Source organism: Schistocerca serialis, chromosome 10 (assembly GCF_023864345.2).
Source record: "Schistocerca serialis cubense isolate TAMUIC-IGC-003099 chromosome 10, iqSchSeri2.2, whole genome shotgun sequence".
In the NCBI taxonomy this organism is placed as follows: Eukaryota; Metazoa; Arthropoda; class Insecta; order Orthoptera; family Acrididae; genus Schistocerca; species Schistocerca serialis.
The window spans coordinates 217,725,558-217,797,646 of NC_064647.1; positions in this window are offsets into that span (position 1 = coordinate 217,725,558).

Below are 72,089 nucleotides of genomic sequence, written 5' to 3' on the forward strand. Positions count from 1 at the left end.
TGTGACAATAATGGCGTGTGAAAAACGTAATACTAGGCTCCAAAGTAAACTGAGAAATGACAGTGAAAATGAAAGCAGTGTGTTAGCGCCACCGAGTAATGAATTAACTGATGTTCAAAGTAGTAATTTGGTAATTGTGCATAGGGAAATGGAGCGGGCGGCAAACAATGGCGTGGACAGTGAAACAATTAGTGAAGAGGGAAGCATTATCGTTCGATCGGTCGGCAACAGCTCGCCTGAGGAATCCGAAATGACAGGACACGATTTTGCAAATACTGTAGATTCAGGTTTTGCGTCCTCACCGTTTTCCCAGATGAGTCAATACACGTTTTCCGCTTGTCAAAATGTGAATGTTGCCGATGCAAATTCACTGCCGAAAAGCACTGAGGAATATGTTTCAGACACCAGTGCATTGTTATTACAGTTAATGCAACAAATGGGACAAAAGCTACAAAAGTTAGACACAACACTTGAACAAAATCAGAAACAAATGGGACAAAAGCTTCAAAAGTTAGACACAATGGAACAAAATCTTCAAAAGTTAGACACCACATTTGAACAAACACGTGAAGATTTAACTACTGAGTTACATAAAATCGAATCGAAATGTCAAAAAGTCTGTAACGACGTAAAAACACAAATTTGTGAGCATTTTCAACCTATTTTTTCGCGGCATGAAAATGCATTACAGAATCACGAAGCAGCCTTAAAAGAACTGCAAATTATTGTTCATGAAAATCATGAGACCTTGCAAGCTAAAATTGACTCAGTTGCATCTACCGATTCGGTTACGCAACTTGCAAAAACTCAGGAAAACTTAAAGGACACAGTAGAAAGACACATGGAGGAAATTAGTTCATTATCAGAGAAAGTAGTTGAACTTTCGAATCAGCTAAATAATTTATCTACGAAGGTAGATGATAATCTGAATGACACAAAACCGGTAGTCTTTAATAACACAGAAGAGAGCGAACAAATTAGGAAACTGAAACAAAATCTGAATCAAATTGATACGCAACACCAAAGAGAAATCCGGGAAGTACAAGATCAGCTAACACAGGTAATACAAGAATTACGTATTTCAGAGGACACTCGTGCCCCAATAAGGGAAGAGGGACATAGAAATACGGAACAGCCACAAAATAATAACATAGGGCATTTCGGAAGTTATGAAAGAAATTGGCAATGTGCACCGAATTTTGAGTTGGAACCGCCGAAGCGACGTAACAATGACCGACATGCGACTCGCCGACATGATGATTTTGACTATAAGCTGTTCATTACTAAACGTAAATTCAAAACGTTTAAGAATTCTGCCAACGACTTTCTTCCACAAGCGTGGCTCCATCAATTCTCTCATTGTTTTCCTCCCAACTGGTCATTGGAGCACAGGTTAGAATTTATGTGTGGCTACTTGGAGAATGAACCAGCTGTAAGAATGCGATCGGTCATTCACGATTGTCACAGTGAAGGAGAATTTTACCATGCCTTCCTCTCAGAATATTGGTCTCAAGCCACACAAGACCGAGTAAAACATGGCATCATAATGATGAAACATTTCGAACAATCTGAATTTTCCAGTCTTGTGAAATATTTTGAAGACATGTTGCATAAGAATCAGTATCTTTCAAACCCATACAGCCCCTCAGAAGTCATCCGCATTTGCTTACTCAAATTGCCTGAACATTTACGACATATTATTTTAGCAGGACGTTGCAAAGAAGACATTGAAGCTTTTCAGGGACTGTTACAAGAACTGGAAAGTGACACTGACAATCGCGGAACGCAGGAGCACAACAATTAGAGATCACATCAGTCGCAATTCCACGATGAAAGAAATAATAACTGGTCGTGACAAGGCTATTCTCACAACACAAATCGTGACTGAAACAGACACCACCCGTATTACAACCGTTGGCAGAGTAGTAATAATTACAGGGAAAGATCACCTCTCCGCGGTAGTCACTATCACAGAGACAATCAGAGAAACAGACAATTTGGGAACCAAAATAATTATTATCAAGGGAGACAGAATAACTTTAGATGCAACGATCCAGCGCGCAGTTACGACTCAGGGAGAAATTCTCCACCACGTGACCGACAAGAAAGAAACTATGGCATCTACCGACATTACGACAGATGATATGATCGTAACGACAGACCTGAATTGCATCAGAACTGGCGGGATTCAAACAGAGCAGGGCCCTCTGGAGGAGGTGAATTTGTAGAAGTTCGGTCTCCTAATCCCAATAATGGCGCGCGCCAACAAAGAAACAGACAATGACTCGCACCGCAGGCAGCCACCTGCGCCGGCTGGCTCAGAGGAAAATAACATAGACGCTAACCTTGAGAAAAATTTTAGCATTCCTCACCGACGTATACCGCATGATAATTCCGTTCAAGTTGAACCTCTGTGTACTAGGAAGAGTAAAGGTTTACACCACATTTCACATGTAAAACCGTTTATTGAAAAATAATCAGCTTTTTAACTTTGTCTTTGCCATAAAACTTTTCACTACACATTACTAGTATGCTGTGTCAGACTTAGAATCTGTTAACATGCAACAATGTTTGAAGTTAAATATCCAGTCTAGAACCTAGGGAACATTTTTAAACATAAATTACGAATGAATTGTTATAGTGAACAGACGACACAGTGTTGTATTTGTACATTCTTGCTTGTTAGTTGCACGATTACGTAACGACTATCAGGCTTACATACTTAGGACACATACTGGTACTGCTAATGAGATTTTAATGCAACATTTTGGTTTACTTGAAAATACATTCTGGGTTTAAAGTACTTTCTGTGAGATACCAGACGACACAGTGGTTAGTTTATGTGACAACTACACGGTTTTATCACGACGCTATTAATGAGTGACAATTTAAAATGTTGCTTTTGCGGTGTATCTGTTTTATATCTGCACAGTTTTTCTGAATTCTTCTGGAAAGTAAAACAGGTTTTAGTAGTAACTTTTGTGGTATAGCTACAATGAGACTGCCTTTTCCGTAGCACAACAATACGTTACAGCACTCTACTTTCCTCATCATGGCAATAAGCGTAATAACTAAGATATCTATACGCAAAGCATTTCACTTTTGTTTATCATGAGGTAAGTACATTGGCTTCTGCAGAACTTAGCTTTCGGAGGACGATAACTACGACACTTCCACAGAGATTATGTTGCAACAAGACGCACATTTAGCGCCAAAGGACACGTATTTGAGTGATTGATTTTGTACTTAAAATATTTATTTTTAAAGACATTTGGAGTACAATGATACAAAGGTTTTCCGTGATACGTTTCATTCCATTGCTGTAATCTGTAACACCTGAGGGTATAATTACATTAATCCTCAGGGGGGTACACGCTTACTTTGTGTACCATGTGTGTGGCAACCTCAAGGAACCCTAGCTAATATGGTATTTGCTTATACAACTTTACACATCGGTACCATATTTCTCTAAAACATAAATTACACAGCTATCTGATGATTTAACTGAGAGATAAACATGTTTTTTACTACGTCAGTGACACATGTTTACGTAATTACACCGTTGGATAACTTCACACTTACGAAATTGTATTTTGTCTGTACTGTGTGAACTCTTCATATTTTTTCGGAACGATTGTGATACTATGAGAGCTTTGAATGATGTATTTGGTATGAGATCATGATTTTTAAGGTACGTTTGAGGCAGATGACACTATTGAAATGAGCAGAGAATATTTTTTAGGTTTTGAAATTATTGGAGCAAGCTACGACGATTTTGAGATTTGACTGAGGTATTATGATGTTATTTTTACGACGACGATGTGTATTATGCTGTTGAGGTATGTTTATGATCAATAAGATGATGATACCGTATATGAGGAATTTGATTATGCTACGTGTTTCTCAGGATGAAATATTGAAGAAGTGTCGACGAATATGTATATGTATAATAAGGTAAGGTAAGCTAGAGGACAAATGTAAGGATGTAGAGGCCTATCTCACTAGGGGTAAGATAGATAGAGCCTACAGGAAAATTAGAGAGACATTTGGAGATAAGAGAACGACTTGTATGAATATCAAGAGCTCAGATGGAAACCCAGTTCTAAGCAAAGAAGGGAAAGCAGAAAGGTGGAAGGAGTATATAGAGGGTCTATACAAGGGCGATGTACTTGAGGACAATATTATGGAAATGGAAGAGGATGTAGATGAAGATGAAATGGGAGATACGATACTGCGTGAAGAGTTTGACAGAGCACTGAAAGACCTGAGTCGAAACAAGGCCCCCGGAGTAGACAATATTCCATTGGAACTTCTGACGGCCGTGGGAGAGCCAGTCCTGACAAAACTCTACCATCTGGTGAGCAAGATGTATGAAATAGGCGAAATACCCTCAGACTTCAAGAAGAATATAATAATTCCAATCCCAAAGAAAGCAGGTGTTGACAGATGTGAAAATTACCGAACTATCAGCTTAATAAGTCACAGCTGCAAAATACTAACACGAATTCTTTACAGACGAATGGAAAAACTAGTAGAAGCCAACCTCGGGGAAGATCAGTTTGGATTCCGTAGAAACACTGGAACACGTGAGGCAATACTGACCTTACGACTTATCTTAGAAGAAAGATTAAGGAAAGGCAAACCTACGTTTCTAGCATTTGTAGACTTAGAGAAAGCTTTTGACAATGTTGACTGGAATACTCTCTTTCAAATTCTAAAGGTGGCAGGGGTAAAATACAGGGAGCGAAAGGCTATTTACAATTTGTACAGAAACCAGATGGCAGTTATAAGAGTCGAGGGACATGAAAGGGAAGCAGTGGTTGGGAAGGGAGTAAGACAGGGTTGTAGCCTGTCCCCGATGTTGTTCAATCTGTATATTGAGCAAGCAGTAAAGGAAACAAAAGAAAAATTCGGAGTAGGTATTAAAATTCATGGAGAAGAAATAAAAACTTTGAGGTTCGCCGATGACATTGTAATTCTGTCAGAGACGGCAGGGGACTTGGAAGAGCAGTTGAACGGGATGGACGGTGTCTTGAAAGGAGGATATAAGATGAACATCAACAAAAGCAAAACAAGGATAATGGAATGTAGTCTAATTAAGTCGGGTGATGCTGAGGGAATTAGATTAGGAAATGAGGCACTTAAAGTAGTAAAGGAGTTTTGCTATTTGGGGAGCAAAATAACTGATGATGGTCGAAGTAGAGAGGATATAAAATGTAGGCTGGCAATGGCAAGGAAAGCGTTTCTGAAGAAGAGAAATTTGTTAACATCCAGTATTGATTTAAGTGTCAGGAAGTCATTTCTGAAAGTATTCGTATGGAGTGTAGCCATGTATGGAAGTGAAACATGGACGATAAATAGTTTGGACAAGAAGAGAATAGAAGCTTTCGAAATGTGGTGCTACAGAAGAATGCTGAAGATTAGATGGGTAGATCACATAACTAATGAGGAAGTATTGAATAGGATTGGGGAGAAGAGAAGTTTGTGGCACAACTTGACCAGAAGAAGGGATCGGCTGGTAGGACATGTTCTGAGGCATCAAGGGATCACCAATTTAGTATTGGAGGGCAGCGTGGAGGGTAAAAATCGTAGAGGGAGACCAAGAGATGAATACACAAAGCAGATTCAGAAGGATGTAGGTTGCAGTAGGTACTGGGAGATGAAAAAGCTTGCACAGGATAGAGTAGCATGGAGAGCTGCATCAAACCAGTCTCAGGACTGAAGATCACAACAACAACAATAAGGTAAGGAATAATGAGTAGGGGTCAGGGACTCTGATTTATGAAAAGGATGTTGGAAACCAAGAATCGTATTTTAAGAGTTATGAAATGTGCGTAAATGCGTGACGGTATCACAATGCTGACGAATATTTTATTTGGGCACTTATATTTATAGGATTTTCTTTCTACAGATTTGCAACGCTAATTCTTGACCTGTGAAATATTTCTTTGTGAGACTGTCACTGTAGCGGAAACTGCTGTCGTAAATATTTCCGTAAGAAAGTTAAGTGACCACCTGCACGTAATGCGTCGTGGGCACGCAGCTGTGTCAGACGCCGGGAGAACAAGTCATTAGTGAGTGCCTCGTCAGAAGTACAGGTAGAAAAAAAGAAAGGGGAGGCCATTGTCCTCGCTATTGACATTCCTTTGTAGAAAGCATCGCAAATATTACACGCTCATTACCTAAAAACATATGATTACTCGTACTTTGTGCTAATTACTGAAATGCTTATGAATTGATGGGAAATATTTGTACATCTGCACACCTGATTATGACAAGTGTCTTTCTACGAGAGTTGAGAGCTACTGACTTACGAAATGCCACATGACTATTGAATGATATTTTTATGGTTTGGTTTGCGTAATTGCTTATTTCATTTGACATCTGTTTTCCAGCTGTGTTGCAGCATTGGTTTCATAAAATAAAATTAAATGCATTTGCTAATGTGAACACTTTATGTCAACAGATCTATTAAATAATAATTTTGTGATCCACATTCTTCAAAAAAGGAGCACTTGGAAAGGAAAGAACAATAAGAAGGGACTAGTAACAGTAACTGCATACATAATATTCTTTTCAAGTACATGGTAATATTTTTTTTACAATCAGTTGTTGTGGTGCACCACTTTAATTACATAGACATTAAGATGTGAATATACATTTCCCTTATCTGCATTGTTGTTTTTACTGTAATATTTTTTTCTGCTTGAGCTATGTCATGTTTAGATATAAGCTGCTGTTTGCCAGGCATAGTGCTACTGAACTTTAATTTGTGTTACTCTGCTAAGCCAAATTTGTTTTTTTTTTTGTTTGCTGTGCATTGCCTCATATTAGTTGTAATGTTGAATTGCTTGGTAATTTAGATTTACTGTAGCTTGCTTTGCGATTTTCCATTTTTTTTCATTGCTGTTTATATTAATTGTTTTATGTGCTGCTGCATTGCCTCGTCCCTTAGTTTAGCATCTGAGCTCAGTAGATTTAAGTTAGCTTAAGAGGGGGTAGACTATATAAGAAACTGACTATGGAGAATAGGTAAAGAATGCGTTGTGAAGTTATATGAAATAGCTTTGGGCTATGAACAGAATACAGAAAGCAGGCTTAGATAGGACTTTTTGGGAATAATGATGAACAAAGGGAGATCTCCATGCAAAATACTGCAGTAAAACAAACCCTGTCCTTTCCCTTTTGTGTTATCCCACTATATGTTTATGTACCCTTGTGTATTTGTCTTTTTCCTGTCTTTATGTGTTTAGCTAATAATATTTATGTTGTAGAATTTTTCAAATAACATATTATTTTCTTTGTAAAGATGTTTATACATTATTTATTCTGTTCTGTCTTTATGTTCATGTTTGAAGTTGGTGTTTCGAAAGTTATTCTGATCTTTTATGTATGTACTCATGTCATAATTCCTGGAACACTGACATATATGTTATTTCGATTCTTTTGTAAAGCCGGTACTACAAATGTTATCTGTATTGTTATGTTTTTAATGATGTATTTTGTACCTGTGTAATTATATTTTCGTGTTATAATATTGTAATTGACACCAGTTAATCGAATTAAGTAACTTGTAAGTTACATTTCACTGCACACGTTTCTGTTGGTCATAGTATATGGACAATATGTGAGAAGTAGGGACTGTTAGTGTTTGCATGTGTGTTAATAATTCAGCAAGGGACTGGATAACAGCATTGTTGGTTCTAAGGACAGTTCCGAAAACTTTGTGAGTGCACAAGTGGTGGTTATGGACTTGCTATATTCTCCGCAAGACTCTTCGATGGTGATTGTGCACCTGCACAGTCGCAACAGATGGCTGCTGGCCGTCTCTACATGGACTACAGTGGGTCTACATCTTTGGTGGCCCACCAATACCATTATTTCTACAAGGACTGCAGTGGGTCTGCACCTCTGGTGGCCCACCAATACCATACTCTCTACCAGGACTCCAGTGGGTCTGCTCTGTGATGACCTACCTACCAATACTCTTCAAAATTTCGACTGACTCTGCTGTGGGTTTGCTCTGTTGTGGCCCTATACCTTTATGCATGTCAAGAGTCAGCACTGTCTTTCCGTTGGAAGGACAACACTACTTCTTCAAGACTGCATGGAAATCCACTACTTCTGTGTGCATTTTCTTTTACTGCTCAGACTTTGAGAAAAACTCTGCATTTTTACTGTGATGAACAATATGGACTGTCTTTATGGACTGTGAGAAAATTTTAGCTTTTGACCAACATTGTATCAATAAGTGTGTGCATTTGATTACTTTGTTATTGTACTTTTGAAAAATTTTATCAAATCATTATTGGCCACTGCCCAAAAAAAATTTGTAAAATTTTTGTGGGGAGCATGGGGGCTATGTAAGTAGGCTGTTCAGGTTTTTTTATTGGTAACGCCACCTCTGTATGAAAATCACTGGCTGTGCTGTGTGCAGTCTGTGGTTGCTTTGCATTGTTGTAATACTCGCCATTGTAGTGTTAGGCAGCTGGATGTGAACAGCGCATAGCGTTGCGCAGTTGGAGGTGAGCCGCCAGCAGTGGTGGATGTGGGGAGAGAGATGGCGGAGTTTTTGAAATTTGTCATGAACTGCTATATTTATATATGATGATATCAAGGTAAATACATTGTTAGTTCTCTATTAATATCTTTCATTTGCTAACTATCCCTATCAGTAGTTAGTGCCTTCCACAGTTTGAATCTTTTATTTAGCTGGCAGTAGTGGCGCTCGCTGTATTGCAGTAGCTTGAGCAGCGAAGATTTTTGTGAGGTAAGTGATTTGTGAAAGGTATAGTTTACTGTTAGTCAGGGCCCATTCTTTAGTAGGGAATTTTGAAAGTCAGATTGCGTTGCGCTAAAAACATTGTGTGTCAGTTTAAGCACAGTCATTTGTAAATGTTCAAAGGGGAAGTCTCATTCTTTAACTTATTTTGCAGAAAACTAGCTAATTTATGATGAGCACTATGGGAACTGTCGACGATCAGACGAATCGGATCGTCCTTTTTGTGAACCTTAAATTGGCTATGTAACTTACGTGGCTTCGGATTCATGATAATTAATGTCTTCTTTTTGTATTCGCCTATTCGCCTTATTTGTGTTACTAAGAGCTTCCCTGATACATTTTTGCAAACTATTAGAGGGGTCTGCCTCGAGCTGTAGTATGTTATTTGCATTAAAAAATTGCATAGTCTTGTCATTATACACGTTAACTTACGCTGCAATAACCGAGTTTCCTTTGTCAGCCTTGGTGATAATGGCCTCGTGTTGCTCCAACTTCATATTAATGCTCCTTACAACCCCGTATTCTTCATTATTTCTGCTAACCTTCTTACGATCTTTTTCTTTTAATGTTGAACATTCATGTGCATTCATTTGCACTTGTAGGCTTGTCATTAATTTATTGTCGAACATATTGACTAGTTGATCATCCCACGGCAGGCAGGTTTCCGACCAAGCAAATCGTGCTGCTGTCAAGTCCTGAACCTGACCCAACATATCGAGGATGGGTCTGAAAGAGATCACGGGAGTGGCACTCATAGACCTTTCAGCTGCATATGATACTGTAAACCATCGGAGGCTCCTTAGGAAAGTATATAATGTGACAAGAGATTACCATTTAACAGCACTGACAGGTACTTTCCTGCATAATAGGAGATTTGTCGTCCGTCTCAAAGGCAAGAAAAGCAGATGGAGAAATCAGAGGAATGGCCTACCCCAGGGAAGCGTCCTCGTCCCATCTCTCTACAATATATATACAAATGACCAACCAGTGCCAAACATCACGCGCCAATTTATGGATGCCGATGACACTGCAGTTGCAGCCCAAGGTAACAATTTCATGGATGCAGAGGAGAAATTAACTAGTACCTTGGAAGGTCTCTCCCAGTATTATGAGGCAACACCTAAGGCCGAACCGTTCCAAGACGCAGGTCTGGGGATTCCATTTAAAGAACAGGGAGGCAAATCGTGAATTAAATGTAATATGGAGAGGTGAACGTCTAGAGCATTGTAAAACGCCCAAATATCTTGGTGTCACGTTGGATCGCATACTGACCTATAAACATCATTGTAATGCCACAAGGGAAAAGTCTCAACTAGAAACATCATCATCAGGAAACTAACCAGCGGATCCTGGGGTGGAAACCCAAAAGTCGTGAGAACTTCAGCCCTTGCGCTCAGTGTGTCAGCCGCGGAATACGCCGCTCCAGTATGGTCTGCATCAACAAACGCGAGAAAAGTTGATGTTGTGGTGAATGAAATGGGACGGATTGTAACCAGATGCTTGAGGCCAACCCCAGTGCACAAGATGTACTTAATCATGGGAATCGCAACGCCCAACATACGACGTGACATCGCTGCCGAAGCCGAAATAACCAAGCAAGAAAAGGACGTGCGTCACCCTTTATATGACACCAGCCTGCTGACCGACGGCTTTGTTCGAGGAAGAGTTTCCTGTCACGTACCCGAGCCCTGGAAGGGTCGGCTGCAGAGAATCGTTTAAAAGGTGGGAAATCGACCTGAGAAACCCCCATAAAGATGTAAAAGAAGAACTGACGCCTGGTGGAGACATACCATACACAGTCTGGAGAACCCTAAGCCGTATGACCGAGCGAGGTGGCGCAGTGGTTAGACACTGGACTCGCATTCGGGAGGACGACGGTTCAATCCCGAGTCCGGCCATCCTGATTTAGGTTTTCCGTGATTTCCCTACATCGCTCCAGGCAAATGCCGGGATGGTTCCTTTCAAAGGGCACGGCCGACTTCCTTCCCCGTCCTTCCCTAATCCGATGAGACCGATGACCTCTCTGTCTGGTCTCCTTCTCCAAACCAACCAACCAACCAACCTAAGCCGTATGAGGGTAGAAGTGCCAAGGTGCAAGACAAACCTGCAGCAAAGGGGTTTCCTAAAAGAGAATGAGAACACTCTCTGTCTGTGTAATTCTGTCCAGGATCCTCAACACCTACTTATCTGTCCATATTTAGACCAGCCCTGCACAATGAATGACTTATGGGAGGCAAATGACAAGGCCATATTGGCTGCTGATTTTTGGAAGTCTGAAGTCTAGTTCCGGACACGGAAAGTGTGTAAGTAACGGTGCGACGTATCTCACTGGGGTGAGCTCCACCTATGGTGCGCGAGGTGCAGCACATTTGACAACAGTGCGCACAGTACAACACTAGTAGTGGCGGAGGACATACGGTGCCATATGTAATTTTACTTATGCTAGAAACAGGCCTCTGTCTGTTGAAGCTATTTTATTAGTCTTGACGCAGCCGCTGAGCCAAGACATTTTTCATTTATTAATGTGTATGTAAGTAATATGTTATCTATTACCTAATTTTGAAGTTTATGTGTAGATTGTATAACTGGTCTAGATGTCATATTGATCATTTTTTAGGACTTCTGAAGAGGGCAATAATATTATAGAAGAAACCATCGTAAGGTTTAAAAGAAACATAATTTAGTGCCACTGTGGGATGTTTTTCATTCGAGAAAATTTCGTAACGGTTACTATTGTCGCTGTCATGATGAAAATAATCTCTTGGAAGAATTTAAAATAAATAAACATTGTCGTCGTACCTCTAACGTTTTGCTAAATGATCATTTTGCACTGAAAAACAGATTTTTTTTGTTTTGGTTGTGCAGCTTCTGTGTGAATCGATTTACGGTGATCTACTTCATATCCTACACCTGCTGTATTTGATTACAAAACTGAAGGCAGATTGCTCACAGGTTTTAAAGTAGTTTTATTTTTACGTTTCTAACCAATATGTGCTAACGGCTTTTATGTAAAATAGATTTTTACTTTCTGCCGTCTTCTTGCTATTGCTCCGAACTATACTTACTTTTTAATGTGCAACTGTCACACGCTGGCTTGTTCAAACGCCTACTGAGGTTTATTAGCTCTCACGTACTAGGTTTTACTTTGCATCTAAATAACCCACAGGCACAGTTCTGTGCTGTAGGTCAACTCTTCAACCCGCGCTGGGGGCCCGTCGGACGCCTTCCACTCGGCGGCATCCACTTCCTGCTACCGAAGCCAGACTAGCTCACTTACTCGTGTTCCCCACTAACGTGCGTTTAACGGCCGGCCTCGTCTCCGGGATACTCAACAATTGCACATATCACCGTGGTTACAGAGGCCCATGGCGACACCATAAAATGATGGATAAAATGTGAACAGTTTATCTTCCTTTGTTAAGCTCTCTTTACAGAGCGATGTTGTTATTTGTGTAGAGCCGGCCGCGGTGGCCGCGCGGTTCTAGGCGCTGCAGTCCGGAACCGCGGGACTGCTACGGTCGCAAGTTCGAATCCTGCCTCGGGCATGGATGTGTGTGCTGTTAGTTAGGTTTAAGTAGTTCTAAGTTCTAGGGGACTGATGGCCTCAGAAGTTAAGTCCCATGGTGCTCAGAGCCATTTATTTTTGTATATGTCTATTTGTTTAACACTTGCTCCATGCTTTATTGTCTGTGTAAATGCTTTCGTTAATCGTTTTACGTGGTTCTATGAGTTTTAGTGCATACTTGCCCTTCAACTGTTACAAACCTCACTGAAGTTTATATCTACTCCAGCGCTCCCACTTTGTATAATAGGCTGCTCAATGCCCTTCATGTTACCATTATTGACTTTTGTCGCACACACTGTGTTTGATTTGCAGTTTGACAGTTCACTGTTCGTTACTCATCGCACGTATCATATATCTTTAGCTGTGCCGCTCTATTTTACTGATTTTATAGCAAAGGTATGTTGTGGCCCTCAAGCTTAACTATTTTACATTTAACAAAGCTCTTTTACTTCTGCTGTTCAATTTTTGTACATATGTTTTTAACATTATTTGAGCCTCACATCTGAAGATGAATCAAATAAAAGTTTTCGTGTGCAGTTGACGTCTGTTTTTTAATCTTTGTAGATTTTCGAGAAGATCGAGAACACTTGGTTTAGAGACGTTTACTTTCGTTGCTCAAAAAATGGCTCTGATCACTATGGGACTTAACATCTGATGTCATCAGTCCCCTAGAACTTGGAACTACTTAAACCTAACTAACCTAAGGACATCACACACATCCATGCCCGAAGCAGGATTCGAACCTTCGACCGTAGCGGTTGCGCGGCTCCAGACTGTAGCGCCTGGAACCTCTCGGCCACTCGTGCTGGCTCGAGGTGTCATATTTAGTTGCTACGATGATGTCGCTTGTACGCTAGGAATGAAACCTGTTTGGTACCTTTTGAACGTAGACTGCATAAATATATCTAAATATAAATATGGGGAAAACGAGTGAAATTACCAGATCAAATATTTACGAGAAACCGTTCAAGAAACTGGCTTAGAAATCTGGGAAAGATAGGAGACGAACTTCACTGTCACAAAATGGTTGGTTGGCTTGTATTGTGTGTGGTGTGTGAGTGGGGGGGGGGGGAGGGGGGGAGGCAGAAAGACCAAAGACCAACCGCGAGGTCATCGGTCCGATCGGATTTGGGAAGGAAACCAGGCTTTCAAAGGAACCGTCCCGTCATTTGTATGAAGCGATTTAGGGAAGTCACGGGAAACCTACATCTGTATGGTCGTTCGCAGGTCGAACCGTCGTCCTTCCGAATGCGAGTCCAGTGTGCTAGCGACTGCGTCACTTCGCTCAGCTTTCAGTCTTACAAAAGACCTATATAACAATAAATGCGTCTCTAGGTGCGTGCAGCTGAGACGCAATAACATAGTCATCAAACCAGAGTAAACTTATGAAGCTGAAACACTCATTTTGAGGAGAAAGAGGGACACTGAAGACAGCCAAAAGATTGAACGAAAAGTAATCAGAAAAATATCAGATCCTAAGTAGAAGAGCCTGATGAATAACAGTACCGTCAGGTCTTTTATGTGAAAACCGCTATAGTTTTCGAAATAACACAAACCGTATTAGTTTTTCTATATCTTTATTCTTCATGTCTATGTAGTTATTTCTCATCATAGACACCCTGACAATGAACAAAAAATTTTCCCAGGAAGAGACTATCTTTTTGATACAGGCACTGTATACTGTCTGTTGACGCAGCCATACCTTCACTTCCGCTTGTACCGCTTCATCACTATCGATGGCGTATTACAGTATCAAAGTAAACGTCGACAAGTGCGAACCAGTTCTGTTTACAAGCAGACCGAAACTACTGCGCAAACGTCAACGCAGTACATAGCACTACATACACGCTCAATACGTTTCCGAGAGGAAGTCAGATATCTCGGTGTCTGGCTGGACCGGAAACTTACGTGGGGGAGGGGGGACCACATCGAATACGTTGCCAACAGAGAGTACGCGAGGCTCAAACAACTGTACCCAATGCTCAACAGGGAAATCACACTGAATAGGAGGGTGTCGAAGTCCATATACGAAACACTGATTAGACCTCTGGATGCAGCTCCCGTCTGGGGATATGCAGCTCCTACTCGCCTGCGCCGCCTACACGTCATACAGAACAAAGTGTTACGAATCATTAGCAACGCTCCACGCTACACACGCACCGTGTGTCCCTTGAAACCCTCATGGAAGTATTCAAAAAACACGCCACACGACTATACAGGAACTCGAGACACTCGAACAATCATCCTTACTCTGACAAACTACACTCCTGGAAATTGAAATAAGAACACCGTGAATTCATTGTCCCAGGAAGGGGAAACTTTATTGACACATTCCTGGGGTCAGATACATCACATGATCACACTGACAGAACCACAGGTACATAGACACAGGCAACAGAGCATGCACAATGTCGGCACTAGTACAGTGTATATCCACCTTTCGCAGCAATGCAGGCTGCTATTCTCCCATGGAGACGATCGTAGAGATGCTGGATGTAGTCCTGTGGAACGGCTTTCCATGCCATTTCCACCTGGCGCCTCAGTTGGACCAGCGTTCGTGCTGGACGTGCAGACCGCGTGAGACGACGCTACATCTAGTCCCAAACATGCTCAATGGGGGACAGATCCGGAGATCTTGCTGGCCAGGGTAGTTGACTTACACTTTCTAGAGCACGTTGGGTGGCACGGGATACATGCGGACGTGCATTGTCCTGTTGGAACAGCAAGTTCCCTTGCCGGTCTAGGAATGGTAGAACGATGGGTTCGATGACGGTTTGGATGTACCGTGCACTATTCAGTGTCCCCTCGACGATCACCAGTGGTGTACGGCCAGTGTAGGAGATCGCTCCCCACACCATGATGCCGGGTGTTGGTCCTGTGTGCCTCGGTCTTATGCAGTCCTGATTGTGGCGCTCACCTGCACGGCGCCAAACACGCATACGACCATCATTGGCACCAAGGCAGAAGCGAATCTCATCGCTGAAGACGACACGTTTCCATTCGTCCCTCCATTCACGCCTGTCGCGACTCAACCGGAGGCAGGCTGCACGATGTTGGGGAGTGAGCGGAAGACGGCCTAACGGTGTGCGGGACCGTAGCCCAGCTGCATGGAGACGGTTGCGAATGGTCCTCGCTGATACCCCAGGAGCGACAGTGTCCCTAATTTGCTGGGAAGTGGCGGTGCAGTCCCCTACGGCACTGTGTAGGATCCTATGGTCTTGGCGTGCATCCGTGCGTCGCTGCGGTCCGGTCCCAGGTCGACGGGCACGTGCACCTTCCGCCGACCACTGGCGACAACATCGATGTACTGTGGAGACCTCACGCCCCACGTGTTGAGCAATTCGGCGGTACGTCCACCTGGCCTCCCGCATGCCCACTATACGACCTAGCTCAGTCCGTCAACTGCACATACGGTTCACGTCCACGCTGTCACGGCATGCTACCAGTGTTAAAGACTGCGATGGAGCTCCGTATGCCACGGCAAACTGGCTGACACTGACGGCGGCGGTGCACAAATGCTGCCCAGCTAGCACCATTCGACGGCCAACACCGCGGTTCCTGGTGTGTCCGCTGTGCCGTGCGTGTGATCATTGCTTGTACAGCCCTCTCGCAGTGTCCGGAGCAAGTATGGTGGGTCTGACACACCGGTGTCAATGTGTTCTTTTTTCCATTTCCAGGAGTGTATAATCACAACCATAGGTGGAAGCATAAGCAGTCAAAGACATAATGGCATAACCACCTATGGCAAGCTAACATATACCAACAAGCGACAAACGTCGGCAAGCCGCTGCATATCAGAAATGTTGACTGGATATAGCAGCTGCTGTTAAAGCCGACCAACAGGCTACAGCAGGGAAACCGACGAGCTCGCACACTGACGCACAGACAAATATCACCCCACACTGTGCATCTGATATGTGACCTATCGGAAACAAATCAGTGATGAACCTGAATCAATGACGCTGACCGAGAGATAAACACCGGCACCCAGCTGCAGCCGACGAGCAACGATCAACGTCAGATGCATCGACATGCATGATATCCACTACTAATAAAGCCTATCTTTGCATGACCTGTCACAGTCAAGAAGACATCCGCTAGTGCTCTTACTACCCGACCTAACTATCACACATGATGTTTTTCCTCCCTTGACTCTTGCATTGGAACTTTTTTTCCTCTGCCCTTCAAACCGCTACTCCTCGTTCGACGACACAGTCTATCTCCAGATGAGCAGGTACAAATGGTTAACCTTAACCAGACGTACGCAAACATCGCAGTACCCACATCCTGCGACACCGCACTTTAGTGATAATTGGTTCAAATGGCTCTGAGAACTATGGGACTTAACTACTGAGGTCATCAGTCCCCTAGAACTTAGAACTACTTAAACCTAACTAACCTAAGGACATCACACACATCCATGCCCGAGGCAGGATTCGAACCTGCGACCGTAGCGGTCACGCGGTTCCAAACTGACGCGCTTAGAACCGCACGGCCACACCGGCCGGCACTTTAGTGATGACTAACACGTATACAGAGATGGTAGTAGACCTTTTCAGCTGGCCGTCATGCCGGTGTGAGGGTGGAGGGGTTCCACCTCTTGTAAAAATAAAAATAAAAAAAGAATTGAAGCCCTAGAAAGTGTTCTTTAAGCTGCCGAAACAGGTGAAAATTTCATGGGTCGAAACCGGGGCTATATGGAAAATAACTGATGACACAATTAAACGTGTAGGACTGTTGCAGACCTTACAGCACTCGTGTGTGGTCTCGAATTGTTATGCAGAAGGACACCGTGGCCCATGTTTCAAGAAACTCTGCGAATGGGAAACTCGATTACAATACTCTGTTTGTCACGCACCAAGAAAGTCACTTTCCACGCCACCGTGTTACACGTACAATTCGGAGCCCTCTTGCGTCAGAGGGCTGCATATTTGTAGACACGAAGAATTAAGATAAATAAATGCCGTGTGGCTAGGGCCTCCCGTCGGGTAGACCGTTCGCCTGGTGCAGGTCTTTCGATTTGACGCCACTTCAGCGACTTGCGCGTCGATGGGGATGAGAGGATGACGATTAGGACAACACAACACCCAATCCATGAGCGGAGAAGATCTCCGACCCAGCCGGGAATCGAACCCGGGCCCTGAGAATTGATATTCTGTCCTGCTGGCAACTCAGCTACCGGGGCTGGACTGAATTAAGATGTAAAGTGTTAGTAACTTTTGTTTTTTTTAAATGTTTTACAAGTTTTTAGATAAAAATTTCGGACCCAGCGTGCCTTCTTGTACTAAAGATGGGGAGCAAATGAAGACTCTGAAAAGTATACAAACGTTGGCCCTTGGTTTATCGTTTGACATTTGCCGTAGCTGTCTTTCCCGATATTAATCAGGACTTCTTCACTATTGTCAGTCGCGCCGATTAAATTTTGTATTTCTAAACGACATGCGCCGTTTCGCCTAGAACTGTTTCTACAAGTATATATTGCCTGTAATGTGACGCGTTCATTATAAGACAGAAACAGCGTACTCGTACAGAATTTATAGGGACTGCCACTAACGAACTGCGGTATAGATGTCTTGCTTCTATAACGAAGGAAACGCAACACAAGCTTCACCACCAAGTAATTTAATTATCGTAGCTACGTTGCAGAGTGGTGTAGGCCAAGTAGAGCAATTCGTCACAGCACAGCTGGGTGCCAGATAGACGGCACAGCACAGATTAACCGCTGTCCGGTTCAACAGCAGGTGGGCGACAGAACTCGAGTGTGGAGTCGTGTATCATTCCCCACTCAGACCACGTTTCATGCTGGTGTACACAAGAGATATTATTAATGTGTTCACAGAGGCGTGAATATTCTGACCTCGCTGACCACAAACAGACTCGAATGTTTAACCCTTCAACGTCTTTTCCGTATTGTGTTGCCCAAACTGTAATTTCTGTTGAGCTCGTCACATCGTATAAACATTCAGTGTAATGCTACGAAGCATTATGAAGTTGTACCACCGTGTACCGCAGTGTCGGGAAGGCGAAGGAATTTCTGAAGCTAGTTGGTGAGGTACACCAGTACACCAGTGATAAAATAATAATTTAAAAAATAGGATCACACACAAGAAGCAAGAGAAAATATGATTTCAGTGGCTGCAGGCCATTATGTACTACACATGACAACAGTCACCCAGTGACTTCACAGACGCGCAGACAGCTTCGTAAAAGCTTGCTGATAATCTGGCATTCATTACAAATAATACTGACAAAGCTAAAGTTCAAGAGTCCAGCCTACAATCCATTGCTCCTAAGACGTGCCTAAAAATACCATTTAACAAAACTGAATTCATCACAAACATCAAACACGTACTCCTCGTATTGAAATACAACAAGAGAAAATCAAGCAGTCGTAGAAATTTAAATATCTTGGAGAATAATTACACTTGACGGTTCAGAAAATGCAGCTGTTGAAAGTAGGTGTTGTGAACTGGAAGGTGCTTTTCATCTGTGCAAAGACTTATACATCTACATCTACATCCATACTCCGCAAGCCACCTGACGGTGTGAGGCGGAGTGTACTTTGAGTATATCGGTTCTCCCTTCTTTTCCAGTCCCGTATTGTTCGTGGACAGAAGGATTGACGGTATGCCTCTGTGTGGGCTCTAATCTCTCTGATTTTATTCTCATGGTCTCTTCGCGAGATATACGTAGGCGGGAGCAATATATTGCTTGACTCCTCGGTGAAGGTATGTTCTCGAAACTTCAACAAAAGCCCGTACCGAGCTACTGAGCGTCTCTCCTGCAGAGACTTCCACTGGAGGTTATCTATAATCTCCGTAATGCTTTCGCGATTACAAAATGATCCTGTAACGAAGCGCGCTGCTCTCTCTTGACTCTTCTATCAGCCCTCTCTGGTCCGGATGAGCAGTATTCAAGCAGTGGGCGAACAAGCATACTGTGACCTACTTCCTTTGTTTACGGATTGCATTTCCTTAGGATTCTTCCAATGAATCTTAGTCTGGCATCTGCTTTACCGACGATCAACTTTATATGATCATTCCATTTTAAAACACTCCTAATGCCTACTCCCAGATAATTTATGGAATTACCTGCTTCCAGATGCTGACCTGCTATGTTATAGCTAAATGATAAGGGATCTTTCTTTCTGTGTACTCGCAGCACATTACACATGTCTACATTGAGATTCAATTGCCATTCCCGGCACCATGCGTCAATTCGCTGCAGACCCTCCTGCATTTCAGTAAAATTTTTCATTGTTACAACCTCTCGATATACCACAGCATCATCCGCAAAAAGCCTCAGTGAACTTCCGATGTCATCCACAAGGTCATTTATGTATATTGTGAATAGCAACGGTCCTACGACACTCCCCTGCGGCGCACCTGAAATCACTCTTACTTCGGAAGACTTCTCTCCATTGACAATGACATGCTGCGTTCTGTTATCTAGGAACCCTTCAATCCAATCACACAATTGGTCTGATAGTCCATATGCATTTACTTTGTTCATTGAACGACTGTGGGGAACTGTATCTAACGCCTTGCGAAGTCAAGAAACAAGGCATCTATCTGGGAACCCGTGTCTATGGCCCTCTGAGTCTCGTGGACGAACAGCGCTAGCTGGGTTTCACACGATCGTCTTTTTCGAAACCCATGCTGATTCCTACAGAGTAGATTTCTTGTCTCAAGAAAAGTCATTATACTCGAACATAATACGTGTTCCAAAATTCGACAACTGATCGACGTTAGAGATATAGGTCTATAGTTCTGCACATCTGTTCGACGTCCCTTCTTGAAAACGGGGATGAGCTGTGCCATTTTCCAATCCGTTGGAATGCTACGCTCTTCTAGAGACCTACGGTATACCGCTGCAAGAAAGGGGGGGGGGGGGGAGGGGCAAGTTCCTTCGCGTACTCTGTGTAAAATCGAAAGCAAAAGCCTGGTTCTAAACATAAACGTTTTTCATTATAACACTGTAATTAGACCGTCAGCTTTGTATGGATCAGAATGTTCAAACATGACGAAGTAAGGTCCACTACGTAAACTTGAAGTAAAAGTCCGGAAAATTTTGAGGGAATTCCTTGGCCCTATCAAAGAAAACGGAGAACCCCGCCGCCAAAATGGGCAAGCCAATTTAAAAATGATTTACAGGAAGCTGAAAATTCATTTGATGACATTCAGGATCGAGAAGTTTTCAGAGAAAAAGTCAAAATTACTAAAAACGTCATTTCGTTTACTACGCCAGTTCCACGTCCTTCCAGCAATTGGTCGAAACAGAGAAAAGAAGCAGTCAGCCAAAATGAATATCTACGGGCAAATGAGAAACACACAATCAGGGAAGAGATAAATATCTTCGTGGTCCATAGCAGGGCGAAACGCTAGCAAAAAAAAGCTTCTTAAAGTGAAACAGATGTCCTCGAAAACTGAATGTAGGAAATCTTGGAAAGAAGACCACGCAGCTGTCGGAAAACTTTGTTAGTTAAATATATACAAAAACTCTCTGCAATCATTGTGGTACTGTCATCGTAGAGATAAATCAGATGAGATCAAGACGTGCACAGATGCATATAGTCCAGCATCAATTATACATAATGCTTCTGGCCCGTTGCTTGAAGAATTATAGAAACTAGAATTTTTTATGTAGATACTCATGCCAAGACCTTACCTCTTTTGAACTGTCGTAATACACTTATAACTTATTCATTATTAAGTTCACGTCGACTGCATTTTGAGAGCGGAATTGTGTCCAGTGCAAAAGAGCATTTCCTTCAGTTCTCATGTTTTAGGACTCATATATTTACGTCTAATTTACAGAAGCGTGGATATACTCCCATTCTGTGTCTTGTAAATTCTTCTACCGCACTTTCATACCACGTCTGTCGAAACAGGTTACAGACTGGATTGATAAAAAATATAGGAATGTTAAAATGGTAGTTTTAAAGCTTTAAAGCTTTCGGTGTTCTGCATGGTCCCGACCTTCCCCCCCACCCTCTTCTGAGTAAAATGGCTAGAGCGTTAATACAACCAAGTGAAACTGTAAGAAAAGACATTCTTACGGAGTCTGTTGACTGTCAAATTGGCTTCAATGTCGGTTTTGTCGTCAAAGCTTTGAACCTTCATGGGTATATCTAGACTTTATCGTTTTGCTGTTGGTTCGTATTGATAACACCAGGTCTGATCCCCAGTGAGGAATTTTTCAAGAAAATAATTGTCAGCGTTTTGCATTTCAATCAAATCGCGATAGACGTCCACGCATTGTCGCTATTGCTTGGCTGTCAAGGCGTGCGGGACTAACTTTGAACACACATTTCTCTACTTCAAAACATTCTGCAGAATGTCTTGAACACTTCAATGTGGCTCTATTGCAATTTCTGACTCAACAGCACTCACATACCTATGGCCACACATACATAACTTAACACCACCTGTTCGCAACTGACTCGTCGAATTCACATCGTCGTTTACAGTTGTTATTTACGCCAGGAATAAAATTAATCTTGCAACGATGTTTGTTACGTATTTCAATGCGAATCTAGGAGTTAAACACATAAGATAAAATTACATCTGCCTGTCCGTAAATTAGTTATACACCTGCGATTCAGGAAAGTGGTGTCTAAGGAATGATTTTTTGCATGGAACAAGTACTGAGTTAAAAATAATAACACCTTAAAAACGAATAATAAGTATTACGCCAGTTGAAGATGGATGAAAGCATTAAAAAAATTTGGCAGGGGTATATTAGATACAGGCTCACAGGTAGATGCCATTTTCCTTGACTTCCGGAAGGCGTTCGATACAGTTCCGCACTGTCGCCTGATAAACTAAGTAAGAGCCTACGGAATATCAGACCAGCTATGTGTCTGGACTGAAGAGTTTTTAGCAAACAGAACACAGCATGTTGTTCTCAATGGACAGACGTCTACAGACATGAAAGTAAACCTCTCGCTTGCCACAGGGGAGTGTTATGGGACCATCGCTTTTCACAATATATATAGTAGATAGTGTCGGAAGTTCCATGCGTCTTTTCGTGTATGATGCTGTAGTATACAGAGAAGTTGCAGCACTAGAAAATTGCAGCGAAATGCAGGAAGATCTGCAGCGGATAAGCACTTGGTGCAGGGAGTGACAACTGACCGTTAACATAGACAAATGTGATGTATTGCGAATACATAGAAAGAAGGATCCTTTATTGTATGATTATATGATAGCGGAACAAACACTGGTAGCTGTTAGTTCTGTAAAATATCTGGAAGTATGCGTGCGGAACGATTTGAAGTGGAATGATCAAATAAAATTAATTGTTGGTAAGGCAGGTACCAAGTTGAGATTCATTGGGAGAGCCCTTAGAAAATGTAGTCCATCAACAAGGGAGGTGGCTTACAAAACACTCGTTCGACCTATACTTGGGTATTGCTCATCAGTGTGGGATCCGTACCAGGTCGGGTTGACAGAGGAGATAGATAAGATCCAAAGAAGAGCGGCGCGTTTCGTCCCCGGGGTACTTGATAAGCGTGATAGCGTTACAGAGATGTTTAGCAAACTCAAGTGGCAGACTCTGCAAGAGAGGCGCTATGCATCGCGATGTGGCTTGCTGTCCAGGTTTCGAGAGGTTGCGTTTCTGGAAAAGGTATGGAGTATATTGCTTCCCCCTACTTATACCTCCCGAGAAGATCACGAATGTAAAATTAGAGAGATTCGAGCGCACACGGAGGCTTTCAGTCAGTCGTTCTTCCCGCGAACCATTCGCGGCTGGAACAGGAAAGGGAGGTAATGACAGTGGCACGTAAAGTGCCCTCCTCCACACGCCGTTGGGTGGCTTGCGGAGTATAAATGTAGATGTAGATGTATATAATAACGTAAGAGTAGAAGTCAAAAAGTAAAGGAACTTTTCCGGTTTCTCAGAGTAAGGCTTGGTAAGTCTGCTAGCATCTGCAATAATTCCGTCCGACGTGTCACTCTAATACTCGCCTCAGTCGTTGTAGCAGAAAGTGAAACATGGCAGCTCCATTATCGATCTGCACGAAGAAGAAAAGGAATTCAATGGTTTGCTGTTTGTTTACGGAAGCTGTTAAACCTGCAGAAAGTATTGGTCGAACTAAAGCGCAGTATGAAATTGCAATGAAGTCCAGACCATCAGCTGCTTACAGGTGGGGACGAAAATGAGTGCTTACATAGCAGACGTTCTACCCGAATGAGCCATAGAGGATATAGATGACAGTACGGTTGCAGGGACTTATCTTTGGCACGTTCCCCATGACACCTACATTTCAAACTAACTTTTGTTTTCTTTATTGTTATTTTTAAACCCGTTTACAGGCAGGCCTGCAGCAGCATACTACGCCGCTCTTTGGCCGCAGAGAAACACAAAAGATACAAATGGAGACAATTAGAGAAAAAAAATATGGTGGACATATAAACGGAGACAAACACCTTTTAAAATACATGGAGCCGTTCACGGGCGTAGAGTCCAAGATAAAATTTGTTCAGACACTTGGACACATACATAGACTAAAATTGTCACACGTGAACGTAGGTGCACAAAACGAATAACACCGAGCTACTTAAGCACAAAACGACGGCACACACAGAAACACAAGGCTTTGATCTCCGGCGCGCGAATGTTCACTAACCGTGTACGAGTCCGGGGACCTGCCAAGAGAGGAGGAAGTGGGTGGGAGAGGGAGAGGAGAGAGCAGATGCCATCGGCTGGGGAAATAGGGGGTAGGGAGGAAGGGGGAGGGGAAGCCCGGGGGAAGAGGGGTGGAGGAAGGGGACAGGGGAAAAGAAAGAGAAGGGAGGGAGGATGCCAAAAGGAAAGGACACCGGAAGTGGGGGGGGGAGGATCAAAGTTGATAGGAGGGGTAGATAGAGGGGAGGAGGACATCATCAGGGAGGGGGAACTGGCGGAAACCACCCTGGGAGAGGGTCCCAACTAACTTTTTTTTTTTTTTTTTTTAGGAGGTGGAGCCCCTCCACGCCCACACCGGCATGATGGCCAACACAAAAGGTCTACTGCCATCTCTGCATAAGGGTTAGTATTCACTAAAGTGAGGTGTCGCAAGATGTGGGTACTGCGATGTTTGCGTACGTCTGGTTAGGATTAACCATTAATACGCGCTCATCTGGAGATAGATTGGTCGAAATCTGACGAAGGGTAGCGGTTTGAAGGGCAGAGGAAAAAAAGTGCCAAGGCAAGAGCCAAGGGAAAAAAACCTCTGCGAAAGTTAGGTCGGGTGGCAAGAGCAGTAGCGGTTGTCTTGCTGCCTGCGATAGGTTGTGCAAGTATAGGCTTTGTTAGTAGTGGGTATCATGCATGTCGATACCTTGACGTTGTGCGTTTGTGCTGCTCGGCGGCTGGCGCTGGGTGCTGGTACAGAGTCCTCGTTCAGCGTCCTGCAACCTGCAACAGTTAGGTTTGTTATCGGTCTTGTGTCCGATAGGTCATATACCGGAGGCACAGTGTGAGGGAGTGTTGGCAGATTGTTCGTGCGTCTGTGGGCGAGCTCGTCGGTGTCCCTGCTGTGGCCTGTTGGTCGGCTCTAATAGCAGCTGGTAGTTGCCAGTCAGTATTGCTGATATGCAGGGGCTTACCGGCGTTTGTCGCTGTTTGCGTATGTTAGTTTACCATAGGTGATGCCCTAGCTAGCAGTGTCTTATGTCGCTTGTGTTTCCACCTGTGGTTGTGATCGTAGTTTCCCAGAGTGAGGATGAAAGGATTGTTCGAGTGTCTGGAGTTCCTGTATAGTCGTGTGGCGTGTTTCTTGAATACTTCCTTGAGGGTATCAAGGCGGTATTCATGGTGAAGATCCACGGTGCGTGTGTAGCGTGGAGCATTGCTAATGATTCGTAGCACTTTGTTCTGTATGATCTGCAGGCGGCGCAGTCGTGTGGGAGCTGCATATCCCCAGACGGGAGCTACGTACATCATCAGAGGTCTAATCAGTGTCGTGTATAAGGACCTCGACACCCTCCTATTCAGTGTGCTTTCCCTGTTGAGCATTGGGTAGAGCTGTTTGAGCCTCGCGTGCGCTCGGTTGGCAACGTATTCGATGTGGTCCCCCCATGTAAGTTTCCGGCCCAGCCAGACACCAAGGTATCTGACTTTCTCTCGGAAACGTATTGGGCGTGTATGTAGTGTTATCGGTCTACAGTGTTGGTGTTTGCGCAGTAGTTTCGGTCTGCGTGTGAACAGAACTGCTTCGCACTTGTCGACGTTTACTTTAATACGCCATCGCTCCAGCCAATGCTCAGCTGTTCTGAGTGCTGTCTGTATTCGTGAGTTGATGTTCGACGGTTTCCAGTCTTGCGCGAGGATGGCTGTGTCATCCGCGTAGACGGCTAACGTCGTGTTTCGTGTCGCTGGGTAGTCATTAATGTACAGGTTAAACAAGATGGGCCGCAGAATGCTTCCTTGGGGTACTCCAGCTTGGATACCGTGTTGTGTTGATTGTTTATCCTGCACGTTAGTGTTGAAACATCTGTTCGTGAGATATGAGACGTACGAGTCCGTCTGGGAAACCAGCTTCGCTTAGTTTGCGTATGAGTCCGTTGTGCCAGAGACGATAGAAAGCCTTTTCGATGTCTAGGAACACGGCCCCTGTGGCTTTGTTCATGTTGTAGCCGTGTGTTATATGTTCGACTACGCGGAGGAGTTGTTGTGTTGTCGAGTGGTGATTCCTAAAGCCGAATTGCTCCGGTCTTAGGGTGTCGTTGGCGATGCAATGCCTAGTGATACGTTTTAGTATTACCTTCTCAACAATCTTGCTGAGCGAGCACAGCAGACTGATGGGTCGGTAATTTTGTGGGAGGGAGTGGTCTTTCCCTGGCTTCCTGAGCATCAGGACCTTGGCCGCCTTCCAAAAGTCAGGGAAGTGTTGGTGTGTCAGGATGGCATTCGTTAGGTGTGTGAGGTATTCTACGGCTTTATCCGTGAACTCCTGGAGGACACGGTTTTGAATGCCATCAGGCCCAGGGGCTTTTCAAGCGTTGGTGTGCTTGGTGTGCTTGGTGTGCTCCCAACTAACTGCCCACAGACTACATTTGTAGTGCGCCTACCAAATATGCTTATTACTCACTGCAGTCAATCTACCGATTGCCGTAAGAGTTTAAGCAATCAGAGTGCATCTGCAGTGAAGAAGATCATTGTCTGGTAAGCATTATCTACGGGGTGGTCCACTGATAGTGACTGGGCCAAATATCTCACGAAATAAACGTCAAACGAAGTATCAATTGCGTTTTCTTAAATAGGAACCCCCATTTTTATTACATATTCGTGTTGTACGTAAAGAAACATGAATGTTTTAGTTGGGCCACTTTTTTCGCATTGTGATAGATGGCGCTGTAATAGTCACAAACGTATAGGTACGTGGTATCACGTAACATTCCGCCAGTGCGGAAGGTATTGGCTTCGAGATACATTACTGGTGTTAAAATGGACCGTTTACTAATTGCGGAAAAGGTCGATATCATGTTGATGTACGGCTACTGTGATCAAAACGGTCAACGGGCGTGTGCTATGTATGCTGGTCGGTATCCTGGACGACATCATCCAAGTGTCCGGAGCGTTCGCCGGAGAGTTACGCTATTTAAGGAAACAGGAAGTGTTCAGCCACATGCGAAACGTCAGCCACGACCTGCAACAAATGATGATGCTCAAGTAGGTACTTTAGCTGCTGTCGCGGCTAATCCACACATCAGTAGTAGACAAATTGCGCTAGAATCGGGATTCTCAAAAACGTCTGTGTTGAGAATGCTACGTCAACATTGACTGCACACGTAGCATATTAGTATGCACCAGGAATTGCATGGCGACGACTTTGAACCTCGCGTACAGTTCTGCCACGGGGCACAGGAGAAATTACGGGACGTTCTATTTACCGACGAAGCGTCATTCACCAATAGCGGTAACGTAAACCAGCATAATATGCACTATTGGGTAACGGAAAATCCCCGATGGCTGCGACAAGTAGAACATCAGCAACCTTGGCGGGTTAATATATGGTGCCGCATTATGGGAGGAAGGATAATTGGCCCCCATTTTATCGATGGCAATCTAAATGGTGCAGTGTACACTGATTTACTACGTACTTTTCTACCGATGTTACTACAAGGTGTTTCACTGCATATCGGAATGGCGATGTACATTCCACATGATGGATGTCCCCGTGCGGTTGAAGCGGTACTGAATAGCATATTTCATGACAGGTGGATTGGTCGTCGAAGCACCATACCATGGCCCGCACGTTCACCGCATGTGACATCCCCGGATTTCTTTCTGTGGGGAAAGTTGAAGGATATTTGCTATCGTTATCCACCGACACCGCCTGACAATATGTGTCAGCGAATTGTCAATGCATGTGCGAACATTACAGAAGGCGAACTACTCGCTGTTAAGAGGAATGTTGTTACACGTATTGCCAAACGCATTGAGGTTGACGGACATCATTTTGAGCATTTATTGAACTGATGTGGTATTTACAGGTAATCACACTGTAACAGCATGCGTTCTCAGAAATGATCAGTTCACAAAGGTACATGTATCACATCGGATCAAACGAAATACAATGTTCAAACGTACCTACGTTCTGTATTTTAATTTAAAAATCCTACCTGTTACCAACTGTTCGTCTAAAATTGTGAGCTTTATGCTTGTGACTATTACAGCGCCATCTGTCACAAAGCGAAAAAAGTGGCCCAACTAAAACATTCATATTTCTTTACGTACTACACGAATATGTAATAAAAATGTTGTCCCCTATTTTAAAAAAACGCAGTTGATATCCGTTTGACCTATGGCAACGTCATCTAGCGGGCCAACCAAAGCTCCATCTGGTTTCCCCCTTCAAGCTAGACAAGTGTCGTTCTTTGTAGTTTTTTCGTTTGACGCTTATTTCGTGAGATATTTGGGCCGGTCACGGTCAATGGACCACCCTGTATATCAAGATGGTATCTGGTATGTGTATGTCCGAAAGAACAGATGCCATCTTCGTTTGCCGATGAACTGCAGTCATCGTGGCTACATGGACCACGCACCTGCTGCGGAGGCCCACAAGCAGACGCATTCACTGAACGGTCGTTTTGGAAACAGTGTCGGTAGCTCCTTGGTACTTCTGGGCGGTCAGGTGCTCCGAACTGACACGTCTATTCGCTCGCGCACATCTTCGCAGCCGTCGTTCATCCCTGTCATCTACGGACAGTGATGCACCACACTGGACCGTCGCCGGTTTCGGATAGCGCCATTTTATCATGCAGGTTATACTTCAAACACCCATCATGACCTTTCGGAAATCAGAGAAATCGCTGTGTTTCCGCATCACGATAAGGACTGCACTGTATCCCCCGTAACAAAAATTGATTCAAATGGCTCTGAGCACTATGGGACTTAACATCTGAGGCCATCAGTCCCCTAGAACTTAGAACTACTTAAACCTAACTAACCTAAGGACATCACACACATCCATGTCCGAGGCAGGATTCGAACCTGCGACCGTAGCGGTCGCGCGGTTCCAAACTGAAGCGCCTAGAACCACACGGCCTCCCCCGTACAATAGAGATGGGGGATGCACTCTTGAACTAATTCATAGAGTTGAATCTTTCAAAGGAGTGAACAATCAGTGATTCAGAAAAAAAGAACGGTAGCTCCAAACGTTTCCCACGGCAGAGAGAGAGAGAGAGAGAGAGAGAGAGAGAGAGACGGAGCATATCAGCGGCGCCTCTGCTGGTCACAGCACAGTGCACGCCACACAACACAGCCAGCGCCGGCCTCTGCCCTGCTTCTACCTTGGCTGCCTCCATTGTGCAGTGCCCCATTGGATTTAGTGTTTCACATATGCCGTGCCGTCTCTGTGCTTCGTCTGCCGCGCGCAGTGTCTGGCGCAGCTTGACTTCGCATCGCACTCTGCCGGCGATCGTTTCAGTCGCACGTCCTGCCCTCTGGGCAGTTGATGCGAGCAACAGGACAGAGAGCCACCTAGCGGATAACATAGGAACTACTTGCAACAACCTGCTCGCAAGAGAACAGACGATTTGTCTCGGAGCGGGTGAGTTCACCGCTCCCCCCACCCTCGGAACTCGCCCGCTCAACGCTCACCTCACGGTCTCGACTCTAGCCAGAGCGTTGAGCAAAGCGACTCAGGTGTCACTCTGGTCTCTGCGGTCTCGGCTCACGCAGTAATACAGCTCGCGGCTCGACCTGCTCGACTCAGCGGCTCTGCATCGGAGTTCGTCTCTACTGGATATTGTTCTTCGTAGTAATACCACTACGTATATTACATTATTATGTTATGTATACATCATTTGTTTTTATTTTATTTTTATTTGTTTAAACTGATTAGATTAGGTTCCTGACGACTCCTCTTACTATAGGATTTTTATTATGGACACTCTAATTTATGCTTTCATTACGAGCGAACCAATAAACGTATCGCAAAATGTGATACACCAATATTTTCCTTGTTTTATGCTGCGTAAGGCTATATGCAGCACTTTCGTTTTACAGTCAAATTTATAGTTTTTTTCTTATTGTGGTACAGATTTTGCGATTTTAGGCGTCTTCGGAAGGAAACGTTCACTTTAAAAATATATGACTTGCGATGTATTTGTATGAGGTTAATGAAATTTTAATACATTGTAGCCAAATATATTGTTAATGTAAATCTCAAGTTACAACATTTTCCGATCACCCAAAAAACCACGATAGTGCAAAATAAATCAATAATCAAAAACTTTGTCATATCGTGGAAATTTCAATAAACAATACAAAATTCTTACTCATTATCTGTGTTACTCAAAATAGGATCAAATAAGATCAAAATACAGGTATAGTATTGGAATAAACCAAGTTTAAAGGGCAATGTGCCTTCCATTTATTTTCTATTGTAAATGAGTGGTGAGTCATGAAAAAGAGGTAATTCATTTCAGGGAGTGAACAGTTCTGATCCGATCTCTGAAAAGAACAGTTTTGCTCATCTCTACCGTACAAGCTTTATACGAGGATTGTTTTTTAAGTAAGGTCGGTTTATATTTTTAAAAAGAGATACAAATACTTTTGTAAAAAAGCTTTTAATTTCTGATTCTACACACTTTTACCTATTTTTCTACATAGCTGCCTTATTTATTTAAGCACTTGTCATACCGTACAACTAAGTTTTTAATTCCCTCTTCAAAGAATTCGGCCGCCTGCTCCGACTGCCAAGAGTTCACGGCCGCTTTCACTTCATCGTCGTCATTGAAGCGCTGCCCGACAAGATGGTGTTTCAGGTACCGGAAAAGGTGAAAATCGCTAGGAGAAAGGTCGGGGCTGTATGGTGCATGGTCCAAAACTTCCCAGCCTACAGAATCAATCAAACCCCGAGTCTTTTCAGAGGTGTGAGGCCTAGCGTTATCGTGCAGTAGCAAAACTCCTTTTCTCAGCATGCCGCGCCTTTTGTTTTGAATTGCTCTGCGGGGCTTCTTTAGAGTTGCACAGCAGGCATCTGAGTTGATTGTCGTTCCTCGTGGCATAAAGTCCACTAGCAAAACACCGCACCGGCCCCAGAACACAGTTGCCATAATCTTGCGCTTTGACAGCGTCTGTTTGGCTTTGACCTTGACGGGTGAGGTTGTGTGTCGCCATTCCATCGATTGTCGCTTGCTTTCGGTAGTGATATGGGATACTCATGTTTCATCTCCAGTGACAATTTGACTCAACATGTCATCAAAAAGTCCAATGAAGTGGCAAATCTTTTCCCTTTGTGGTGCTCTGTGAGGGGTACCCACCGAGAACACAGTTTCTTAAAGTTTAGGTTTTCAGACACAATTTTGTACAAAACTGATCTTGAAACTTGTGGGAATTCCAAAGAAAGAGTGGAAATTGTGAATCTTCTGTCCTCACGAATCTTTGTTTCCACTGCAGCCACCAAATCATCAGTGATCACAGAGGGCCGGCCTGAGCGTTCTTCGTCATGGACGTTTTGACTGCCATTTTAAAACTCTCTAACCCATTGACGCACTTTACCTTCACCCATTGCATTCAAGCTATAAACTTCAGTTAACTGACGATGAATTTCTGCAGCTGATAGGCTTCTCCCGGTCAAAAAACGTATCACTGACCGTATCTCACACGCGGCGGGCGATTCAGTAATCGTAAACATTATAAAGTAGCACAGCGATGCGTACACGTCAGCTACAGAGCTGCAACTAGCATCAGTGTGAACGGGAAGGATGCCGGCAAGTGGCGCGGTGGCTTGTTGCAGCGTCCGCGCGAACTACGGGACTATACGCGCGAACGGCCCTTACTTAAAAAACAACCCTCGTACATCCTCCAGCGCTATTGAGTGCTGCCATTTGCCGTCTGAGATTGCGTAGCCTATTGCACGTTGATACCGGACATAGGCAGTGGTTACACTAATGTGACTCGACTGTGTAATAATGAGACGATATCGTTGGCCATATAACGTTTAGGCACATCAGAGTTTTACTTTCTTTATGGGATGACATTGGTTCACAACAGCACAAATTAAGATACAATGTACTCGTCTGTACTAATGCGGCTTTCACTATCTCAAAGCGGTAGGTGGATCAAAACAAAATGTCCAGACACTCTGTGACCAAAATCGTAGCGATGTACCGTAGGTCTCTAGAAGAGCGTAGCGTTCCAAAGGATTGGAAAAGGACACAGGTCATCCCCATTTTCAAGAAGGGACGTCGAACAGATGTGCGGAACTATAGACCTATATCTCTAACGTCGATCAGTTGCCGAATTTTTGAACACGTATTATGTTCGAGTATAATCACTCTTCTGGAGACTAGAAATCTACTCTGTACGAATCAGCATGGGTTCCGAAAAAGACGATCGTGTGAAACCCAGCTCCCGCTATTCGTCCACGAGACTCAGAGGGCCATAGACACGGGTTCCCAGGTAGATGCCGTGTTTCTTGACTTCCGCAAGGCGTTCGATACAGTTCACCACAGTCGTTTAATGAACAGAGTAAGAGCATATGGACTATCAGACCAATTGTGTGATTGGATTGAAGAGTTTCTAGATAACAGAACGCAGCATGTCATTCTCAATGGAGAGAAGTCTTCCGAAGTAAGAGTGATTTCAGGTGTGCCGCAGGAGGGTGTCGTAGGACCGTTGCTATTCACAATATACATAAATGACCTTGTGGATGACGTCGGAAGTTCATTGAGGCTTTATGCGGATGATGCTGTGGTATATCGAGAGGTTGTAACAATGGAAAATTGTACTGAAATGCAGGAGGATCTGCAGCGAATTGACGCATTTTGCAGGGAATGGCAATTGAATCTCAATGTAGACAAGTTTAATGTGCTGCGAATACATAGAAAGATCCCTTATCATTTAGCTACAATATAGCAAGTCAGCGACTGGAAGCAGGTAATTCCATAAATTATCTGGGAGTACGCATTAGGAGTGATTTTAAATGGAATGATCATATAAAGTTGATCGTCGGTAAAGCAGATGCCAGACTGAGATTCATTGGATGAATCCTAAGGAAATACAATCCCAAAACATAGGAAGTAGGTTACAGTACGCTTGTTCGCCCACTGCCTGAATACTGCTCAGCAGTGTGGGATCCGTACCAGAGATAGGGTTGATAGAAGAGAGAGAGAAGATCCAACGGAGAGCAGCGAGCTTCGTTACAGGATCATTTAGTAATCGCGAAAGCGTTACGGAGGTGATAGATAAACTCCAGTGGAAAACTCTGCAGGAGAGACGCTCAGTAGCTCGGTACGGGCTTTCCTTGAAGTTTCGAGAACATACCTTCACCGACGAGTCGAGCAGTATATTGCTACCTTCTACGTACATCTCGCAAAGAGACCATGAGGATAAAATCAGAGAGATTAGAGCCCACACAGAGGCATACCGACAATCCTTCTTTCCACGAAAAATACGAGACTGGAATAGAAGGGAGAACCGATAGAGGTACTCAAGGTACACTCCGCCTCACACCGTCAGGTGGCTTGCGGAGTATGGATGTACATGTGGATCTAGATGTACATTACGTATGTTTCACTAGTGTGCAAAACTTAAGGACGAAAGTAAATTTAGCATTTTGTGTAACTGACTAGTAAAATAGCTCGATGAAATTTGCACCATACGTAGAGGAATCTTCTACTGTATGGTACAGAAGCGTAGTGAAAGAAATACGCATTGAAACGAACAGAAATAACATTTTTAATCAAAGGCCGTGATTACACTGAAGTCACCTGGATTTATGACGATAATAAACTGCGAGACATAGTATTTAACACGATGTATGATTACTCCTCCCGAATAGGCCATGAAGGCCTAAAGGCACCGACTGGCCGCCGTGTCACCCTCAGATCACAGGCGTCACTGGATGCGCATATGGAGGGGCATGTGGTCAGTACACCGCTCTCCCGGCCGTATGTCAGTTTACGAGACCGCAGCCGCTACTTCTCAGTCAAGTAGCTCCTCAGTTTACCTCACAAGGGCTGAGTGCACCCCGCTTGCCAACAGCACTCGGCAGACCGGATGGTCACCCATCCAAGTGCTAGCCCAGCCCGACAGCGCCTAACTTCTGTGATCTGACGGGAACCTGTTTTCCCACTGCGGGAAGGCCGTTATGTATGATTACCGAGGACGGCAGTACATGCTCTGCAACGTGCATCCAAGCCGGCCTCATGGTCTTTAAGAAATTCGTGGCTTGCGGCGTTTCATACACCAGCGTGGTTGACAGTCGCTAGATGCTATTTATTGCATTTGTACGTGCCGCAGAAGGTCTCCATAAGTATCGCAGACTTTTTCGTTTGGATTTAAATTAGGGAAACGGGCATGCCAGTTTATACGCCGAACGTTGTCTCGTTACAAGGACTTCCCCATCTCCGCTGTTCGATTCACGATCAAGCATAGAAATGAAGTCAGCAGCGAATGCATCCTCCGAAAGACGCACAGGGGAAGGTGCTTAGTACAATAACGTTGACCGATGATTATACAGGCTCAATGATATGGAGGTCAGTACAACCATGCATTATCGTGCCTCCTCACACCATAACCAGGACCGTCAAAACTTTCATGTTACACAATGTACTTTGGTGCATTACATGTACCACCTCTCACCGAGTGAGGGCTCGTCCATCTTCGCCGAACACTGACATAAAAGGAGGTAGTGGCCATAGTCTGTAATAAACTACACTTACGAGCCAAGGAAATTGGTACCTCGACTAATGTCTGAAATAGTCCTTGAGTGAACTGACACAATGAATCCTGCAAGGGCTGTCCATAAATCCGTAAGAGTACGATGGGTTGGACATTTCCTCTGAGAACCACATGTCGCAAGTAATCCGAGAAATGCTCAGTAATGTTCATGTTTGGCGAGGTTGGTGGACAGCGTAAGAGTTTAAACTCAGAAAAGTCTTCCTGCAACCACTCTGCAGTAATTCTGGACGTGTGGGGTGTCGCATTGTCCTGCTGGAATTCCTCAAGTCCGTCGGGCTGCACAATGAACATAAATGGATGCAGGTGATCAGACAGTATGCTTACGTACGTGCCACCATGTCGTACCGACACTTATCAGGGGTCCCATATCACTCCAACCGCACACACCCCAAACCATTCCAGAGCCTCCACCAGCTTGAACAGAACCCTGCTTACATGCAGGGTCCACGGATTCATGAGATTGTCTCCATTTTATTTTTATTTATTTACACGTCAAGTTCCGTAGAACCAAATTGAGGAGCAAATCTCCAAAATCATGGAACGTGTCAATACATGAAATTATAACATAAAAGTAATAACAGGTAAAAATAAATCATGAACTGAAAAAAGTCAGTCCATAAGTTTAAGTAAATACAATCAACTATACGATCAGCTTAATTTTTCAAGGAGTTACCCACGAGGAAACTCTTCAGTTTCGATTTGAAACCGCGTGGACTACAGCTCAAATTTTTGAATTCGTGTTGTAGCTCATTGAAAATGGATGAAGCAGTATACTGCACACATTTTTGAACAAGAGTTAAGGAAATCCGATCCAAATGCAGGTTTGATTTCTGCCGAGTATTAACCGAGTGAAAGCAGCATATTCTTGGGAATAAGCTAATATTGGTAACAACAAACGACAGTAAGGAATATACATATTGAGAGGCCAATGTCAAAATACCCAGACTCGTGAACAGGGGTCGACAAGAGGTTCGTGAACTTACACCACTTATTGCCCAAACCACCCGTTTCTGAGTCGAAATATACTTTTAGAATGGGAAGAGCTATCCCAAAGTATAATACTATACGGCACAAGCGAATGAAAATAAGTAGACTAATTTTCGTGTCGAAAGATCACTCACTTCCGATAACGTTTGAATAGTAAAAATGGCAGTATTAAGTCTTTGAACAAGATAGTGAACGTGGGCTTTCCACAACAGCTTACTATCTATCTGAACACCTAAAAATACGCGTCCATTCGCTCGATAGAATTTGAAAAGAATCTTGCCAGACTTGGAAACTTGTTTCCAGTCATCAACAGTCCATTGTCGGTGTTGATGGGTCCAGGTGAGGCGTAAAGCATTGTGTTGTGCAATCATCAAAGGTACACGAGTGGGCCTTCGGCTCCAAAAGCCCACATCGATTATGTTTCGTTGAATGGTTCGCACGCTGTTGATGGCCCAACATTGAAATCCGCAGCAATTTGCGGTTAGCACTTCTGTGAATGACTCTATTCTGTCGTTGTTGATCCCACTCTTTCAGGACCTTTTTCCGGCTACAGCGATGTCGGAGATTTGATGTTTTAGCGTATTCTTGATATTCCCAGTACACTCGTGAATTTGTTGTATGGGAACATCCCCACTTCATCACTACCTTGGACATGCTGTGTCCCATCGCTCTTGCTTTGTAACATTAAGTTCAAACTCACTTAAATCTTGATAACCTGCCATTGTAGCAGCAGTAACAAATGCGTAAGACACCCGTCTTATATAGGCGTTGCGAACCGCAGCGCCGTATTCTGCCCGTTTACTTATCTCTGTAATTGAATACGCATACCTATACCCGTTTCTTTGGCGCTTTACAGTACACTCCAGGATTCGCTAATGCAGCTGTTTTCACCACATATGCGTACTGGGCTCGTAGCGAGTTCAAGTCTGAACGCACACATGACTAGTCAGCTAGTACTTCCAAAGAAGTAATAGCTAGAATGAGATTTTCACTCTGCAGCCGAGTGTGCGCTCATATGGAACTTCCTGGCAGATTAAAACTGTGTGCCGGACCGGGACTCGAACTCGGGACCTTTGACTTTTGCAGGCAAGTGCTCTATCAAGTACTTTTTTTTTTTTTTTGCATCTGCTCGGGGAGGACGTCGTAAGACATCCGTTTAAGTTCGTTGTTGATTCATTAACTCAGTTTTTTTATTACAGAGGGTAGCTAACCCTCTGACCGAACACGCTGGGCTACCGTGCCGGCACCGACTGAGCTACCCAAGCACGACTCACGCCCCGTCCTCACAGATTTACTTCTGCCAGTACCTCGTCTCCTACTTTCCAAACTTTACAGAAGCTTCTGTAAAGTTTGGAAGGTAAGAGAGGAGTTCCTGGCAGAAGTGAAGCTGTGAGGACGGGGCGTGGGTCGTGCTTGGGTAGCTCAGTTGGTAGAGCATTTGCCCGCGAAAGGCAAAGGATCCGAGTTCGAGTCTCGGTCCGGCACACAGTTTTAACCTGTCAGGAAGTTTCAAGTAGGAGCTAGCTTTCAACATGAATACTACTGATCCATACTGAAAAATTCGGCAAGATAAGCATTAGCCCCTAGGAGATTAAAATTAACGTCCCGGACAGCAACTAAAGAAAGCAAAAGTAGTTAGTCCGGCACTGCTATTAACTAAAAGTGTAGACTACGCGCTAGTTATGTATCACAAAACTAAAAGGTGAAGACATATCGTTGCATGTCATTTAGATGGATGGTGAAATGTTTATTTAAAGACAGATACTGGCGGAAAGCTGTCGCTCGTATGCATGATTGTTCAGCACCAGAACAGGTTCAGCTATCTCGTATTACGAATCAGGCAGTGGCTACGGAGTGGGAAACTGGTTTGAAACTTGAACGCTGAGATCAACTACTGGTATTGCAGCTAGTCTCAACGTCTTTTCGGCATGGTAGCGGCGTTACTGTTACCTTGTCAAGTTGCTACAAAACTCGGATACAGTGCACCACATTATGTCACTCCTTATCTTTCCCAGTGCGTTGACACAATTCACGTATGCCACGCAGCCAAACAGTATTGACGTTGAGATACATCAATGTGTACTTTTTGGCATACAATTCGAGGTTCCTTCAGTAATAACAACGCCCATGGATGAACGTAATTTGGTTCCTCCAAGGCGGCAGGTCCACAGGTACAAAATATGTCTCAGGCGATAACTTTTTTCGGTCATTTCTCTTCTGATTGGTTTGATGCAGCGCTGCACACATTCCTCTCCTGTGCCAATCTCTTCGTCTCAGAGTAACACGTCCACCCAACTTCCTCAGTTATTCGTTACATACATTCCAGTCTCTCACTTCCCTACCACTTTCATTCTTGACAGCTCACTCTAGAACGATGGAAGTTGTTTCCACATATCTTAACACGTGTTCCTCATTGTTCCTCTCTCGGTCGGTTTTACGGAGAAGTACCTCATCTCTTTTCTCAGTCCACAAAATTGTAACATCTTTCTACAGTACCATATCCCAAACGATTTGATTTTCTGGTTGTCCCACAGTTCTTGTGGTTCATTACCATACAATTATGTGCTCCAAATGTGGATCCATAGAAAGTTCTTGCTCAAGTCAATGTCTGTTTTTGGTGCTAGTACACTTCTGTTCGCCAGGAATGCCTTCTTTGACAGTCACTGTAATTTTGCTATCAGTGTTACAGAATACCTTTGCTTCACTTACTTCGCGGCCCCCAGTTTTGCTGTTAAGTTTGTCGCTAATCGCATCTCTCTCATTGTTTTAATGTTTCTTCAGCTTAGTCTCAATCAGTATTCTGCTTTCAGGAGACTATTCATTCCCTTCGAGACAGCCTCTAATTCTTCTCAAATTTCACCGAGGGTATCAGTGTCATAAGCGGATTGGATATCGTTTCAACCTGAATTTTAAACCCATTCTTGAACGTTTATTTTATTTCCATCAGTTCTCCCTCTAGTGCAGTTTGAATGGTATGGAAGACAGGCTACAACCATATGTTGCACCATTCTTAATGTCAGCACTTAGTGCTTCGTCTTCCATTCTTATTTTTCCCTCTTGGTTGTTGTAAAAATGGTACATCATCTTTTCTTTACAGCTTACATAATCACTCTGAGAATTTCAAATATAATGCATAATTTTATGCTGTCGAATACATTTTCCACTTCGACAGTTTCTCTAAAGACGTCTTGGTTTTATTAAGGCTTCCTTGAATCGGCTAGCGCAACGTCAGAAGTGCCTCTGAGGCGCCTTCACCTTTTGATACTGCCGAACTCATAGTCTTCCTAATTTTTTTTCAATTCTTCTGTGAGAAAGTTGCTTGCATATACTGTAATGTTCATTGTGAGACAGTTCTTGCACTTACATCCCCTTGCAGTGTTTTGCGGATGATAAGTTTCCGAAAATCTGATGGTTTAATTAATATTGATGCATTAATTTGTTCTGAAAGCGATGCTGATATTTAAGACAATAAAAGCGGGTTAAAAGCAGTGAGCTATCTGGGGAAGTTAACCTTGCATTACTGAGCAACTGTTTCACCAGGTATCCAGTCTAGCTTACCAAATTCCCAACCAGACTAACATTAATTATAGTCTTTTAGTTCTCATCTTACGATAGCCGGTGATATATACAGGGTGTCCCAGCTATCTTGTCCACTAAAAATATCTCTGGAACAATAACAGCTATTGGAAAACGACTTTCACCGGTATCAATATTCGGAAACATTCTAAAACAAAAGCATATGTGTTTTTTAACACAGGCTTATGTTTTTTTAAATGACCTCCTGTATTTTTTCTTCAGCAATCCATAGCATGACAAAGCACATACACAATGGCGTTGATTGCATCGCAATATTCCCATTTCATCCCGAGATATTAAGACGCGAAGTTGACGCTTGAAACACCCGACATGCGCTGCTAGCGCACGTCCTGAGGCTCAGGCGTGAACCCCATGCTGCCCGTAATCGCGATGTGACTGACATGCGTAATCACACTTCCATACTTATCAAGAGGTCCGAAACGAATAATACGGCATGCTGCCATCCTACATTAACGTCGTACATTCCAGCAAGTATTTATCCCATAGGCTAGGGGTGATGCGGTTCTGTAACATATCTGTGTACCTGAACGTTAGTCACAAAGTTAACTTCGCTTATTGTTAATCCGTTACTAAAAAGGTAATACCGTTCAACGTTAAAACTTTACTTTACTGTAGATCTACCGCAAGTGACAGTTAATCATTCACTCGTAATAGTAAAATTCATGTTGATTGTTTTAGTGAAACGAGCAAGTGGACTAAAAGTTTTACCGTTGTTTAGGTAAAAATGTTTTGATTTGTGAAGTTCAGGTAGGACATAGAAGATGAATGTAAACATGTTTAACCAATTAGTTGTATTATCACATAAGTATCAATGTTATGTTCATCTAATGCCTTAAATGACAAATTGTTCCAAACAAATGTTTCTTAACATCACTGGGTAAAATGGCCCTTTGTAGAAACTTCCACTGTGATACCCGCACTACATACTAAACATAATGTTCACATCTCATGCTCAAAGTGATGCCCATTGGCTTACCTACATAGGGTCACTCTGCGGATGAAGGATGCCTTACTTCGTGCTACTGTTTCCTCTTTGATGGCTGTACAAGCATCAATAATGCGTTGCTTCATGTCCTCTGGTGTTGTTGGTTCATGTTGGTAAACAGCATCCTTCATTGCTCCCCAAAGAAAATAATCCAGCGGTGTAAGGTCCGGAGGTCGGGCAGGCCACCTAACTGGGCCACCTCGTCCAATCCACCTACCAGGGAACTTACGGTTCAGAAGTCGTCGTGCTCGTAAGGCGTTGTGTGCAGGGCATCCGTCATGCTGATACCACATGACCATTCTCCGGTTCAGAGGTACGGTGTCCAAGAGAACAGGAAGATTGTGTCGTATAAATCTGGAGTATTGTCTGCCATTTAGGATGCCATTTACAAAGAAAGGTCCGATAATGGTATCTCCAATAATCCCACACCAAACATTAACTTTCCACGGACGTTGATGCTCTACCTGACGGAGCCATTTTGGATTGTCTGCGGACCTATAATGCATATTCCTTATATTGACAATTCCTTAGTTGGAGAATGATGGCTCGTCGGTAAAGAGAACATCTGCAAAAAATTTGGATTAGTCAGAAGTTTTTGCTGAGCCCACCTACAAAATTTTACCCTATTGCGGAAGTCATTTCCATGAAGATCCTTGTGTAAATGAACGTGGTATGGATGAAATTTATGACGTTTAAGAATACGCTGTGCACTTGATTTCGACACACCAACTTCACGTTCAATTTGACATGTGCTGATTTGAGGATTCACAGCTATGCTAGCGAGCACAGCAACTTCAGCACGTTCATCTGTGCGTGTTCTAGGACGATGTCGAGGTCTTGGATTTAAGCTTCCCGTTTCACCAAACATCCTGCGCGAAGGTGATGGCTTGTCAGGGAATCGTCTTCGGTACAGTCGTTCTGCCTGAACAGCATTTCGTCCATCTACAACAGGGTACAGTACAGGTATGTAGAGTAGGGTAGAAAACAGACATATTAACTTAATAATCATAATGTTCGCTAACAGTACTATCAACAAACAAGCGATCTCATTACGTATTTCCCGTCAACGTACATTCTCCATAGATCAGCAGCATTTCTACCTTATCTTCATGTGTGTACATTATACTGTACAGTATAAGTTGCACAACACAACGTTTATTCACAATGTGTACTACCTCCGTGCCGTCACTAGATCACACTGGCAAACGGTGTACTGCACGCCAAAGCAACAACAAATGGGATGCTCGGAGGGTGCTGGAGTACAGGAGTTTGCATGGGTCGCAAATCATAAACAAGGCGAAGTGGTAACTGTGGCAGTAGTGGGAACTACGTTGGACACTTGACTAGGTAGAGCCAGGCCCTGCGCGACAGGCACAATGGGTCATATAACGCATTAGATAAACCTTATTTTGGGTGTGCAGGATAAATAAGACAACCTGACGGGTGTACACCGATCGGTACTGGTTCATATTGTGTACGTAGATACGTAAAACGTGCAAGAGGGAAACCATTGTGGCTTATGAGGGTTGATGGCAGCAGACCGTATTATTCGTTTCGGATCTCTTGATAAGTATGGAGGTGCGATTGCACATGTCAATCATATCGCGATTACGGGCAGCCTGAGGTTCACGCCTGAGCCTCAGGACGTGCGCTAGCAGCGCATGTCGGGTGTTTCAAGCGTCAACTTCGCGTCTTAATATCTCGGGATATAATGGGAATATAGCGATGCAACCAACGCCATTGTGTATGTGCTTTGTCATGCTGTGGATTGCTGAAGAAAAAATATTGTAGGTCCGTGTAAAAAAAATAAGTTTGTGTTAAAAAAACATATGCTTTCGTTTTAGAATGTTTCCAAATATGTACATTCATGGGCCCCAGCCCTACATTGATAGCTGTTATTGTTCCTGCATATAAAAAGACAATTTAAATACAAAGAAATAAATCAGTTTATATTTGGACATTTATTTTAACATTGATCATTGTTCTGTTAAAATTTCAGCATATTAAACTTGATTCATAACTAAACTGGTGCCTTATTTAGGATTGTGGAAATGTGTGTTTGTAATCTTACGGAAAAAATCAAATATGGAGCCAAGATTGGGAGACTGCATACAACAATGCATTCATAAGATAACACACGTGAAACATATGCAAGAGGAAATTATCCACAACCAACCGATTCAATTTTCACCCAAAGAAGTTAGTTCGTAGCGTAATCCTGTCCGTCATGAAATTACCACACACTGGTATACTAAATTCATACTAACTTTCTGTGAAATCTTCCCAAAAAGAATAGCTGAGGGCTACTTTGATGATTACACTACATGCTTCACGTGGTCAACTTGGTTTACACAAAGAGTGTAACTCTACAATAATTTTTATAATGAAAATAAATTACATCGAAACACAAATTACAAAAGAAAAACCTCGAACTGGTTACTATCGTCTTACTATTAAGCTGATGGGTCAAACAATTGTATAATCACGTGGTACTGGTCTCACAAAGTACAACCCACGTGGGTTGAACATAAAGGTAAGTTGCCATACTGAAAAATATTGTCAAGACGAGACGTTGTAATCTCACGCACATTCGCATTTAAGACTGATGATCTTAGAGTTACAGATCATCCACACGTGGTTCCACTTTACTCACAAAGTAGTGACAAAGCAACTATTGGAAGATATTCTGAACTTCGCACTCGAATTACACTGCGTAGCAATTTAAGATAACATTAGATATTTTAGATCTAAACCTGAAATAAAGGTGATTAAATTTTCAGTTAGGCTGAAGATATCCATTGCCCTACGGACTTAGCAGAGATGCGCTTAGCCGGAGATCTTACCACTTCAGACGCTCGCCGCGGACAGACTGCCGTGGGCTCCTACCAAGGGTGCTTCCAGATACAAAACGGAAGTGACCAGAGAGGCAGCTTCCTATACCAACATGACAAGGCACGGACAGGACCATACTAAAAATAGAAATCTCTTTGCTTTTAGAAAGCGTAGCTACCTGTTCCGACGTTGGTCCTACTGTTCTCTAGCAGGCAGGCTACCATCAAGCATGCAACTAGAAAAACATTTGCTCATTCGTCCTTTCACACAGAAGGGAAGGTGGATGACAGTATCTTATCATATACAGTATATAAAAGAAGGCGGATGTAGGTTCCGTAAGAGACTGTGTGACATGAATTACATATAAACTGTGTTTTAAAGTGTATTAGTGTGACAGATCGTTCTTGACTATGTGTAAAAGTAACACGTTCCACTGCTCACTCTCCTCCCAGATAGTCAGAAACACCACAGTAAATTTAGAAGTGGAATGTATGCCGTAAATGACAACAGTTTTAAAAAATTATCATGAAAGGAATCCAACAGAGACCTTTCAATGGTACATCACAAGACCCATAGATTCTACAAACCAACTATAACAGTTCTTTGTTTCCCACTTCCCCCAATAAATTACGATGGGATGTTGTGTGTCCATTCTATCATATCTGATTGCAAGTGTTCCAAAGCACTGTTAAACTCTCCTGTGACTTCCGTGTAGAATTAGAAAGGTTAGAAATCTTGTTCTTCCTTCAATGATTTCTTCCTAATTATTAATTTGATTTAGATTTTCATTGACTTCTGTTATCTAGATACGTGGAAAATTATGCCTTAGTTTTCAAAGAGATGTTGGTCTCGTAACATTTTGTTTGGTACGTTTTTTCATATTTTATTTAAAGGCTACGTGTTTTCGCTTCTTCATAGTTTCTCAACAAACACGATTTCTTCTTGTCTGTTACTGGAGCTGCTGCTGTGTTGGATGTTCTTCCTAATACTCCGCTCTGAATGAGGTGGAAAAACTGACGACTAATGTTTAACCAGTTTATTGTAACAAATATATTTGGTGTTACAAAAACTCCACATTCAGAGGTAAGGACAATTAAACGTATGGAATTTATTGGCAGTTGCGAATATGGAAAATCATCAGCTGAAATGAAATGAAACTTTGAGCCAGGCTGGTACTCAAACCCGAATTCCAAGCATTTAGCGATAAGCGGGAAATGTGAGCTCGGTTCCTAGCCCAGCACAAATTTCCATTGTTTGGGTGATGGTTCTCCATGTTCGCAGCTGCGAATACTTTTCATGGATTTTATTATGGCAGTATTCGCAGTAGTGCCTGTTCCTTCGGACGTCTATGATTGTCCGAGGGACTGTTGCATGGTACTCCGCGACAACGCAGGCAATGTAATATCGACCATTTAAACCTTCTAAGAGTTGACTGATATTTTACGAAAGTTTATTGTTTAAAACCATGACATTAATGTATTCGAGCAATTGTCTAGTCGCTTTCATTGACTGCTCTTTCAGTTCTTCGTAAAATATTTTATTGAATGAATGAGTGAAATAGTTACGACACTTGTGTCATATTCTGCAGTTGTGCATTTAATTAGTTATGTAAATCATTATTTAATGTGTCACACGTTTTATCTAAGCTAAATATAGTTTACATCACATTAATACTGAAATAATCCATTTCTGTTTGGATCTAAATCAATAATTAGCGTTTGTGGGAAACCAGTTGAGACACTCTTTAGTTGCACTATTTTTAAATATTTGACCCCACAGAAATTTCACAGACTCACATTTATCTTTGTACCTGACGGTAGTTTAACAGCCGCAAATCGGTTTGTAAAACAATAAGTATTGTAGAATATTACCCCAGTGTCGTATGTTTTAGAAATTATAATTATTTAGAAGGTTATAGTCTAGCACAGCAAGACTCAAGTAGAGCAGCCAACAATTGAGACCTTTCTTAAAATTACACAGTTTTTTAGCGGTACAAAAAGCAGCTTTAAACAGGACCAATGTTTAACCATGTAACATCTTCCGATTCAGGGCTAAATCAAAATAGACTATATATAAAACGTTTTTGAAGCATATTCACTTCCCTAATACACTAAACAAATATTAAATTTGATCTATTTAATAAATTACCGAGCGTAATGGAACCGCTGTCACTTACCTTTCCTAGTGCTGTTTCAGATGTCAGGGCAGCTTTTCCTGAACTTCTGGTTAATCGGAAACTCGGCTCCTTTGGTCACGCAACTTTATTAAGTAGCCTGGAGATAGTACCGACAAAGATGATTGCGTTAGACAACTGAACTAGTATACCTATCCCACTAAATGCACGCACAATACGGTATGGTGACCTACTCATAAACTCTTAGATGCAGCATATCAGATTACCCGTAACAACCAACAGGCAGAAATGGCGCACATGGTAGTAAAAGATTTCCAAAGAGAAAGATTGAAATTAAGTTAAATTAATTTGGACTGAGGCTGCCTGCAATCACCTCTAGACTTCTCGGTTTCATATTAACTGAGATCAACTTATGTCAACAACTTAACATGAGGTGTATGCATGCTTAACGGGAATAAGTGAGTTACATTCTCAGGCAATAGACTCCCCATAAATGTTGAGGAAACGCACTACATTCTAGAATGAGATTTTCACTCTGCAGCAGAGTGTGCGCTGATATGAAACTTCCTGGCAGATTAAAACTGTGTGCTGGACCGAGACTCGAATTCGGGACCTTTGCCTTTCGCGGGCAAGTGCTCTACCAACTGAGCTGCCCAAGCACGACCCACGCCCCGTCCTCGCAGCTGAACTTCTGCCAGTACCTCGTCCCCTACTTTCCAAACTTTACAGAAGGTCTCCTGCGAACCTACACTACTTTCTGTTCTGTACAACAGATAGAGTCTTTTAAAAATTGCTGTAGCTCGTGAATGAGAGTAAGTAAGTAGGGTACAATACTCCAAAGTTCTGGGTGCAAGGTAATGATGAAAACTTGAAGCAGAAGAAGCAGATTACTAAGCTTCTCAAACACTTAGTTTCAGATCTTTCGCCCTTCGTATAATTGCTAATCTTGGAAACGAACGAATTAGATTGCTGACACATTTTGCATATTTGTGCTCAATAATATCGTACGGAATAACTTTCTGGAGTAAGTCACAAAGTAGAAAGGAAGTTTAATTCCATATAAGCGAGCAGTAAGAGTAATACGTAGCATTATCCTCACGAACGTCATGTAGGTGCCTCTACAAGGATCCAAGCATTTTAACTGCGCCGTCGCAATACATAGGTTCACTAATAAAATTCTCCATAAAACCACTAATATTTGGAACATAATCCACAGAAACGTTTTTCAGGAGTCAAGCTCCCATCATCTGGTCGTCTTAGTTAATCCTACATAAAATGCATTTCAAAAGCACTCATCGTAATAGTATCAAAACAAATGGAATTATTCGGAAGAGAAGTTCGCGTCTTACTTTCAAAATGGCAACACCAGATTCCCTGCTCTGCTTATACGTATTACTGAATTCCCTCCAAAGCGTCACTACCGTGAAACGGTAAACTCTTGCATCAGCCGCCTCTCTGTGCACCGCTAGTTCGTAAACATATGTAGGTCTCTAATTGACTGTATTGTGTCAACAGCCACATTGAAAAGATGTTACAAATTACGCGGAGGGACACGATATGAATGGTTATATTTGCCAAATCGTCCACATTTATCGTACTAACGCCAGTATTAAAAAAGACTTAAAAATCATTGAAGAAGGCATTACCATTCTCGTCAGTTTGTATATTAAATACGTTATCAAACTTAAGCCAGTTGATTGACTTTTCCTTTTATTATCCATGTGTATCACCTCTAAGTCCTCTTGTATGGCTTTCAGGGGGTGACTAGTCTTCTATACATTGAAGCGCCAAAGAAACTGATGTAGGCATGCGTATTAAAATACAGATATATGTAAACAGGCAGAATATGACGATGCAGACGGTAACGCCTGTACAAGACAAATATCAGGCGCAGATGTTGGATCGGTTACTGCTGCTACAATGACAGTTTACGAAGATTTAAGTGAGTTAGGACGTGGTGTTATAATCGGTAGCGTCACCGAGGTAGCGATGATTTTCCCGTATGGCCATTTCACGAGTGTACCGTGAACATCAGGAACCCGGTAAAACATCAGATCTCCGACATCACTGAAGCCGGAAAAGATGCTGCAGGAACGGGACCAACGACGACTCGAGAGAATCGTTCAACGTAACAGAAGTGCAACCCATAGAATGAAGGCTTTCACGGTAGGTGTTGTCATCTCTTAACATTTTCAGGTTGAGATGCCGTGGTACATACATAAGACTCTCCCCTGACGTTTCGCCTTCGACTGCGGAAGGCATTCTCCGCATGTTGAGTGATGATAAGTGCAACCCTGCCGCAAATTGCTGCAGATTTCAATGCTTGGTGGTCAGCAAGGGTCAGCGTGCGAACTACCCATTGAACGTCATAGATATGGGCTTTCGGAGCCAAAGGCCCACTCGTGTACCCTTGAAGACTGATCGACACAAAGCTTTACACCTCCCCTGGGCCCATTAACACCAACATTTCACAGTTGATGACTGGAAACCTGTTGTGTGGTTGGACGAGTCTCGTTTCAAATTGTATCGAGCGGATGGACGTGTATGGGTATGGAGACAACCACACGAGTCCGTGGACACTGCACGTCAGCAGGGGACTGTTCAAGCTGGTGAGGCTCTCTAATGGTGTGGGGCGTGTGCAGTTGGAGTGGTATGGGGACCCTGATACGTCTAGATACGTCTCTCACAGTTGACACGCACGAAAGCACCCTATCTGATCACCTGTATCCATTCATGACCCTTCTGCATTCCGACGGACTTCCAATTTCAGTAGTACAATGCTACACACGTCCAGAATTGCTACAGTGTGTCTCCAGGAACACTCTTCTGAGTTTAAACTCTTCCGCTGTCCACCAAACTCCCCATACATGAACATCATTGAGGATATCTGGGACGCATTGCAACCTGCTGTTCAGAAGAGATCTTCACCCCCTCATACTCTTGCGGATTTATGGACAGCCCTGCAGGATTCATTGTGTCAATTTTCTCCAGTACTATTTCAGACATTAGTCGAGTCCATGCTACGTCGTGTTGCGGCACCTCTGCGTGCTCGCGGGGGCCCTACACGATCTTAGGCAGCTGTACCAGTTTCCTTGGCTGTTCAGTGCGTGTGTATGGCAAGTACCGATCGGTGGCGGATGTCCAGTCTGAAAGCGTCTGCACACTGTAACACCTCCGATTTATGTATCTCGATCCGATCCGGATCTGAATAGCAGCCCAAATAAATATTAATTAATGTGATTGTGTACCTAATGGGGCTGGCAATCGGATTTGACTGCTACGGAGTTGTTACATTCCATTTTGCCCTTCTCAAATGCTGTAATAATGAAATATCTGGTGACAAGAAGAACGCCAACACAGCTTCACTAATCAAGACCTATATTCGTCTCAAAAACACAAGAGAAAGGAGGCAGCCACTGCCTTCGTCATACATATTTAATAATGGCTAATCTCAGCACAGGCGTCCTCGCTATTCGTTATTGTCACACGCAAATTCAATCACTGCAATCCAACACTGCAATCCAACACTGCAATCTAAATGATGCCGGCGCGGTAGACGCGAAACCACAAATATCGGCACAGAAATATGACTGATCACTATCGTAATTATACTTCTTCACTTTCCCGTATTATTCTAACACAAAGGGGTTAAACCGCGGCGATGACCACTCCCTTTGTCGGTAAACCCTTGCATACATCAACAGGCCTCCACACGGCTCGGCCCGCAACCTGGGAACTGACTCAACTCTACACTCGCTCTCGCAACACGACACACTATCGATTGTTTGCCCCCTCGACCTGTGCCGAGTGCAAACTTATAGTAAGGGCCTACTGACCCCTTACAACACACCTTATTCCTCATCGAATTTTTTTTACCGTTTAGCACCATACAGTTCGCTTTATAAGCTTTACACCGTTTTTTATAAACATCTGACTGTTCAAATTTACTTACCTGTTGCAAGTTTCAAGATGAAAAGTATATAGCATCAAGTTTTTTCTGTGACACACAATTGATGGTTTTATAGCCGAAAAATGTGTTTATATGCTATAACGGCGTTGTATCGATTATCTTAACAGTCGTTACCTCTGATCCTTCAGATGGATGCAATCAGAATTGCTGAACAATGACGTATGCGGAGTCTGGTGAGCAGCACTGCCTTCCAGCAGCGTGGTTGTCATGAAGTGCCCCATGTCTGTTTGAGCAACCACAGTTTGTCGGCCACTACTTTAAACAATTCAGTCTCCCTCCAAACTGTGATTCTTCTGTCAGATAAGGAGATGGCGTGCAAGACATCGACGTACAGCACCATCCTCGCCTGCTACTTTGTCGTCTATTCCGTTTCCACGTATGCCGACCTGCCTGCGTACACAGCAGAACTGCACTTCATTGCCTCCACTCTGAATCAGCTTGTCTACCTGATACATTTGGTGGACCGCTTGTAACGCACTGAGAAAGTCGGAACAGACGAGAAACCTCGTACTGTATGCTTTTGAATCCACTCCAGTGCCGTCATAATCCTCATCATAATGTGTAAATTGCTCCAGACGGTGTGCTTGGTAAATCCTGTCAGGAAATCAGCTGCCACCCGTCGGTATGCACAACGAACAGCAAACCCCACAACAGTTGTCAACTGCTGAATTTGATGTACTCCCTAATCAAAAGTATTCCTGTAAATTGTACCAGAACAAAAATTTCTTCTTTTCGTTACGAATTCGTCCACTTTGATGGATCGGCATTCGTAATTATAATAAATCGTTAAGATTATAAATGAAAACGGTTTTGAAAAGTTCGTGAACGAGCTAATTCAAAATTTTTACGTGATAGTCTAATATAAATTCGGATAGACATAGGAATTCATTTTTTAATCTTCCTTGGTTTGGTTTCACTGACTTCCACTGTGACCACAATAGCTTACAATACTTTACACGGGTTGTAGTGGCAGTTTTTAATGAAACAACATAAAAATATACATTACAGCAGTTCAGCGCAACAGTCCTTTTATTTCCATCTCAGTGAGAAGTGCGAAGGACCATGCGTAAATGATGTAAATGTAAAACAGAACAACACTGGATACAGTTGACATAGGGAGAAAGCATAGCAGTTCTGGAAACAAGAGATTAATTAGAACTGCGAGAAAAAATATCTGTGCTGTGAAAATGCGCTGTTTCGCTTTTCCTGTAAAGTCCGTTTTAACTACGATAGCAGCGAATTTGGAATATGAGAGAAATTTTTTCTGTCATATCCGTTTTCTCCTCCGCTTATATAATGTTAAGCAAAAATTCTGTTGACAACAATGCTTTCCAGAATGAGATTTTCACTCTGGAGCGGAGTGGAAGGTAGGAGACGAGATACTGGCGCAAGTAAAGCTGTGAGGACGGCGCGTGAGTCGTGCTTGGGTGGCTCAGTCGGTAGAGAACTTGCCCGCGAAAAGCAAAAGTCCCGAGTTCGAGTCTGGGTCCGGCACACAGTTTTAATCTGCCAGTAAGTTTCAACAATACTTTGTTATCTTTCTCGCAGTTGCTTTAAATGACAAACGTTGTTCTGTCAAAAGATATATAGCCCAGGTCCGTCCACATATTTACTAGAGTATCATGCAAGAAATTTGAAGCAAATCGATCCAGAACTTGCATTTATAGTATTATGTCTACAACTTTTGCTTCCGCCGTTGTTTCTCGAAATTTTACTGTGAAAAACTTGCTGACATAACAGACAATTTACGATTCAACGTATTGGTCATCGCTGGCCCCTACTCTTTCTTACCTTTCGGGCAGCACGCGAATCCCGCAACGAAAGAAACGGGCGCCTTCCCAGAAGATCCATGAATTGATCCAATTTTTCACCTGGTCATATGAGCAGAAGAACTCGTCAGCCGCGCTATGCTCCATTGATCGAAAAGGGCAGCAGGCAGAGGGCGGAGAACACGGCGGGTGGGGTAGCAGTTACCACTGCAACGTTTACAGGTAAGTTTAAACGGGTTTTGCGGTAAGGGGCCCAGCATCCTCATGCAGCAAAATCGCCTTTTTGTACTTGTCTCTGTCTTTCAGTACTCGGCTCAAACACGTCGACTGCTTTCGTGACTGTTTCACTCGGTTTCAGTAGCTCATACTACACTACGCAGACAGGTCCCACCAAATACAGAGCGTGACTTTTAAGCCTTGAATATTCGGTTTGGCCATCGACGTGGAATCATCACCAGAATAACTTCATGATTTCTTACGCTTAGGGTCATTGTAAGAAACATTTTTCTCGCCCCATAACAATGCGATGAAGAAACACTTCGGTTTTACCTGCCTGGAGAGCAAAATAATAATAATAGTAATAATAATAATAAAAGGTTCAAATGGCTCTGAGCACTATGGGACTTAACATCTGAGGTCATCAGTCCGCTAGAGCTTAGAACTACTTAAACCTAACTAACCTAAGGACATCACACACATCCATGCCCGAGGCAGAATTCGAACCTGCGACCGTAGCAGTCGCGCGGTTCCGGACTGAAGCGCCTGGAACCGCTCGGCCACCGCGGCCGGTGGAAAGCAAACAAACGACGCTCAGTATAGAAATCAACATGGATTCCGGAAACAGCGATCGTGTGAGACCCAACTCGCTTTATTTGTTCATAAGCCCCAGAAAATAAGAGATTCAGGCTCCCAGGTAGATGCCATTTTCGTTGACTTCCGGAAGGCGTTCGATACAGTTCCGCACTGTCGCCTGATAAACAAAGTAAGAGTCTACGGAATATTAGACCAGCTGCGTGGCTGGATTGAAAAGTTTTTAGCAAATAGAACACAGCATGTTGTTCTCAATGGAGAGACGTCTACAGACGTCAAAGTAACCTCTTGCGTACCACAGCTGACTGTTATGGGACCATTGCTTTTCACAATATATATATATATCCTAGTAGATAGTGTCGGAAGTTCCATGAGGTTTTCGCGGATGATGCTGTAGTATACAGAGAAGTTGCAGCATTAGAAAATTGCAGCGAAATGCAGGAAGATCTGCAACGGATAGGCACTTGGTGCAGGGAGTGGCAACTGACCCTTAACATAGACAAATGTAATGTATCGCGAATAGATAGAAAGAAGGATCCTTTATTTTATGATTATACGATAGCGGAGCAAACACTGGTAGCAGTTACTTCTGCAACATATCTGGGAGTATGCATACGGAACGAATTGAAGTGGAATGATCATATAAAATTAATTGTTGGTGAGGCGGGTGCCAGGTTGAGATTCATTGGGAGAGTCCTTAGAAAATGTAGTCCATGAACAAAGGAGATGGCTTACAAAACACTCGTTCGTCCTATTCTTGAGTATCGCTCATTAGTGTGGAATCCGTACCAGGTCGGGTTGACAGAGGAGATGGAGAAGATCCAAAGAAGAGCGGCGCGTTTCGTCACAGGGTTACCTGGAAAGCGTGCTAGCGTTACGGAGATGTTTAGCAAACTCAAGTGGCAGACTTTGCAAGAGAGGCGCTCTGCATCGCGGTGTAGCTTGCTGTCCGGGTTTCGAGAGGGAGCGTTTCTGGATGAGGTATCGAATATATTGCTTACCACTACTTATACCTCCCGAGGAGATCACGAATGTAAAATTAGAGAGATTCGAGCGCACACGGAGGCTTTCCGGCAGTCGTTCTTCCCGCGAACCATACGCGACTGGAACAGGAAAGAAAGGTAATGACAATGACAGATAGAGTGCCCTCCGCCACACATTGTTGGTGCCTTGCGGACTATAAATGTAGATGTAGATGTAGAATAGCTCTCAGCTTGAGCTCGTAATTCACCTAGTGTCCTCGTTTCTGTATCATTTCCAGGGTTTTCAAGCATCTGGAAATGGCTCGTTTCCTTACTCCCTACGATGCTGACACCCATCGTGGTCAAATAAAGCCTCCAATTCTGCATCTTCAAAAACCTTCTCTCTTCCACCATCATACCGGTCTTCGACATCAAGATCGCCATTCTGCTCTGCACGTTCTTCCCATAACTGCTCCTAACCATCGTCTTACCCAGAATTTTATTAGCCTCAGCCGCAGGATTGCTCATGTTTAAGCATAATGGTAGAGGCACGTGAATTGACACATACAATCGAGAAAACCTTATGATTTAATCGCAGATCGACTCATAATTTGATGGTCTTAGTGTTTCTAAATGACTAAGTTTACTATATGACGGCCCCGCGGAGTGGCCGCTTGGTTTGAGGTGTCAAGTCACAGACTGCGCGGCCGCTCTCGCCGGAGGTTCGGGTCCTCCCTGCGATGTGGGTGTGGGTGTGTTTGTGTTGTTCTTAGCATAAGTTAAAGTAGTGTGTAAGTCAAGGGACCGATGACCTCTGCAGTTTGGTCCCTTCGGGATTCACACACATTTAAACATTTTATTGTATGACACGTGCGACTTACCAGCTGCACCATCACTTCCCGCTTCTGCCATCTACTGCGCAACGACGGATGCAAACTTGTAGACCCAGTACGAGTGTACATAAAACTTAGGAGCGTACTTCAAATTGTAAGAAACAGAGTTGTGAAAATGTAACCTGGAGTACAAGTTTTCTTGTAAAATGTCAGGCTTAAAATCACTTTGGTCTTCTGAAGACATCAAGGTGGCAGTATGTTCTACTCCTCGCTGCGAATTCGGAGGTGTGATAAATGCAGATACCTTTTCGAAAGGTATGGCATTCCCAAACTTTGCACAGACCGGGTATTCTTATATCGCACCGTATTGCGGGGCTGGCCTTGCAAAAATCATAACATCTTTTGTTAAGTTATTACAGTGGATTTCCTCACATCACAAAATGAGGTGTGTTGTCGCTTTCGTTACATGCTCTGTTATGTAAGCCTGCCAGGATCTGTCTTGTTATAACGACTACTATTATCTTCTAAATGTCACCATTTTTCCCGTACAACATGGAATTATTTAAATACGTTTACCTCTCAAAAACAGAGGGCACAAACTACTGACATCTTTTCTAAAGGTCCTCGCTCATTACGTGTTCAGTGACGCCCAAGCCCGTAGCAGGCTTTCTTATCAATCCTAGGAAGGCAGAAAGCCTATATTTTTTAACAGCGCAGAACATATCGCTGACCTTATTACGATTACACAATGATTCACTCATTGAGATTGTTATATTACTCGTCGGCACATCATTTCCTTTGTTGGAAATCTGTCTGACAAAAATAACTTCCTTCACGTTTCCAATGCTTTAATTATATGTTGTAGAATTGTATAGGGAAGTAGGTCATGTAAAGGATGAAAACAATAGTAGATTACAATACATTAAATGCAGACTTTTCTACTATCAAATTTTGGTTTCTGCACAAGCACTTCTGTCACGATATGGGTACAATATTAATTATGAATTGTCCCAAACATACATCGGTATCGTTAATCAGTTTCTTGGACATAAATATCAGCGTAGATACGAGAAGATAAGGATATAGGCTGCTGTAATGTCTGAGGGAAGAATAACTCTTTTACAGTTTACATAAGCATCGTATGAAAGAAATCCGATGAAGCTTCTAATTCCTAACACAGGCAAGTGTATCCTCAAGATCCGAAAAGGAAAAGCTACTGCGAATGGATGTAAAATTCGGAGTTTCTGGTAAAAATTCATTACATTCGATACATTCCGATTATTGGACATTCATCCACACATACAACTGTTCGTTTTACTCTGAAAACTTTGCTCTATGGAATGTAATCACTCCCCAACAGAAAGCCATTGCTTTCGTTATACACACATCAAAAAAAGGTTTGCATCGACTCGGTTCCCAGAACTCCTAGAGATAGACGTTGACTGTGGATATTGCATCACAGACGCAGTCCCTTGACTTTCAGAGATGTCACTAAACCCGCCCAAAGATGTATGAGCAGCGCATATTAGACGGAGGGGGTCCGACAGCCGATCAGTTCCAGTCATTCCACCAGGAAGGAGGTACACGGCTCGTGTTGTCTGTAGTTCAACCATGCCTAGACGATCAATACCGCGGTTCGATCGTTACTTTGTGCCAGGAAGGGCTCTCGGAGAGAACCAAGGCGTTGCTGTTGGGGACATGGAGGAGATACAGAAAGACAGGAACAGTTAATGACACGCCCCGCTCAGGCCACCCAAGTGCAACTACTGCAGTAGATGACCGCTACCTACGGATTCTGGCTCGGAGGAACCCTGACAGTAACGCCACCATGTTGAATAACGCTTTTAGTGCAGCCACAGGACGTCGTGTTACGATTCAGACTGTGCGCAATAAGCTGCGCAATAAGCTTCACTCCCGACATCTATGGCGAGGTCCATCTTTGCAACGACGATGAAGTGCGGTAGAGATGGGCTCAAACAACATGCTGAATGGAGCGCTCAGGACTGGCACCAAGTTCTCTTCACCAATGAGTGTCGCATATGTATTCAACCAGGCAATCGTTGCAGACGTGTCTGGAGGTACCCCAGTCAGGCTGAACGCCTTAGATACACTGTCTAGCGAGTGCAACAAGATGAAGGTACCCTGCTGTTTTGGGGTGGCGTTATGTGGGCCGACGTTCGCCGCTGGTGGTAATGGAAGGCGCCGTAACGGCTGTACGATACGTGAATGCCATCCACCGAACGATAGTGTAACCATACCGGCGGCATATTGGCGAGGCATTCGTCTTATTGGACGACAATTCGCGCCCCTGCCGGCCTCTGTGCCCGAGCGGTTCTAGGCGCTTCAGTCTGGAGCCGCGCTGCTGCTACGGTCGCAGGTTCGAATCCTGCCACGGGCATTGATGTGTGTGATGTCCTTAGGTTAGTTAGGTTTAACTAGTTCTAAGTTTAGGGGACTGATGATCTCAGATGTCAAGACCCATAGTGCTTAGAGCCATTTAAACCATTTTTTTCTTGTGAATGACTTCCTTCAGGATAACGACATCGCTCGACTAGACTGGCCAGCATGTTCTCCAGACATGAACCCTATCTAACATGGCTGGCATAGATTGAAAAGGGCTGTTTATGGGCGACGTGACCCACCATCTACTCTGAGGGACCTATGCCGAATCGCCGTTGAGGAGTGTGACAAAAGTGCCTTGACGAACTTGTTGATAGTATGCCACGACGAATACAGGCATGCATCAATGCAAGAGGACGTGCTATTGCGTATTAGATGTACCGGTGTGTACAACAATCTGGACCACCACCTTTGAAAGTCTCGCTGCATGATGGTACAACATGCAATGTGTGGTTTCCATGAGCGATAGAAAGGGCGGAAATGATGTTTATGTTGATCTCTAATCCATTTTTCTGTCCGGAACTCTCGGAACCGAAGTGATGCAAACCTGTTTTTGGTGTGTGTATATGGTGATCTTTTGACTTCCAGTTATGGCTACTTATAAGGGACAAAACAAGTGTGAAACTATGACAAAATCACTAAATACTACACATGAATATTACCAATACATCACTGAGCCCAATTACTCAAATGAATAGTCAAGGCGTTTCGACAATTGGAACAGAGCACCAGGGACCGCCACTCAACTCACACAAATCTGATGTCATTTGGCCTGACGAGTTGAAGACTTCACCAACTGGTGCGTAATAATTGCTAGGCTTGATGAAGTTCACTAAAGGTGAAAATATTGAAGGCTTATGGTAGGGCCCAGACCAGGAAAGAGATCGATGTCATGTTCAAGAATTTCAGTGAGATATAATTAAAGCACGATTTTAACAACGAAATATCATTTCTAACTATGCAATTATTGTAAGTGAGTAAGTCCCTAGCAGTAACGAACATTTTCTCTTCATAAAATGACCTGGACTTGTACCAAAACTAAGTTCCGAAGTACAATGACAGGGATCGGCGGAAGGCATAAGAAGTATTCAGAAACGGCCAAAGGTCTTGGACGCGTTAGGGAGCAGGAGCTGTATTTTGCATGACGGGATGGTGTCCGTTGCTGGACCTAGCCAGTCGCACGAAAAACAAGCGGGAAAGCTCTGAATCGACCGAAGCTACAGTACTGGATAATGATGGAAAGCTCTAGCGTAGCTGGTACTGCCTTACTCTGTGGTAGGTAAAATTCTCTTGCCAGTACTTGTGCATTCAGATTGACTCTCCCAGGCATCGAAGGAAAGGGGGGGGGGGGGAGGGATGAGGTTGCTGATATCGAAATGAAACAGTATGTCGCTCCAACGTATTTTTTTCCTCAAGTACTTAGACAACAGAACGGTTTCTGTGAGACATTGGAATAAGCTAGAAAGACATGATAATTGAAAGAAATAAGAAAAGTCGATGGTACAGATGAATGGTGAAAATTAGGTGGACTGGTAAGTTGATGAGGAGGTTCTGTGCAGAATCGGAGAGGAAAGATATACAGGATGATCAAAAAGTCAGTATAAATTTGAAAACTGAATAAATCACGGAGTAATGTAGATAGAGAGGTACAAATTGACACACATGCTTGGAATGACATGGGATTCTGTTGGAACCAAAAAATACCAAAGTTCAAAAAATGTCCGACAGATGGCGCTTCATCTGATCAGAATAGCAATAATTAGCATAACAAAGTAAGACAAAGCAAAGATGATGTACTTTACAGGAAATGCTCAATATGTCCACCATCATTCCTCAGCAATAGCTGTAGTCGAGGAATAATGTTATGAACAGCACTGTAGAGCATGTCCAGAGTTATGGTGAGGCATTGGCGTCGGGTGTTGTCTTTAGAGATGTCGGTCGATCACGATGCACTTGCGACATCGGGTAACCTCAAAGCCAATAATCGCACGGACTGAGGTCTGGGGATCTGGGAGGCCAAGCATGACGAAAGTGGCGGTTGAGCACAGGATCATCACCAAACGACGCGCGCAAGAGATCTTTCACGCGTCTAGCAATATGGGGTGGAGTGCCATCCTGCATCGTAAGTTCCAGCAAATGTTTATCGGCCAGGGGATTCTGTAAGATATCGGCGTACCTCTCACCCGTCACGGTAGCAGTTAGCGCCATCTGTAGGACATTTTGTGAACTTAGTTTTTTTTTTTTGTTCCAATAAAACCCCATCCCATTCCCCATCTCATTCCAAGCATGTGTGTCAACTTTTACCTCTCTGTCTACATTATTCCGTGGTTTATTAAGTTTTCAAATTTATACTGACTTTTTGATCACCTTGTATGTGGAAAACACTGACAAGGTGACGGAAAAAGATGATAGGACAGCTGTTAAGACGTCAGGGGAAGACTTCCACGGTACTAGAGAGAGTTAGGAATACATTCAGCAAATAATTGCAGACGTAGTTAAAAGTGCAACACTGAGGAGAAGAGGTTGGCGTGGGAGTGGAATTCGTGGCGGGCTGCATCAAGATAGAAAACTGATGACTCAAAAAAAAAAAAAAACAGAGGGGGAAGGGGAATCGGATGATAACAGATCCCTGTCAACACCTCCGGCGGGATTCGTTATATTATCAGCCACGTCTGACTCCTCTTGCATAGCATCGACCGCCTACGGATAGTTGACGAGACAACCACTGGCAGATTCCACGGCAGCCGGTGGTGTGCAGCGGCAATAGCCGGCGCCGCCCAGGCGCTGTCTCGCGTGTCAGAGGCCGCTTTTAAGTGGGCGGCGACAAAGCGCTATACGGTGGCTGCGGTGCGGTGCGGTGTTGGGTAATAGGCGCAACCGGTTCCGGGTGCTCCGCTGGGAGAGACGGGTGGGTCACACACACACACACACACACACACACACACACATAGCGTGGCTGGCGGCTGTCCAACTCACAGGACAGGAGAACGTCAGACTGGGCGATCCAGTTATGTCTGCGAGCGGATGGCAGGGCTGCCGCAGCGCCGCCTCGCCTTCCAGACCGGTTTCCCTCTCAGTCTGGCGCGGTTGATGCGTAATGCAGGGCCCTACTGGGTCAGTCCTCGCAGCACCGGAAACTCTGAGGGTGACGGCATACTTTCACCCGTACTGATGGGATATCATATTCGGCAAAAGTGGGGTACCGTCATTCGCAAAGAGGTGGGACAAATTATAGGAACATTAAAAGTACATCAGAAATTCTTCCAATCCATATGTGGCATACAGCAAACCAGTGGTTAACAGCAGTGGTTAAAAACAGTCTTGATTGCAATTCCGTTTTTTTTTTTTTTTTTTTTTTTGTTTTTCAACGACGCGTTTCGCCATACTGAGGCATCTTCAGGTTATCTTTTCTAGATGGGCGCGAGAAACACCAAGATCTGCATAGCGCGTTCCCGTTCACAGGAGCGAGTAACAGAATAAGATGGGGGCTCAGGTAGTAAGCATAATGCACCACAGCGTCGTGTGAATGGGAACGCGTTATGCAGATGTTGGTGTCTCTCGCGTCCATCTAGAAAACATAACCTGAAGATGCCTTAATAAGGCGAAACGCGTCGTTGAAAAATAAAAATAAAAAAAACGAAAATTGCAACCAAGACTGTTTTTAACCAATACTAAAAATACACTACTACGTTTCATAAGATCTAAATAAACCGCTCGCTCCCAGTCGTGTGTGATTGGATAAATACAATTATACTATTATTCCTCCAAAATGGATGGATAGCGATCACGAACCTTTGTCTCCAAAGTAGACCACAAAGGATCAATAGTATTGTGATCTGGTGGCCAGCGAAGATGCGACAAACCTCGTCCTCACAAAACCAGCCCTGGGCCATGCGAGTTGTGTGAACGGGATACCTGTCCTCTTGCAACACAAGTGTCACCCGAGGGGATCGAACATTGCACCATGGGATCGATTTTACCAGCCAGCCACATAATCCTTGGCAGTAACGCAACCCTGGAGTGAAAAATGTGGCCGACGGAGGACCACGATATGGCTGCCCAAAGCGTCACCGAAGCCCCCCATGGACGTAAACTCTAGCAAAACTTGGAATCAATGTACAATAAGACTCATCCAACTAAATGGATTTTTTCCGTTGCTCCATAGCCCAGATTTCATGGCTTCGGCACCACGTTTTATCGTTACGGGCATCTGTACCACTGATGAGTGGTTTTGGAATAACAGCTCGGCGTGGAGTTCCCTACTTACGGATCTCTCTTCATGTTGTTTAAGTGCTGACAGAGTTCATGAAAGCGACATTCAGTTCTGTGGTGGGTTCTGAAGCTCTCGTTCTGCTATTTTACGTCACAGTCCTCAGAAATGACCGTTCGCGACTATCAATCAACACATTCTTTCGTCCGCGTTGCGATTTAGCGGATGAATTGTTTCAGCTTTCCACGTATGCGATATAGATCCCCGATACGGTGCCTCTTGAAAGACCAAATACTTCGGCTCCCTTGGAAACAGAAGCATCTAACATACGAGCACAGACTATTTTCTCACGTTCGAATTTAGTTACCTCCGATATAATGCTCTCACAACTACACTGTTCTAATAGCTACTGACACGTGAAACGTATTGAAGGCACAGCACACTCCACGTCAAATACAGTACAATCACGCCACCTGCAAGTTTGCGATATTGCAGGGATTGCGTATTTCTTAATTGCGATAAAAAGATCCTTTGGACACGAACGCAAGTCCAAAGTGACTTTACATCGTAATTCAGAATAATACAGGCTCTTGAATGCCGCATTTATCCACGGTAATGGGCAAACGACTTTCAATTAAATGTCTCAACAGTACGGCAATAAACATATTGAAGGTTCGAATAGAGGCTGTGGACACATGATTGACGTCATATGGAAGTTCTGATCTGGTGGTGAGTTAAGCTGGGAAAACGGGTTCCGTGTGGGTCCGACAAAAATTTTCACTGTCGTCATTCCATTTTACAGCTAATGATTGTCCATATTCACAATTAAATACACTACTGGCCATTAAAGGTGCTACACCACGCAGATGACGTGCTACAGACGCGAAATTTAACCGACAAGAAGAAGATGATGTGATATGCAAATGATCAGCTTTTCAGAGCATTCACACAAGGTTGGCGCCGGTGGCGACACATACAAGGTGCTGACATGAGGAAAGTTCCAACCAATTTCTCATACACAGTTGACCGGCGTTGCCTGGTGAAACGTTGTTGTGATGCCTCGTATAAGGAGGAGAAATGCGTACCGTCACGTTTCCGACTTTGATGAAAGCCGGATTGTAGCCTATCGCGGTTGCGGTTTATCGTACCGCGACATATCTGCTCGTGTTGGTCGAGATCCATTGGCTGTTAGCAGAATATGGAATCGGTGGGTTCAGGAGAGTAAAACGTAACGCTGTGCTGGATCCCAACGGCCTCGTATCACTAGCAGTCGAGATGACAGGCATTTTATTCGCATGGCTGTAACGAATCGTGCAGCCACGTCTCAATCCCTGACTCAACAGATGGGGACGTTTGCAAGACAACAACCATCTGCACGAACAGTTCGACGACGTTTGCACCAGCATAGCCTATCAGCTAAGAGACCACGGTTTTGGTTAGTCTTGACGCTGCATCACAGACAGGAGCGCCTGCGATGGTGTACTCAACGACCAAGCCGCGTGACCGAATGGCAAAACGTCATTTTTTCGGATGAATCCAGGTTCTGTTTAGAGCATCGTGAGGGTCGCATCCGTGTTTGGCGTCATCGCGCTGAACGCACACTGGAAGCGTGTATTCGTCATCGCCATACTGGTGTATCACCTGGCGTCATGGTATGGGGTGCCATTGGTTACACGTCTCGGTCACCTCTTGTTCGCACTGACGGCACTTTGAACAGTGGACGTTACATTTCAAATGTGTTACGACCCGTGCTCTACCCTTCATTCGATCCCTGCGAAACCCTTTATTTCAGCAGGATAATGAACGACCGTATATTGCAGATCCCGTACGGGCCTTTCTGGATACACAAAATGTTCGACTGTGGCCCTGGCCACCACATTCTCCAGATCTCTCAACTGAAAACGTCTGGTCAATGGTGGCCGAGCAACTGGCTCGTCACAATACGCCAGTCACTACCCTTGATGAACTGTGGTATCGTGTTGAAGCTGCATGGGCAGCTGTACCCGTACACGCCATTCAAGCTCTGTTTGACTCAATGCCCAGGCGTATCAACGCCGTTATTACGGCCAGAGGTGGTTCTCTGGGTACCGATTTCTCAGGATCTATGCACTCAAATTGCGTGAAAATGTCATCACATGTCAGTTCTAGAATAATATATTTGTCCAATGAATCCCCGTTTATCATCTGCATTTTTTCTTGGTGTAGCAATTTTAATGGCCAGTAGTGTACATTTAATGTGCCTACAAGTTTGGCTAGCATCTGTGTTTATGTTCACGCACACATTTCTCACGGTGTCTGTATATTTTTGTCCAAACTCTTCACGTTAGTTTGGAATGGTAAATAATACTCTGAACTATATGGTTCAGGCGTCTCTAAGCACTATGTAGCGTAACATCTGAGGGCATCTGCCCGCTTCACCTAGAACTACTTAAGCCTAACTAACCTAAGAACATCAGACACATCTACGCCCGAATCAGGATTCGAACCTGCGACCGTAGCAGCCGCGTGGTTCCGGACTGAAGCGCCTAGAACGGCTCGGCTATAGCGGTCCGCAGTCTATACTATATGATGTTGCTACTGAATTAGGGAATTGCGGCATTATACTTCTCGTCGACTTTTTATACTAGTGTTATCTATAGTGTCAGACTATTTTCACCCCACTTTCCCACATGCCTGACGGTGCTATGACAGAAAGATAGTATGCTATGTGTGCATTAAGTTTGATTCCAATTTCTACCAAGGTGCCAGAGCTATATTTACATCCTATTCCTTTTCTACTGCCGGGCGGAGTGGACGAGCGGTTGTAGGCGCTTCAGTCTGGAACCGCGCGACCGCTACGGTCGCAGGTTCGAATCCTGCCTCGGGCATGGATGTGTATGATGTTCTTAGGTTAGTTAGGTTTAAGTAGTTCTAAGTTCTAGGGGACTGATGACCTCAGAAGTTAAGTCCCATAGTGCTCAGAGCCATTTGAACCATTTGAACGTTTCTACTCTATCCAACAGGACTTGGCGTTTCACAACGCAAAAGTAAATGCCTTGTGGCACTCATTCATAGATGCATTATTTTCGGCATTCCAGGGAATCCAAACACACACACGTACACACACACACACACACACACACACACATATATATATATATATATATATATATATATATATATATATATATATATATATATATATATATATATACACTCCTGGAAATTGAAATAAGAACACCGTGAATTCATTGTCCCAGGAAGGGGAAACTTTATTGACACATTCCTGGGGTCAGATACATCACATGATCACACTGACAGAACCACAGGCACATAGACACAGGCAACAGAGCATGCACAATGTCGGCACTAGTACAGTGTATATCCACCTTTCGCAGCAATGCACGCTGCTATTCTCCCATGGAGACGATCGTAGAGATGCTGGATGTAGTCCTGTGGAACGGCTTGTCGTGCCATTTCCACCTGGCGCCTCAGTTGGACCAGCGTTCGTGCTGGACGTGCAGACCGCGTGAGACGACGCTTCATCCAGTCCCAAACATGCTCAATGGGGGACAGATCCGGAGATCTTGCTGGCCAGGGTAGTTGACTTACACCTTCTAGAGCACGTTGGGTGGCACGGGATACATGCGGACGTGCATTGTCCTGTTGGAACAGCAAGTTCCCTTGCCGGTCTAGGAATGGTAGAACGATGGGTTCGATGACGGTTTGGATGTACCGTGCACTATTCAGTGTCCCCTCGACGATCACCAGTGGTGTACGACCAGTGTAGGAGATCGCTCCCCACACCATGATGCCGGGTGTTGGCCCTGTGTGCCTCAGTCGTATGCAGTCCTGATTGTGGCGCTCACCTGCACGGCGCCAAACACGCATACGACCATCATTGGCACCAAGGCAGAAGCGACTCTCATCGCTGAAGACGACACGTCTCCATTCGTCCCTCCATTCACGCCTGTCGCGACACCACTGGAGGCGGGCTGCACGATGTTGGGGCGTGAGCGGAAGACGGCCTAACGGTATGCGGGACCGTAGCCCAGCTTCATGGAGACGGTTGCGAATGGTCCTCGCCGATACCCCAGGAGCAACAGCGTCCCTAATTTGCTGGGAAGTGGCGGTGCGGTCCCCTACGGCACTGCGTAGGATCCTACGGTCTTGGCGTGCATCCGTGCGTCGCTGCGGTCCGGTCCCAGGTCGACGGGCACGTGCACCTTCCGCCGACCACTGGCGACAACATCGATGTACTGTGGAGACCTCACGCCCCACGTGTTGAGCAATTCGGCGGTACGTCCACCCGGCCTCCCGCATGCCCACTATACGCCCTCGCTCAAAGTCCGTCAACTGCACATACGGTTCACGTCCACGCTGTCGCGGCATGCTACCAGTGTTAAAGACTGCGATGGAGCTCCGTATGCCACGGCAAACTGGCTGACACTGACGGCGGCGGTGCACAAATGCTGCGCAGCTAGCGGCATTCGACGACCAACACCGCGGTTCCTGGTGTGTCTGCTGTGCCGTGCGTGTGATCATTGCTTGTACAGCCCTCTCGCAGTGTCCGGAGCAAGTATGGTAGGTCTGACACACCGGTGTCAATGTGTTCTTTTTTCCATTTCCAGGAGTGTATATATATATATATATATATATATATATATATATATATATATATATATATATATATATATATATATATATATGGCAAGATTTTATGAGTATGGTGGAACGTGAAACTGCAATGAAAGTTAGAGGTGGAGCCAACGTATCAGTCACTGTTACAGTGTCCCCGTTCTGGGTCTGCTGTCAGAAACAGAAGAGGACCACTGTAGAAGTTGCCGAAACATTGGCTTTTCTTCTAATAGTTAATATTACAGTATGATGCGATACAATCTCATGTCAGCTGACTATGGTGTCGGAAGCATGTATGTATTATCAAAATGTTAATGTCAGTTGATATGTGGACGTGATGAATGCAGGTTGCAGCCGTGTATTAACTGTCACAGATCGCTAATGTTTACTCGCTGTGTACAGTGTTAGCCATATCATGTGGTTTCAATATATAGTGAACTTCTGTATGCCGAAAACTGGTTTGTAGACCAGAAATGTGTTACTAAGACGATAATAAGTCATCTAAACAAGTCTGACATCATAACTGCGTGCGGTACCACGGCGAGACTCCGTTGACATGAAAGGTTTCTGCGTATGGTGCTGTGTCATAATGTATGAAAACCATACTGGAGAAACCATCGTTTCGGCCACGTTTACAGTTGGTTTCTCCAGTAAAGTTTTTTTACCGTATGGCGCTGTAGTATACTCAGACTGACATTTTGTGACACTTCAACTGCCATTTGAGAATTGCTATAAAGCCTGAAATCATGATTTTGTCTCATAATAGCAATTTACAATTAAGTAGCGGGAATTCCCTTCAAAAATTTCTACATGAGTGTGGTCACCCAAGAGGGAAACATCAATAACGCGTACTAAATGCGTTACTGAATCGTTTGCTATTTAGATTCATTCGCAAGCTATAATAAAATCGTAAACAAAGGAGATCAAGTGACCGTAGTTAATCGATCACAAGCAGTCACCATAGGGCGCCTGGTTGCCGACGAGGTAATAAAGCAGAGGCATAGGAATAAATTCTGAACCACCATGCAGCTTAAGACGTTCGTGGAGTCAAGCGTTTCGAAAGCATTTGGCCGACATGTTACAAATCATACAACCAGAGAAGTGGAACCATGTGTTCTCACTTGAGTCTAAAATTAATGCTGACGGCAGCAAGTGGTACCTTTTGGCTTCCAGCTGCGCAGCTAATGAAAACACCCGAGTATATTAATGAAATTAGCCCTGCCGGACACTAATCACGCCATTGGACAGATCTCGTTAACCTCAGCTGGCGTTCATTTCTTGCCTCTGTTACGGTCCTGCTACGTTCTTAGCACGCTGAATAACTTCTACGATACTTTCTGAGTAAGTTACAGTCGCTTCCAAAGACGCCACAAGTAGTCTGACCGAAACGTGTGGGAGTATGTTAGTGTGCCATGTACATATACTGGGTGAGTCACTAACTCTTGCCTCCTAGAATGACTCTGAAAGTATGATAGGAACTGGAAATGGGATGCCACAGGTTGGTAATTATTTTATGATAGCGGCTATCGAGACGAATCCAGTGCTGTATAACAGTAAGGTCTTTGAAGGTCAACGAAGCTCAAAAAAGTGGCATGAACGTCCATTTACAGAAGTGTTCGAAGTGATGAACATCGGTATCTATGCAATGCGGCAATCTCCTTATCATGAACTCAGTGATATTCCTTATCACAATAGTATTTATCGAAGCACAAGCTCTCACAATTCTTTCTCGCGTATCTTCAGGTGTAGTTCGAGGGTCTTTGTAAACAATGTCGTTTACGAATCATCACAAGAAAAAATCCAGAGTCGTCACGTCTGGAGAGGGAGCCGACCACAACATATCTCCTCCTCGTTGAATCCAACGATTTGGGAATTTTCTCTGCAACTTATTTCTAGGCATCAGTGGAAAATGTGCCGGATACCCATCATGTTGATACCACATTCTGCTCCTTGTTCGTATTGGTATTTCTTCCAATAACGGACCTAATGTTTCTTGCAGCAATGTTCTGTACTTCGTACCATTAAGATTTCCTTCAATGAAATAGGGGCTTATAATTCTGTACTCCAGAATCCCACACCATACATTCACCGACCACCGTTTTAGGTGAGCAACTTGCCGCAGCCAATATGGATTTTCATTTGCCCCTCATGGATGTTATGCAAATTAACATTTCCATACTTCGTTAATATAGTCTTGGCAGTAAATAAAATCAAATTAATAGATGTGTCATCCCTCTGAATCTGAAGTTGAGCCCATAGGCAGAATTTAACGGGACGGATATAATCCGTACCAGCTAGTTCTTGGTGGAGACTGATATGGTAAGGATGATATTTATGGCGAGGCAGAACACGAACAGTACTACTCTGGATACTGAAAGATACCCTAGTGATTTGACACGAACTAACACAAGGATCTCGAACTACAGTGGCAGCAGTACCAATTTCCGTCTCCTCATTAGTAAGTTTCCTTTGCCGGATATGTTTCCAATGCGTTAAACGTCCAAATACACCTGAACATATGCGAGAGAGAACTGTCAGAGCATGAGCTTCGTCAAGTCCCAATGTGATAAGGAATACCACTCAATACATGATAAGAAGATTGCAGCACTGCATTGATACCAATGGCCATCACCTCGAACACATTCTGTAAATGGACGTTCATGCCACCTTTTTGATCTTCTTTGACCTTCAAAGACCTTTCTGTTACATATCATTGGATTCCTCTCGACAGCCGCTATCAGAAAATAAGTACCAAACAATAGCATCCGATTTAGAAAGAACCAAAACTGACCTCCATATCCCTGCCACGACCCCACCTTGCAAAAAAAAAAAAAAAAGAAAAAAAAACCAACGTCATATTATGGCCTCGGTTGTCCCACAAATTTTTCAGTTACTATGATACTTCCGGAGTTATTCTAGGTGGCAATAGTTAGTGACTCACCCTATACACAGGGTGTATCATATTAGAAGCAAAAAGGTCTTAGTAAACATAAGATCGAAAAAATTGAACGTACCCGATATTAGAAACAAAAAAGTCTCAGTAAACATAAGATCGAAAATGCATACCTTAAGAATTACGAGCAATTTCTCATCTCCGATACTATGAATCAAATCTCTTCTCTTGCAGCTCTTTGCTTTCCATATTTTGGGAAGTGGTAGTATGGACAAAAACAAGAAGTACATGTCCAGTAAATATGTGCCCCAAAAATGCATACCTTATAAGTTAGAATCAATTCTTAATTAGAACAGATGTGTTTCCAAGTAGCTAAGAAGAGCCCGTGGTCCGCCGCTCGTGGTCTCGCGGTAGCGTTCTCGCTTCCCGAGCACGGGGTCCCGGGTTCGATTCCCGGCGGGGTCAGGGATTTTCACCTGCCTCGAGATGACTGGGTGTTTGTGTTGTCCTCATAATTTCATCATCATCCAGGAAAGTGGCGAAATTGGACTGAGCAAAGATTGGATAATTGTACGGGCGCTGATAACCACGCCGTTGAGCGCCCCACAACCCCAACATCATCATCGTCACAAGAGCACGTGCTCATAACTCTTAAGATATGCTTTTTAGTGTTCATGTTTCCTGGACGTTTTTTCTTGTTTTGGTCCACGTTACCACTTCCCAAAATGTGGGAAGCAAAGAGCTTGTAGTAGAAGCGATGTGCTTCATAGTATCGAAGATGATAAATGGCTCGTAGGTCTTACGGTATGCATTTTCGAGCCTATGTTTACTGAGGCTTTTTGCTTCTAGTATCTTGTACTTTCAACTGTATGCGCCTACTCCATTAATTATGATACACCCTGTGTATGTATATATAATGTGCAACACAATTAAAGGATCACTTTTTTAATTCCTTTAATTGTCTCCCACTACGATGCAGAGCTTTGAAATTTCGCTCAAATTGCCTGCAACTTTCCTTTTTGACGGTGTAAATGTGCAGTGCCTTGCAAAGTCACCCGCGAGCCCGACTATGCACCTAAGGGTAAGGTGTCGACACATTCGAAAAACATACGTGGCTCAGAACTTCACGTGACGTGTAAAATGGGTTAATGATGTCACATGGGCACGATATGTCATCCAAATTTGGTAAATTTCAGTTTTTGTGCACATCCAATGGGAATGTCTCAAAATACTAGTAACGTTTGGGATGTAGAGCTGAAACCATTTTTACTTTACTTTAGGATTAAAATTGACAAAAACCGATTAAGGTCTAATGTCGAAGGCCACCTACTTCTTATTAAGCCTAATATGAGTACAATTTTAATTTACTTTCGGATCAAAATTGTCGAAGGCCATCCCCTTCTTATTAAACCTAATCTGAGTGTATAGCTGGTATGACCTCTGAGGTAATTCCCTGAAAATATTCCCCTTAGAACACTAAACGGCACACCTATGAATGAATATTAACACGATCTGATTTCGGTTAATGTGGAGTTCATAAGGAGGTTAACTTTCATAGAACGAGAAATATGGAGGAATTCAACGCGTGTTTAGGTAATGCAATATCACCTCGAGTGCGTCCAGAAGTGCTAACACAACTTCAAAGGATATTACATCTTCTCTTATGGGGAGAATATACGTAATGCAGATGTAGATTCCACGTTGGAAGTAACACGCTGTAGGCAAACTCAATATATTCTCGGTCAGCAGGTCTCTAGAACTTTTCAACAGGTCACACCTACCTTCTACTTGCTGTACTAAACATACAGAGAAATAAATATGACATCTGCAGACAGCATCTTATTTAACAACTCCACTAAGGGCAGAAAGTATTTAGCGAACTGTGCTGGTATATGCTGTGATTTTAGACGAAAGATAAATTACCACATAGTAATCGTGCATGAAAACATGTTAAATCATTTTCGCTACTGAATGAAAAATAATTTACAATAATTTTTAACTATTTTTCAAGGAACAAACACAAAATTTAATAAGGAATTTGGAATCACTGTCTGGAAACAATTGCTGTGGCACTAAAAGCCACATACTCATCAAACCGGTAGTATGGAGGTGAAATAGTACTGTAGGCCATGACGCGTGAATACCCAGAATTTATTCATCCAGTATTTGAGAACGAGATCACTTAGTGAATTGCAACAAAGGAATAAAATTTATCGCTACATTTCCGCCGTTCATGTTCGCATCAGGTATAGCATATTCATTTACACAATTGGCCATTAAAATTGCTACGCCACGAAGATGACGTGATACAGACGCGAAATTTAGCCGACAAGAAGAAGATGATGTGATATGCAAATGATTAGCTTTTCAGAGCATTCACACAAGGTTGGCGCCGGTGGCGACACCTACAACGTGCTGACATGAGGAAACTTTCCAACCTATTTCTTAAACACAAACAGCAGTTGACTGGCATTTCCTGGTGAAACTCTGTTAAGATGCGTCGTGTAAGGAGGAAAAATGCGTACCATTACTTTCCCGACTTTGATAAAGGTCGAATTGTAGCTTATCGAGATTGCGGTTTATCGATCACGACATTGCTGCTCGCGTTGGTCGAGATCCAATGACTGTTTGCAGAATATGGAATCGGTGGGTTCAGGAGGGTAATACGGATCGCCATGCTGAATCCCAACGGCCTCGTATCACTAGCAGTCGAGATGACAGGCATCTTATCAGAATGGCTCTAACGGATCGTGCAGTCACGTCTCGATCCCCGAGTCAACAGATGGGGACGTTTGCATGACAACAACCATCCGCACGAACATTTCGACGACGTTTGCAGCAGCATGGACTATCAGCTCGGCGACCATGGCTGCGATTACCCTTGACGCGCCTGCAATGGTGTACTCAACGACGAACCTGGGTGCACGAATGACAATCATTTTTTCGGATGACTCCTGGTTCTGTTTACAGCATCATGGTGGTCGCATCCGTGTTTGGCGTCATCGCGGTGAACGCACATTGGAAGCGTGTATTCGTCATCGCCATACTGGCGTGATGGTATGGGGTGCCATTGGTTACTCGTCTCGGTCATCTCTTGTTCGCATTGACGGCACTTTGAACAGTGGACGTTACATTTCAGATGTGTTACGACCCGTGGCTCTACCGTTCATTCGAACCCTGCGAAATCCAACATTTCAGCAGGATAATGCACGACGGCATGTTGCATGTCCTCTACTGGTCTTTGTGGATACAGGAGATGTTCGACTGTTGCCCTGGCCAGCACATTCTCCACATCTCTCACAAATTGAAAACGTGTGGTCAGAGGTGGCCGAGCAACTGGCTCGTCGCAATACGCCAGTCACTACTGTTGATGAACTGTGGTATCGTGTTGAAGCTGCATTGGCAGCTGTACCTGTACACGCCATCCAAGCTCCGTTTGACTCAATGCCCAGGCGTATCAAGGGCGTTATTACGGCCAGAGGTGGTTGTTCTAGGCACTGATTTCTCAGGATCTATCCACCCAAATTGCGTGAAAATGTAATCATATGTCAGTTCTGGTATTAAAATTCATGGAGAAGAAGTAAAAACTTTGAGGTTCGCCGATGACATTGTAATTCTGTCAGAGACAGCAAATGACTTGGAAGAGCAGTTGAACGGAATGGACAGTGTCTTGAAAGGAGGATATAAGATGAACATCAACAAAAGCAAAACGAGGATAATGGAATGTAGTCAAATTAAATCGGGTGATGCTGAGGGGATTAGATTAGGAAATGAGACACTTAAAGTAGTAAAGGAGTTTTGCTATTTAGGGAGTAAAATAACTGATGATGGTCGAAGTAGAGAGGATATAAAATGTAGACTGGCAATGGCAAGGAAATCGTTTCTGAAGAAGAGAAATTTGTTAACATCGAGTATAGATTTAAGTGTCAGGAAGTCGTTTCTGAAAGTATTTGTATGGAGTGTAGCCATGTATGGAAGTGAAACATGGACGATAACCAGTTTGGACAAGAAGAGAATAGAAGCTCTTGAAATGTGGTGCTACAGAAGAATGCTGAAGATAAGGTGAGTAGATCACGTAACTAATGAGGAGGTATTGAATAGGATTGGGGAGAAGAGAAGTTTGTGGCACAACTTGACTAGAAGAAGGGATCGGTTGGCAGGACATGTTTTGAGGCATCAAGGCATCACAAATTTAGCATTGGAGGGCAGCGTGGAGGGTAAAAACCGTAGAGGGAGACCAAGAGATGAATACACTAAGCAGATTCAGAAGGATGTAGGTTGCAGTAGGTACTGGGAGATGACGAAGCTTGCACAGGATAGAGTAGCATGGAGAGCTGCATCAAACCAGTCCCAGGACTGAAGACCACAACAACGACAACATGTCAGTTCTAGTATAATATATTTGTCCAATGAATACCCGTTTATCATCTGCATTTCTTCTTGGTGTAGCAATTTTAATAGCCAGTAGTGTATTACGTTTTTACTACTAACCATATTCGCGATACATTTTGCAGACAGTATTTACGTATGCCATTGAATATACCCGTAAAATTACATCATG